The sequence below is a fragment of the Peromyscus eremicus genome, chromosome 10 (assembly GCF_949786415.1).
Source record: "Peromyscus eremicus chromosome 10, PerEre_H2_v1, whole genome shotgun sequence".
NCBI classification, from domain to species: domain Eukaryota; kingdom Metazoa; phylum Chordata; class Mammalia; order Rodentia; family Cricetidae; genus Peromyscus; species Peromyscus eremicus.
The window spans coordinates 68,319,323-68,383,294 of record NC_081426.1 but is presented as its reverse complement, the minus strand read 5'-3'; the positions used below and the strand labels follow the sequence as shown (position 1 = coordinate 68,383,294).

The window sequence follows — 63,972 nt, the reverse complement described above, 5'->3', positions numbered from 1 at the left end:
AGTGCTGGGATTAAAGGTGTGTGCCACCACTGCCCGGCTATCATCTCTTTCCATCTTGGCCATCATGAGGCAAATAGTTTTATTATACCAGCTGCAATGTTCTGCTTAGCCATGGGTCCCAAAGCAACAGAACCAACCATCCATAGATAGAAACCTCTGAAGCCAGAAGCCAAAATAAATGTTTCCTCCTTTTAATCTGGTAATTTAAAGGATTTCGTCACAGTGATGGAAAGTTAACACTGTGAGCTTACCTGTCAAGATGCCAGGACAATGAAGTACAATGCTTACAAAGCCGGCTAGCCATCTAAAATCAAAACCTAAATTTTCTTCAGGTGAAAAGAGTGTAGTGGATCTATTTTAAATGATCTAGATTAGGGTTTCTCAGGTCACCACTTCTAACACTTGGCTGGACAATTCTTTATTGAGGGGAGCCTTTCCTGAGTATTGTGGAATACATAGTACCCTTCCTGGCTTCTCCACACTGTATGCCTGCAGTAGCCTCCACTCCAGATGTTCTTATAGTCACAGTGCCTTCAGGACTTTCCAAATGGTCTCTGAGATAAAACCATTCCCGATTGAGAATCACTGGTCAAAATAGATGAAGGAATAATTGTCATTTAAAAAGGATAAGAACAATCTCCTCCAGGGCAAAGCCTTCCCCACAGACTGAGATCAACCTGGTGGACTCAGTCCAGGTAGGTCCAGTCCCCTCCTCCCAGGCCGAGCCAAGGGACCCTGCATAGGCCCCAGGTTTCAATGGGGGGCGGGCTGGGGGAAAGGTGAGGGGGGCGGGAGGGGGGAGAACAAGGGAATCTGTGGCTGATATGTAGAACTGAATTGTATTGCAAAATAAAAAATAAAAATAAATAAAAATAAAAAGGATAAGAACAGGTGGCTATGAAGAGGACCAATCAGAAAACTGGGATATTAAAAATATGATGAAAATTTAAAATATTGGGCCAAGGTGGTTTGGCAGGTAAAGTCCTATAAGGCTGACAACCACAGTTTGATCCTCAGGTTCCACGTAATAGAAGAGAACCAGCTCCTGAAATTTGTCCTCTGACCTCCACACATGCACTGTGACACACTCAGCCACACACAAAATAATTAAATGGATAAACATAGCAGACAATTAGAATATCAACTGGGATAAACCATGGGTTTGATGAAATTAAAAGAATTTATATAATTTAACTTAATCTCAGGACAGGCACAGAAATAAACTACAAAAAAGTGGTTAAGAAATACAGATAACTTGACAGTCCCTAAGAATGTATTTGAGGTGAGGAGGAAGGTAAATAAAATATACTGTATGCAAAGAATGTATTTGGGAGACCAGAGTCTATAATAAGCAGAATAGTCCCCCAAGGTGGTCCGTGCTTATCCGTGGCACTTGTGAATAGGTTTATAGTAGCTTTTTTTTTTTCACTGTTCGGACAAAATATCTGTCAGAACAACTTAAAGAAGGGAAGATCTATTTTGGCTCATTATTTTTATTTTAAAACTTACATCATTTATTTGTGTCAGAAGAGGGGCATAGGAGTGGTGGCAACTGCTATATTATTATTATTATTATTATTATTATTATTATTATTATTATTTATTCCCTGAACCATCTTGCTGTCCCTGTCTCCACTGTTAAAAGGAACAGTCCATCATGTCAGGAAGGAGGCATGGCGGAGTACCAGGAACACATTGGGGACGTCCTCGCATGTTGGCTGGCCCTGGAGGCAGAGACCAGGACAGGGAAGGAAGAAGTTTCAGGCCTACCCACGGTGACCCAGCTTTGCCATGCAGGCCTCACTTCCTAAATATCTACAAAGTCCTGAAACAGCCCCAACCCGATAGCTGAGACCAGGTCCAAACTCACTGACGGGTCAGGATACTTCACCCCAGGAGGCAGGCCCACAGGGAGGAGGGACTGCAGGTAGATTAGTGCGCTTTCACTTAAGACAGACTTCTCGTACCTTTTCCCTCCCCAAGACAGTGACTTGGTGGGCTTTTTCCCACTGGAGAGAAACGTTGGGTGGGACTTTCCAATCTCCCACAAAGGGGGAAGGGAACTGCTGTGGTCAGGGACCAAGCTCTGCTTTCCTGTCTGGATTATCCAGCCCTCTGTGGTCACCCAACCAGCCAGTTCTGAGAGATAAAGTGGACTCACCTCACCCCAGACACACAAAAGTCTTGGCTTTGTCAAGACCAACCCTGGCTTCTGGGTCCAAATCCCCTTCCCGCCTGGGAAACCTGTCTATGCTTTACAGCTCGCGCTCTCTCTCTCTCTCTCTCTCTCTCTCTCTCTCTCTCTCTCTCTCTCTCTCTCTCTCTGTCTCTCCCTCTGTCTCTCTCCGTCTCTCTGTCTCTCTGTCTGTCTCTCTGTCTCTGTCTCTGTCTCTGTCTCTGTCTCTCTCTCTCTCTCTGTGTGTGTGTGTGTGTGTGTGTGTGTGTGTGTGTGTGTGTGTGAAGGAATCCATTCCTACAACCCTGGATGATATCATCACTGCTGCAAACCATGAGCCACGAGGAGAGAGACACAGAAAAGATCGCTCCCTGTGGTCCTCAGAAGGTGTGAGGGCAACACAGACTCCATCTTAGGGAAGGACCACCATCTTAGACCACCTGCTGTACTCAGTTCTAGGAAGGACCTCAGGAACGTGCCACGACAACTCGAACAGATATGTTGGGATTCTGCCGCCACTCCAGCTGCATGACCGCACATTCGCAGTTCAGGAGCTAAGCCAGGGGTCTTGTGTCTTATCTCATCGTGTGCTGCATGATTGTGAAAGTGTGTGCAACGCAGTCACAGAATCAGCACATGAGTGGTGGAGCTCCATGAGCCCACCTGTGCTTGTGTACGAGAATCCTTAAAAAGCCCGACACAGATGCCTCCTCTCTCCTCTCTGTCCCCCCCCCCCCCACGTGCTTCTTCCCCAGACCTGGTTCTTTTGCCCTCCCCTCACCCTCCTAATAAAACTCTGCTACTGAGTTTTGTCGTCTCTTGTGACCTTTCTCGAATGGTAAACAGCACCGCTTACATTTTTTAAAACAACAGATACAGGGCAGTATGCTCCTGCAGACATTCTGTCTGCGGTTTATGGCCCTTGAAGATATCCAAATAATCCTGCTGAGCAGCCCAGATAATCCTGCTCAGCAATTGTAGTTCCCCGCCAAACGTCCAACTCAATGGTTTCAAATGTAGTTTCATGCTGAAAGTCTAGACCAATCGATTCAAAAAGTCACCTTGCCCCATATCCCTTCTACCCAATCCCAAGATGCCAAAGCATGTAATTCCTGGCTTGTGGTTTTTCCCAATAAAAACTCTCTACCCCTGGGCCCACCACCACTGCCACATTTCCCTCCATCTGCCATGTGGTGGCTCAGGTTCAAGCCTGACAAGAAAAGGACTCTTATGTGCTTGCATCAGAAACCAGCTCCTTGGTGGGCCCTGGGGATTTCAAGAAATGGGTATCACAAAGGAAGTGACACTTCAGTGTAGCAAGCTTTCTTATTGGGCTATCTTTGGATCACTAGCCCCCAAATAACAAAACAGAGACTTTTTATTAATTGTGAAAGCTTGACCTTTAGCTTAGGGTTGTCCCCAACTAGCTTTTATAGCTTAAATTAACCTGCTTTTATTAATCTACATTCTGATGTCTGACTTAGTTCAGTCTTGCTGGCATCTCCCAGCACCTAGATTCGTCTCCTCCTCCTCTCTCCCCAGAAATCCTGCCTCTCCTCTCCTGCCCAGCTATCAGCCATTCAATTCTTTATTAAACCAATCAGAAGGTGCCTTGGCAGAGACACATCATTACAGTGTACGAAAAGATTTTCCCCCAGCTCTTTGGGCTTCTTGGCCTCAGAGTTGGAGCTTCAGACTGTGAGAGGATACCTTTCTGTTGGTTAAGTCAGTACTTTGTTAATGCACCCCTTCCAAATGTGTTCGAGTCTCAATTGACAGCACAGGATGAATGACAGGAATTCAGAAACAGAAGGACATTCGGGACTAGAATAACTTTTCAGGGTTCCCCAGCAGATGGGACTTGCATTTGGACCCTGAGGTGTCTAGAACTTAGAGGCGTTAATGAAGAGAAGAGATTTGGGAAAGTGGGAAGAGAAGATGACATGGCCAGGAAGAGATAAAGAAGAAACATTTCTGTCAGTAATAAACATAGCAATCTGGTGTCATTTGGGAAAGGTGAGAGGCCCACATCACAATAAGGACTCACCAAATGTGACATTTCTGAGTGTGACTTTTATCCACTACATCATTGGACACCATTAAGCCTTTAAATTGGATAATCATTTAATGAAATTAATTGGGGAAAATTGATCTGGGTTGTGGAAGGATGAATGCTGAACAGTGAATGTTGCACAAAAATGATGTTGCCCAGGAGAAGAGTTCAATAGTCCTCTTAACAGCGTGATAAAATGCCTGCGAGACAAAGACTACAGAAAAGAATGGAAATCATACAGGGTCAGCCTCTCGGAGTGAAGGCATGAAGGAATCTAACCCAATGTCAAGAGCTGCCCTTCAGAAATGGAAGCCCCCAAATGGAATAACCAGGAAGCCACGTGAGCATGTGTTGGTGCAGGAACAGGGTGGAAACAAAGGTACAAATGGGTTCTGATGTAAAGTGGTTGGCAGAGATGTCTGGGAGACTGGTGGGCATATGCAAGTGATGTGGCTTTGGGTGCTGTTGTGGCCAGCATACTCACTGATTTTCCTGTATGTCCCCCTCCCCTCAGACTATGAACTCCTTATGAGCTAAAGAGACTAATATGCCTTTCTCTGTAGGCATAACTAAGCGAAGTGGCTGGCACCTAACAGAAGAGTAATATGAATTGAATTGAATGATTCAGTCTTTAATCTGATATTCCTTCTAGCATCCTAGTTGCTTCCCTTTAACACCCAGAAATCATGTGTGGTGGTTTGAATGAAAATGCCTCCCTCAGGCCCATAGGGAGTGGCACTATTAGAAGGTGCAGCCTTGTTGGAATAGGTGTGTCCTTGTTGAAGGAAGTGTGTCACTGGGGGTGGGCTCTGAGGTTTCAGATGCTCAAGTCAATCCCAGTGTCTCTCTCTCTCTTCCTGTTGCCTGCAGATCCAGATGTAGAACTCTCAGCTACCTCTCCAGCACCATGTCTGCCTGTGTGCTACCATGCTTGCCGCCATGACCCTAATGGACTAAACCTCTAGACCTGTAAGCTAGCCCCAATTAAATGTTTTCCTTTATAAGAGTTGCTGTGGTCATGGTGTTTCTTCACAGCAATAGAAACCCTAACCAAGACATCATGCTAAAATGTCAATACTATCAGCTACTTCAAGTCCTTTTATTTAAGCATCAGAGACTCAATTTTCCTGTTGCCAAAGGAGTGTAGTTTGGCTGGCAACATACTTATCACTGTCAGATAAGGAACACGGTCATGGCAGTTCCAGTCCATCTAGAGAGCTTAGTGACAGAGGATTTGCAGTGACCTGGCCACAAAAGATGTCTACTCTGTGTAAATGAATAGTTGTTATGAGAAGCTGTTCTCTAGCAGAAGACACCGGGAAATTACTCTTAGGAAATGATCACCTTTAGAGAAGACAGGGCTGGAGCATCTTGGTGACACAGCAATTTCATTTGATGTCTACAAAGACATGGGAGCATTTACACTTCAAATGCTAGCGCAAAGAATCAGTCCTTCTTTACTTTTTGGATTGAGAAGGAATAGAGGTAAGTGTAGAGGCTCTGGGGGAATGAAAAACTGGATAAATATTGATGAATTAAAAAGCCAACCAGCCGGGCGGTGGTGGCACACGCCTTTAATCCCAGCACTTGGGAGGCAGAGCCAGGCGGATCTCTGTGAGTTCGAGGCCAGCCTGGGCTACCAAGTGAGTTCCAGGAAAGGCGCAAATCTACACAGAGAAACCCTGTCTCGAAAAACCAAAAAAAAAAAAAAAAAAAAAAAGCCAACCAAAGAGCAAGCCTTCTACATGTCAAACATTCCGTACCAAATGACCAAGAATAAGCTAGAAAAATATTTACAACTAATACCATAGACCTAAAATACACTTCATTTCTGCAAATTGATAATAAGATGACTGAGTGCAGAATATATTAGAAAAATAATTTTAATCTAGGCAACAGCATGAAAATACAGTTTGCAAAGTGTCTATTGTATCAACCCCTGAAAATGATGGACATGCACATCTGTTGCTTTTTCATCGCGGTGACAGATACTGAGGTCATGTGTATGTGAAGCCGATTGGCTTTTTCCATGGAGATTTTAACAAATAGATGATTTAACTTGCTGTGAACTTGCAAAAATAAGCATAACTGCTTGCATTTCATGTATAAGGAAACTAAGACATGAAGCAGTTAATTTGTTCATTTGGACAAGCTCAGATGGCCTGCTAAAAGCCTTATTTTAAACTCACTTCCCTTTTGATGTCAGAGCCTGAGCCCTTGGTCCAGTGCTAAACTGTATTGATCTTTTATAGATGCATCCAACACGGGGAACAGCAACTCATTTCCTTTATAAAATCTTCCTTGACTTCATCACACCCCAGAGAAAGCTAGATATCTCATCCTGCGCTTTTACAACGTGTGTTGTCAATTGTCTACCATCCATTTGTTGTCATTTTGTATTGTCTCACATAGTTTGTTTGTTTTTGTGCATATGTGTGTTTTACACCTGCATCATCTGGAGTCCTTGGGTCAGGAGGTTCAGAAACTAACTTCATCTAACTGGAGCATTCCCAACGCCCTCCTACCTCAGACAGGGAGACTGTCCAGGAACACGAAGGGAAATGATGGGCCTGACTGTGGGAGGCATAGAAACCCACCCACTCTTGGGTTTCTCATCATGACATTGCTGTTTTGGTCTGACTGCTGGAATGACTTATGCCACGTATTGTAGTGATGTATCGTGTACTCTAATAAAATCTGCCTAAAGATCAGAGAGACAAAGGAACAAGCCACAGCTTACCTTGGTAACTCCATGCATCCTCTCAACGAATGTCTGAGTCCTCAACCGAAAGGGCACCAGCTGAAAAAGCCTTAGTTCCTGTCTCCTCATGCCGAATATACCTTTCTCCGCCCAGCCATATCATTTCCTTCTTAGTGCTGGGATTAAAGGCGTGTGACTCCCAGGAACTGTGATTAAAGGTGTGTGCCACCACTGCCTGGCTCTGTTTCTCTCCTAGACTGAGTCAATCTCAAGTAGTCCAGGGTGGCTTTGAACTCAGAGATCCAGACGAACCCCAAGTGCTAAAGGTGCATGACTCCTAAGTACTGGGATTAAAGGTGTGTGCCACTCCTGACTGGCATCTATGTTTAATCTAGTGGCTTGTTCTGTTCTCTGATCTTCAGGCAAATTTACTAGGGTACACAATATATGACCACAACATATATCCCTTCCACCCAGTGCCATTCTGCTCAAGATTAGGCCCCTGGTGAGCAGTGAACAGTTTGCCTTGTCCTGATTATTAGTCATGTGTCCAGTCTTTGTGGAGAGTAGCACTGAGATGAATATTCCCCCTGGACCTGGAAAGCACCCACTGTGGTAAAAATGGGAGGACAGCTTAGCTCTTTCTAGTAACTCAAGTTTGAGATTCCCAGTGAAGGGAAATATAACTTTTCACACAGCAGAAGAACTGGCTACAGAACCTAATACGAGGCTAAGGGGCAAGGAATCATTTAAAAGATATGAGAGCCTAAGAGGCAGCAGAGGAACCTTAGTTCTTAGGATGAATCAAATTCAAGGAGGATCTCAAATGAATAATGTCTCCTGTAAAATTCAGATATGTGCTCATTGGAAGAAGGGCTGTCTACATATACCTCTGTAAATTCTTCTAGAGACAGGGTCTGGGACTGCCCAGTCCTCACTAATAGACCTCTCCATTGCCTGGGGTAGAAAAATGCCCAACAAATGTAATAATCACGATTGGCACAAACCATTGGCTCTCAACCTGCTACATATTAAAACCATGGGCAAATGTTTAAAAATGCCAATTTGTACTCCACAGCCCAGCCAGTGAAACACTGTCTGAAGATGGAACTGGATGCTTCACAAATCTCCCTGGTGGTTCTAACAGGCAGGCCAGCCTGAGTCAGCCATAGAATCCATTGGTTCCTGTATAGGTTAAGAACTACGTGCAGGGCACATTTTCTTGTCCTTGAGGGTAATTTCCTTACAAGGATTCCCAGCACGAGTGGGCCACTGCCCACAGTGTTCAGTGTGCACACTTAAAGGAAGGTGGCACACTAAGTACTGGATTTTAGGCGGGACAGGCTGGGCCTCCCGCCACCTGGAACCTCAGTGGAGATTGTGGCTGTGTTCATCACTGCAGGCTCTAGGAAGGACACTCCTGCTTTTCCCTCCCATGAACGAGTGTCTGTTTACCTTTCACTTTTTTTTTTTCCGGTTTTTCGAGGCAGGGTTTCTCTGTGTAGTTTTGCGCCTTTCCTGGAACTCACTTGGTAGCCCAGGCTGGCCTCGAACTCACAGAGATCCGCCTGGCTCTGCCTCCCGAGTGCTGGGATTAAAGGCATGCGCCACCACCGCCCGGCTACCTTTCACTTTTAAACTCAGGACCTAATAAGCAGTTAAGTGCTACAGATAATGATTCCGTGGGGCAACCTTGACCCTCGATACCAAGCTGGTGATGAACATGGAGACAAGTAAACAGCAAAAACCCCAAGTCAACATGTCATGAGGGATAAGGACAGGTGCTTATGAGAACAGGGCAATGAAAATGAAAGGGACCAGTAAAAGCTGTTGGGAATTAAATGGAGACTAGTACAAATGCAGATAGAGCACAACCCATCCATTTCCCAGTTTCTTCCTCATTACTTTTCCCTCCAGGCAATTAGGAAATGACCTGCCTTCTAGATGCCACATTGTACAAAGCCCAGGTGGGCAGGGATGCCAGCTGAGATGGTCTGGAGCTGCCTTCTCCAACATTTCCACTGCTCACAGATTGGTATTACTTCTTCTCTGTTAAGTCGGTTGCCTCTAGCACCTCCCACTTCCATGCGTCCCTCTGCCCTGTTCCGCCCACCCCATTTTCTGACTCCTCTCTTAAAAAGGAGGATTGCCCCAAATAACACTTAGAAGTATATCACTCAGAAATTTAGGTAAGTGAGCACTATTAGCACAAATATACTGAAAATAATGAGGGGACCTTGCTTAAACTGCAGGTACAAAAGCCAGCTGTCCCAAGGGAGAAACAGCACATAGTCCTGACTTGTCCAGAGGAAAAATGTGACTGCTCTGTGACACTTTGCACCTCTGACTGTGGGCAGCACGGCAGCAGTACTGGAACGGCTTAGAGACTGTTCAAACTGCAGACCTGGACTATGCAAAGCCCAGTTCATCATGCTGGCTAGGTGCTCCACAAGGATATTAAATTCTGAGAGGCACTAGTACCCAGGATCTAAAGCAAAGGACAGACAATCTCACTTTGTTCATGTCACTCTGATATTATGTATTAATAATGCAATAAATAATACCAAATAACCAGTTAAAATTAGCCTTCATTCATTAATATAGTTTAGATATACTTGGTCTTTAGATGTATTATAGTATGTATATTTATCAATACGTATCACTCTATATCTATCTATCTATCTATCTATCCATCCATCCTATCATCTGCTACCAGTAGAGAAAGCAAGTCCAGCACTCAGAGAGTTTGATGTATGGAACTTCATTTCTACTAACTAATAACAAATCACTGCATCTCTCTGTTCTAAATTTTGAATCCTTAAAAGTCCACATTTTGTATTAATAAGTATGTATGTATACATACACACAAATGAATTTGAGTTTAGAAATGTAAGGTAAATGCTGAACTGACAGAACACCCACAGGGTACAAGTGGATATACGTGTGTGTGTATGTGTGTGTGTGTGTGTGTGTGTGTGTGTGTGTGTGTATGTGTATGCATGTGTATGTGTGTAAATGATACCACAATACAATGAAGTCTGTGTACCTTACCATGTGGACTCCCCTCACCCCACCCAGTTATTTGAGAGTTTGTTATCCAATCCTGGCTGGCCTGGTACTTGCTATGCAGCTCAGGCTGGCCATGAACTTTCAACAATCCTCCTGTCTCAGCCTCTTAAGTGCTAGGATGACAGGCATGTGTGACCACATGACTTTTTAATCCTCCATGCCCCTCTCAGATTCACGCTCATTATTTTGCAGTTATCCCCTGCTTTTCCACTTGGAACCCCAAACCACAATGGCTTAATTTGTTTTTCAAGTTTTATATTAAAAGAATCCCAGCACATACGGATGTTCCTGGTGATGCCTTTTGTCACCTGACAGTATTTTCCTGGCATTTATCTACATTTTCATTCTGATATCACTGTCCCACGAAGTGAACATAGTTATATTCATCTGTTCTACTGCTGACGGACATTTAGGTTGTTCAGCCCATAGTATACATTTCAATAGTTAGTCCTAAATACAAAACATCTCTGAAGCTATTACAAATGACTTTTTTCTTATTATTCTATTAACTTTCTTATTGTTAGAATTCTAAGTGTTCTTTGGTATAAGGCCTCACAATTAATTTTGATACACAGATTCTATAAGTTTGTTTTTATATGCACGATATATAAAACCAAAGACTATTACCAACTATCAACTTAAAAAATGTTTTTTAATATACAGAGCCACATAATCCTTAAAATCCAGGCTGGTAACTGACCACCTTCTCAGCCCCCTTACCTATATGCACACTTGTTAGACAAGGGACAAACAATACTGTATAATGCTCTCAGAGTTCCATCATTGGTTAGCAACCAGTGAGTAGTGAGTGCTGGCCTACTCCAACCGTTCCACTCACAATAGCCACTTGCAAACACAGGAAGCTGGCAATTAAGGAAAATGTCCTCCCTGTCACTGGAAAGTGCTGAAGGCATTTCTTGATGATGAGATAAATGCTTAAGTACATCACCTGGAGGTCAAAGAAAACGGACCCCCAGGCTGCTGCTCTGCACCTAAGTACCCGGAGCAGAGTACCACGCAGTTATGTGACATTTAGTAACACACAAAGCTTTGAGTCCGGCTTCTCAAATGCTTCATTGTTTTCTGTAGTGTTGGTGTACTGACAGTGTGTGTTTGTTTCTTTTTTCTCTTTCATGAGGCTCATTTAGTGGGACTGTGCAATGCTGGAGCAATAATCCAGAATGTCCTGAATAGTGAATTCCATCGTAACTCCGGACCCAGGATAGCAGCGCGCTATCAAGCCCTCGAAGTGCTTGTACTGGCGGATAAACTCATCTTGCATGGAGTGCCACACCACCTATCGCAAACAGAAAGGGAAGGCCAGAGAACTGTGAGGGGAATGATTACAGTATCACACATGGAGAACAGATTACAGAGAGAATCTAAGAATCTGGTACAGCATGGTAGTTAAGAACATGCATTCTGAAGACAGCACCCTCAGTCCTTCTACTTAAAAAGATTTGTGACCTCAACTATATGCCATTGGCCCTGTGGGCCTCAAGTTGGTATCTGTAAACAAGGTGTGGATAATAGCATTCTTTCCTCCTAAGTTAACCCAGGGAATAAAGCAGAGTACTTAGGCTAGGTCTGCCATGAGCAAGCACCCATCATGTTTTAGCTGTTATCTCATAAACTCTTAATATCCACACAGATGCAGCTTTGCACAACTATGTGTGGAACGAAGACCATCATTCAGGAAGTGTAATACTTAATACTTTAGTTTCATTTCAGACAAAGATACACTTCTTTATTTAAAATTGATGACATAACTATTGCTTGATAATGGGGTGGGAGAACCAGGATGATCCAAGCTAACTACCTACAACTATGTGATGAACCACCTCATCATGGAGTTGGATATGCAGGTAATTTCAAGACAGAATTCCAGACACACAATGATACAAGGGCTTAGACTCATCGAGGTTCACTCTGTGTCAGCATTATGTAACTGAAGTCTCCCGAGGACCAGGTGAGGGTGGGACTATGATCAGATCCCAGCGTGTCAACCGAGGGAATGTACTCTTCTGGGGTTTCTCTTGTGAGCCTCCTAAACCCTCCATTCCTGTCGATGACAGACCAGTCACTACCTCCCATCTTTATTACACCCTTGCTTTTCATCCTTAGCTGTGCTGTTTCCTCCACTGAGCACCACACTTGCCACTCATTAGCATGCTGTTCTCCTCAGGGAAGTGGGTGGCCGTTCCTATGATGCTGAAGCTAGAGTTAATCTCCATCTCTGGGTCCTTTGGCATAGTTTATAAAGCATATAGCTTCAGTTTGTTCAAATCTGGCCCCACTGCACTTGAACGAGGCTTGCTGCCATGTTACTCCACCTCTCAAGCCCTCATTCCTCTTATCTATAAAACAGCAGTGCCCACAAGAGAGGCATCAGTTTTGGGATAAGGAGATTTGAAGCGCAGCAGTCAAGTAATGTGCCCCACATTGCACAGCCTCATCTGGATCCGGATTACAGATCCATTTCTAGCTCCATCCCGACTCAGAGCCCCTGCACCATAGTAAGCAATACTGCATTTACAGTCACCTGCAATCCAAAAACAATGAGACAAACCCCCAGTCAAACAGAGAAGCAATGCCTCACCTTCGAAAAACACCAACATTAAAACAGAAAGAATTACACAAGGACTCCTGTCTTCCTTACAATCACCACCCTGGCCTGTCTTCTATTTTCGTTTCCCTTTTTTGAGGCAGGATGTAGCTCAGGTCGGCCTTAAGCTCACCATGGAGCCTAGGATGACCTTGATCTCTTGGTCCTTGTGCCTCAGTGTCCCAAGTGCTGGGACTGCAGGCGTGCACCCCCACACTCAGCTATGGAACTCTTCTAGGCACTAAAAATGGAGCATGTGTAGCACGTGTGGAGAGAAGCCCGGGTCTGAAGCCAGGGGATGTGCATACCTGCAGTAAGTTCTCTTCTTCACATAAATGCTTGTCAACCTTCTTGTAGAGGTTATCAAGGCCCTTCTTCACCTCCTTGCCAGGGTATTCTTTAATAACTTTGCGAAGCTCTTGCTTGTTGAATGCAAGCTGGTAGCTCACTTCCTCCTCCCGTATGCCCTGGGCTACTCGGGCTTCAACGCCTTCAAAGAAATGCTTCAAGGAAATGAGAACCAGTAATGGCTAAGAGCTTCTTATATTATCACCTGAACCTTTTAAAAACCAGGTTTAAAAGGATGTAATTGCACAGAAGCTAAAATAACAATCATCTATTACCATACTACTCAGGAGTTACTGTTGTTGACACTCTGGATTTCCTTCTATTTCTTTAATGTGAGTGTACAAAACTACAATCTCATATGCTGCATTTTCCATTGAATATGTTTATAGACTCGGGGTTTTTCTGTCTCTCTCTTTTAGCTTCCTGTAAGTTGGGATTGGATTACAAACACGAACCATTATACCTGGTAAAACAACCACTTCTTGATTTTATTATTTATCATTTGCTCAGGGAAATGACTCAAGTCAGGAAAGAAAAGAACGGCAACATACAATATATATAATTTTAATCTTGTGTGTGATGTATGTGGGTGGGTGTGGAGGCCAGGATGTCTTCCTCAATTGCTTCTCTACCTTATTTTTTGAAGCAAGATCTCTCACAGAGCCTGGAACTCACTGTTTAGGCTACATTTGTTGGCCAGTGAGGACTTGGGATTTGCCTGTCTCCATGTGCCCGAGCTGGGGTTACAGCATGCTTTTACAAGGACATTAGAAACTCAGCAAACACTTTGCCCCTGAATCTTCACCCCAGTCCCTTCCTTCCTCTCTTTCTTTCCTTCCTTCCATCCTCTCTTCCTTCCTTCCTCTCTTCTTTCCTTTCCTTCCTCTCTTCTTTCTTCACTCCTTCCTCTCTTCCTTTCCTTCCTTCCTACCTCTCTTCCTTCCCTTCCTTCCCCTCTTCCTTCCCTTCCTTCCCCTCTTCCTTCCCTTCCTTCCTCTCTTCCTTCCCTTTCTTCCTCTCTTCCTCTTTTCCTTTCTTTCTTTCTTTTCCCAAGACAAGGTTTCTCTGTGTAGCCTTGGCTATTCTAGCACTCACTCTATAGACCAAGTTGGCCTTGAATCCACCTGCCTCTGCCTCCCAAGTGGTGGATTAAAGGCATGAGCCACCATGCCTGGCCCTTTTCTTTTATCTTGACAAAGTTTCTGAAATCATCCCCTGAACTATGTAAAAGTTGGCCATTTATGAAGAAAACGATGGGAAAAGCTCAGTCAAGTTTCACCCTCAAGTTGATTTTGTTTCTGAATTTGTAAAATGGGATAACAGTATCTTAGCTCATATCACTGTTCAATTTATGTACTATTTACTTTGAGAGAGCTCTGCTAAGTTGTCCATGCAGGCACTGAACACACATACAATCCTCTTGTTTCAGCTTTCCAGGCAGTGAGGATTATAATCCAGGCAGAGTGGCTTCCACACCTGGGTGCATCACTATTTATACGAATTAGAAGAAACTACATACATAGAACATCTATTAATGTCTGGCACACTGGCAGCATCAATAACTAAGTCCTTCATCCTCCTTCTGTGCCAGTACACAGAACATCTGTATGTTATTGGATTCAAAAGCAGGAAAAGACCAAATGAAAATATATTTACATTTAGTTTTTCAAGAGGCTGTCCTAAAGAGTAAATGACGTAAGACTGAAGGTGATCAGTGTATTTCTGCTTGGCTTCTTTTTTCTCAGCTTCTAGACATGAGATTTTCAAACGAGACAGAGTTGCAAAAATATGGTGGAAGTTTTCCATCATAACGACATCCCTGGGGGTCTTCTGGCTTTCATGTGCTACTTTCTCCACTAAAATCGAAGCAGAAAAACAAAGAACACCTTCTGATATGAGTCAAACCGTTCAGGACTAAATACACTACTCTGCACTGCACGGTCTTCTTCAGACAATACCCTGCACACCTGGAAATGCAGTATGGACTAAAGGTGACTTTTCAAATCAGTGGAGGAATTATGAATTATAGCTGGTACGTTAGGGCAGCCGGATGATCAACATCATGGCTAGATTCTAAAATGATCAATTACTTAAATATAAAAAGCAGTAACAGGGTCATAAGCATCAACAAAAATATATCTAGCTAAAAATAAAGGTTTGTGATAGCATGGCCTTCTAAAGAATGACTTCAACACAAGAGTTGGGAAAAAAAAACGGTGACACAAAATTTGAAAAGCCCTACAAGGACACCATGAGCAAAATCACAAAGTGAATGAAACTAGATCATTTAGAGCCAGCCGACTGGTCTGGCAAGGGATAGAGACTGACAACAGGGAGTAACACCTAGCAATTGTAGAGCATGCAGAGCAATGGAGATTTTCACCAAATGCTCAGAGAACTACACTGGTTCTCGGCACCATAATTGGCAAAACCTTGATATACACATAAACCTTTGAACTACCAATTTCATTTCCAGCTGGAAACAAACTAACACATACTAAAGGCATATTCAGTAAGTAAACAGTACTAAATAGAAGACCACGTGGTCATTAAAATAATTGTAGTTATTATAATGGTTAGCACAGTCAGCTTGGCAGAACCTAGAATAATGTGAGCGATGGGCCTTAGGGCATGCTGTGGGTGATTATCTTGGTTACATTAACCGAAGTGGGAAGACCTGCCCATTGCAGGTGGTGCTATTCCCTAGGAAGGGGATCTTGGACTGTGTGAGCCAGAGAAAGCAAACACTAACATGCATGCACTCACTGATACCTCCTTCTGACTGTGGGTGTACGTGACCAGCTGCTTCCAGCTTTGCATTGGACCTTGAACTGTGATGTGAATTAATCTTAATCTTACATTGCTTTTTTTATCAGAGTATTTTATCAAAGCAACAGAAAAAAAAAAAGAGACAGAAATCTATATTACTGGATAAGGAAAGATAACAGGATTATGGAGTTAAGCAGCTTCCAGTGTATGGAAAAGTACACTAAAGAATGTCACTTACAAAACCATACACATTTTGTTTGTTTTATCTGATTCTAAAATAAAATATGCTCATATGCACTCACAAAAAGTAGAAAATACTTTTAAATAAAGGGAAAGATTATTTGTAACATTTAATGTTTCTACTTACAAACTTTTCCATGCCCCTCTCCCTTTCCTTTCACAAAAGTGTTATATGCAATATGACATGATTCAACTTCCTGTTCAATTTTTGCTTTTGAAATCATTGAGTGTAAGTTATTAGACAATTTCAAATTAAATAACACGTCCAAAAATGTCCCTGAGTGGGCTTTCATACAGGCCAGCATACAGCTAATCTCCCTGTGTTACAGATTAAAAAAAAAAAAAAAAAAAATGAAGCTTCAGCGAACTGTAAGCACTACAGATATCCTTGCCCAACACCCAGAAGACCCTTATTAAAATGCAAATGAAACAAGGTCATTTTCTACATTTGAAAAATGACTTTCAATTCTGCACAGTAATAAGGCCCAGGAGCTTGGTACAAGAGTGGCTCTTGATGGGAATTAGCAGCTTCCATGCTGCTTAGTTTTCACATTTAAGATACTCAATTTCAGACTACAGACCACTAAAAACAGTGAGCTCATCTGCACCCAGCATCAGTTACCCAGAAACTAGAGAAGAGCCATAACGTTCTTTAGAACAAACCATACAAATTCACCATTAACAAAGACTCCTCTGATTAGTTTGGTGTAGGCTTTGTCGAGATCGCCACGACGTTCAGCATTTTTGAAGATTGATTCTGCAAGTCCAGCAAATTCTTCAAATTCAGCAACAAATGGAAGAATTCCTACTTTACTTTTCTTTGAGATCTTTACTTCCTCCATTTGCCTTATTTGGTTACTCTAAAGTTAGGCAGAAAGCAAGGGGAGAAAAGTCAAGCAACTTAGAAAGCACAGGTGACCAAATGCCCACGCAGTGCCCAAGGAAGGCACCACAGATGCTGCTTAGAACTGCAAAAGGGTGAGCAGAGAACACTAGCTCTCCTGATAGAAACATTCTACACTGCACTGTATTCTGACAACAAAAGCAAGGAGAAGAATGAAACTTCTTTCAAAGATGATTTAATCAAGGATTTTGAGCTTCAAGTCTGTATTCCAACTAGAATCAGTATATCATTCTGCCATGAAGGACAGGGACAAGGCAGGTATCCACCTGCCTCTGCCTTTGAATACTGAGACTAAAGGCATGTGCCACCATGCCCACCCAGCAGTATGATTATTAAACTTTGCATCCTATTAATTAAAATGAACTACAATAATTTAAGCTAACAATTAAAATAAATATATTTTACTAGAATATATAAAAATAATAATAAATCCAAATACCTTTCAATTGTTTCATTAAATCACAGGTCACAGATCAGGAAACTGAGTCATCAGGAAGCCAGTGGGTCACTGAGGCAGAAGCTGTCTCTATGTATGTGCTGCAGATTCTACTTGTCTCTCCAAACCCTCTAACTTACTCTGCTCAAATGGGCTGGTGCCAACTCCCTACTTCATAGCTTTGGAGGTCATGAACACTAGACCCTAGATTAAATAATTAGCCATTCTGCATAGTGACTTGTCCTTGAGTTAATTTTTACAACTTACAATGCATTTGTCAAAGTTCCTCTTCACAGTCACCAAGACATTTCCCAATGTAGTACTTAGAAAAGAAGCAGGGTCCACATTTTGTGCAGTCCACACATGATGACTCATTTTGACTAACATGTAGAGGGAGTTAAAGCTATCAATTTTGTCTCCTAATGCAATTAAGTTGTTCAGTTCTGGTTCAATGCAACGAAATATTTTGATCATCATTTGGCGAATCATATCTTTCCTATTCAGAAAGCAAGAAAAAGAAATAATTAGTATAAACTTCAGGTGAATCTACCTATAACTATAACTGTAGTTTAATATATATAAAAAAAGCTTAAAAATTGGTACTGCAACTAAAAATGTCAAACTATGATGAACTATTCTATAGCAGTTTTGAATATAAAAACAGCCAATTGTTTGCTTCATTTGTAAAGCTGGGCACTAAACTATGCTTTTTATCTCTAAGAAATTCACTACTTTCTACCAGCAATCACTAGCACTGACTGATCCATCTGTGATCACCAGACAGAAGAGCTCACTCATGAGGCCTAGAAGAGGAACAATAACATGTCCCTAACAGGACAGTGAGCACACATGATGGATGACTAGTGCTGATGGTCAACTTGACAGACTCTAGAATCACTCAGGAGACAAGCCTCCATGTATATCTGCGAGAGATTATCTATGCTAGATTGTTTCTGGATGACCTCGATTAGGTTAGTTGAGGTGGTAAGATACGCCTACTGTGGGTGGCACCATTCCCTGGGCTGGCTGCTGGATTGATAAAAGGAGAAAGGGAGCTAAACACAGGCACTCATTGCTCTCCTCTTGCTGACAACTCTGGAACATGACCACCTGCTCAAGTTCCTGCTGCCTTGACTTCCCCACTCTAACTGTGGGACAAAACAAACCCTTTGCTTTCATCAGGGTTTTTCATCACAACTAGGCTAGCACTCAGGTCTGTGTGAGTACAAGAATCACGTGGATGTTTCCATGAGAAACACGTCATTATCCCTCAATCGAAGTTCAGTTTTTCCAGAACAAACAGCAGACAGTAATAAATACATACTCAGATGAAACAGGCAGCAGTGAGGCAGAACTATGCTGTCGTGATAACGAGCTACCATCCACGTCTTCTGCTTCAGTCTGCAAAAATATTCATATACTTTACATATGAAAAAACCAGCACAGTGACAAATTATATACCAAAAGCCTGCTATGTTTTAAAACACCTACAAGAAAATACTTTATGGAAAATAGTACTATCTTTAGTACTACTAAAGTAACAACATATTATACATTCTTTAAGAAAGTCTCATGAAACGCGTTCTTAGATTTGAAACAATCACTTTAGTGTGTACACGTGCATGTGTGAGTGAGCCTGCACAAAATGCCACAGTGTGTGCACGGAGGGCGAGGACAATGCGGCGGGGTCTGTCCTTTCAGCTTACTCGTAGGTAGGCTCCTGGAATTGAACTCAGGTCATGAGGCTTGCTCAGCAAGCACCTTTACTCACTTACCCATCTCATCAGCCTGTCTCTAGAGTCCTCCCTCCCCCAGGAATTAATACAGGGTAAACAGTTCTCTGTCTACGTGTACATTGGTGTGGTTGTGAAGAGAGAGAGAGTGCATGAGGCCAGGCATGTACTCAGATGTAAAGCAGTTCAGCGCGCACACACACACACACACACACACACACACACACACACACACACACACACAAACCCAAAATGGAAAACATCCAACAACAACTTTAGAATGAAAACTTCAGCACTGAGAAAATGCAGTGGGGCTTGAAGACAGCTCAGCAGTTAGGAGCCCCAGCGGCTCTTCCAAAGGACCCAGGCTGGATTCCCAGCACCCCATGACAGCTCACAACCACCTGTAACTCCAGTTTCCAGCATCCTACATCCTCTTCTGGCTTCCCTGTGTAATGCACAAACGTGGGACATAGACATACATGCAGACGAAACATGCATACAAATCAAATATAAATATATATAAATGCTGTCATAAACTCTTTCTGAAGTCAAGCAAGCAAATTTTCCAACACTCCTACTCTGAGGACAACAGACTCCCAACAGTAATGAATTTCTCACTCATCTTATGACAGCTTTGTATATGTTGGCTGCCTGAGGCACAACTCTGAGATGACTCCCATCTGAATTATGGTTTTGAGTTCTTCAAAATATTCTAGAAATTCTCTCATTCATCCTCTTACTCTCATGCCCTGATGGCATGAGGAGGAACTGCTATATCCACATTATGGAAGAGGTGACTGAGGATTAGGGCACCAGCTACAGTGTCTAGCTGTTTACCTGTAAGGCCACAAGACAAAACCGGACTCCAGGCTGATGCCCCCACCTTCCCTCTGTATAGCATCATCTCTGAGGCTGTATTTTTCTTTGGGAACACTAAATTATTAAAATTGGTAGGGTTTCTGGTTTTTTATATCTTACATTCTGTATCCCAGGCTGGCCTGGAACTCATGCAATTCTTCCACCTAGTTTCTCAAGTGCTTGAATTTTAGACACAAGCTATCACATCCTGTTTAAAATGGCTATTTTTTTGAGCTGGGCAGTGGTGGCGCATGCCAGCACTTGGGAGGCAGAGGCAGGAGGATCTCTGTGAGTTCGAGGCCAGCCTGGGCTACAGAGCTACATAGAGAAACCCTGCCTCACAAAAACAACAACAACAAAAAATTGCTTTTTGAATGATGTTCTCCAAAACAAATGCAGACATTTCCTCTCTTGTTAAAGTTTGAGGATGTTGGCTTAAGATATTCTGGAATACTAGAAATCCAAACTCCCAACTACTTCCTATTTCCCGTATTCTGTGCGTAACAAGAATACTTAAGATTGATTTATTGCAAATCTTTCCTTTTCTGTTTGGATACTGAAATTGTGAAGACGTAATAATAGTAACTAGGTTAAGTTATGTTACAGACTAAAAATACTGTCCAAACAAATGGAAGCCATACCATTGATGCAGACATGTTTTGATGTTGCTGTAGTTTGAAAAATTTACTTATGAAGTCCTGTTCTGCCAGACACAGTGGCTCCAGTTCACTCAGTACCTGTTCAAAGATCTGAAGGAAACCAATGAGCCAAGGATTAAAGAACTGCATGGAATGCTTAAACAGATGCTGAGTTGAGTTCACTCTTCAGCAAGGACACATACCCAAGTATGAATAATTTCCTAAGTCTAGAACCCTCCAATATGCCAAAGACAAGCTCTCTCAAGACTGATAGGGTAATAAAATACCAAGGTGAACAGACGGAAAAGAAAACCCACAGTTCCTCCCTTCAAATATGGAGGGGAAGACAAACTCTGGAGCTTACTCAAGGCGTCACAGCTGCAGTGACGCTGTTACTCCCTCTTGATTCCGTCATCCCTCAAACAACTTCCGTGTGATTTGCACGCCATGTTTGCAACAAGTAAATGTTAATGCAGCTCTTATGTTACTTAACTGATAAATCATATTTTAGTTGCCCTTTTTGATGGGGATTTTTCCTTTTTCAGATTCAAATCAGAATTGGAAGGGCATGATGATGACTTAAAAGGTGTCCCAAGAGCCTGCATCTCTGAAAACACTTGAGGCAATCACAGTGCCAGCGCTAAGAATCTCCTGTTACTTTACCTTATCAAACTTGGTTCTGTCGGCCACATCAAGGTCAGAGGCAGACATGTTCCCCATGTCCAGCAGGGAGGATGACTGGGACCGGCGATTGCCCGAGCTCTGAACGCTCAGTTTATTCAGACTAGAAGTTGATCCAGTGAGTTTCCCAGAGCTTCCATGGAGACCTAAGAAATACCAGAGCTTTGAAAGCTGTGTCTCAGGAATAAAAGACCTACAATCTACCTCAGGGCTACCTGTTAAGAGTCTAGGTCTTCCAGGACTCTGAGTCTACTACATGGTTTGCAGAATCCTTGACATTCACTGACGCTGGGTCCTACTGCAAAGAATGTCGTAAGGTGAAGTAAAACTACATGTATCTATGGACTAGGATGGAAAGGATGCCCTGACCCATCCCATGCTAAAGGACAAGCTGTCTGGTACCGTCTCTAAGCTAAAGCAGATGGGGCAGGAACACAGATGAGGGTCATGAGTACTGTGCTAACACTACAGCTCACAGAACTCTGGAATATTTCTAAAGAAAACCTATAATCAAGTATTAATCATCTCTACTTTAAACACCAATCTGTTAAGTTGAACCACATGAAACTATCAATTCCTGACAATTTTCCCCATAAAAGTCAATCACTTATGATTAAACTTAGCATGTTCCTGACCTTGGAGACCCTGCTTTTCTGAGTAGGTGACTTGGCTAATGACAGATACATGAACAAAAACACCCTAAGCACCTGGTTATCTTTAAAATATAACTGAAAAGTGACGTCACTAGCCATACAAGTAAGAGACAGGCGTGCTTAGGTAGAATTTAGGAATTCATCATGGCCATGGGAAAATGAGCAACAGCTCCCCCACACTAGGAATTAACAGTTCATTCTTAGAAAATAGAAGGTTCAGATTCAGAATAGAAACAATAAAACACTTAAAAAATTACTCTTCTTGAATACTGCTTTGGTAAGTTGCACTACTTACTAACAGGCAGAAAGGAAAAATTAAGTTATGATAGAGACAATTCAAGTTTTGGCATCACTATACAAACCATTACCAGACCTCTAAGACTTTCTTCAAGGATTTATTCTTATTATTTTAAATTGTGCGTGCATGTGTGTGAACATGTGTGCGCGTATGCACATGTGTGCATATGAGTATGTGCACGTGAGTGCGGGGGTCAGCAAATCCAGAGGTACTGGAGTCCTCTGGAGCTGGAGCTACAGGTGGTTATGAGCCACCTGAGCTGGGTTCTGGGAACTGCACTCGGGTCCTCTCAAAGAGCAGTACGTGCTCTTACTGCTGATCCATCTCTCCAGTGCCCCTCTAGTAATAGCTGTAGCTCTTCTAAACACAGACTATAACAGAAGTGCAATGTTAAGGTTTCCCATTAACTTCTGACAACAAAGCTTTCACCCCTTGCTGTGTAACTGTAACCACGTCACTTATTTCTTGGATGTACATACAACCACCATGCTGGGTTTCTTTTTCCAATACCTGGCGACTCGGTGCAATCAACACATCTGCTATTAATGACTCTCAAGACAAGTAACTAACATCTAGACATTAACAGACATGCACTGAGGGTGCCCACTAGCACAGTAAGCATACTCACTCTCTGCTTCCTGTTTGACAGCACTTTCTTTTCGAGGCAGTGTAGCTGTGATGGATTAGGTTGCAAGCATCAAAGACAAAGACAAGTTAATAAACTGCAATCTGCACAAACCATGCACAAGAGGCAGTTAAAGCTCTAGTTTAAAAGACACATGCAAAGAACTGTGAGCACTGACTAATGAGAGGTGCCAACACACGTGTAGTTGCTCAGCGACGACTGTTGAGTAAGTGAGAGAATCTGACTAACCCTTTAATGTGGGCTTCTACTTCCATATTCAGGGAAAATGTCCATGTTGAAACCCTCTCCCCAACCTTTCAATGTAGGGATTGTTGTTTTAGCTTAGGACGTTGGTGCACTTAGGTTGAAAAGAATGAGGTCACAAGGCTTTGTCTCCGGAGACAAGGAAGCTCTAGTAATTTAACAAGCCAAGAATGAAGGGGTCACTTTAGACATTAACAACCTTACATCTCCTGAAAGCCCCTGAAGGGGATCCCCACCACAACAATCTTCTCCTTGATTTGTGAAAGATTATACAAGTGGGGCTTTTAAGATAGTTTTAAAATTAAAATCAAGTATCACATGGAATTCCCTGGTCACTAGCCTATTAATTCAAGACTGAAAGATGGAAAAACAGTGGTCAGGAGCTACGTGTGGAAGAGTAATTAATTGTAAGGGACAGACTAGCTGGGGAAATCTGAACTTTAGCACGGTCACTTGGCATTTCTTATATTCTCCAACTCTGCTCTACACAGTATCTGTGGATCAACGTTAGAGCCTATGCTGTCAAACATTCTGAAGTCAAACTCAGACCTTCAGATGAAAGGCAAGAACAAAACCATATAATGGACTAAAGATAACTATAATCTAAACACAGCGTAAAAACAGAGAACCATGTGTCAACTGGCATAGCCAGGCACACTGGAGGCAAAGGCCCAAGGAGAGCTCGGAACTGGTCATTACTGTGCTGCTGCGGGGATGCCAGCTTCGGCCACCTGAAGCTCAAGGGTGTGAAACAAGAAGGGCAGATGTTAAAGTGGTGAACACCACAGTGCAGCTAACTGTTCACTAATGTGAGCACTACTGCCCAGGCCTAAGCTGTCCTTCTGCAGGCTCACCTTCGCAGAGCAAGGTCTAGTGCAAAGGTTTTTAAAAGCAGACAGTTGTGACTAGTCACCAGTACTGCCTATTAGTTATAATTTGAAACTGAAAACACTCTAGATTCCTTCTCAGCAGTATCTTTAAGTTATCTCCAGTACATGGTAAACACACTAAGAATAGTGGATAAGGACCTTCGTTCACTGCTGTACTTCCAGTGTTTACTTGTACAATGGACATTTATAAATATTTCTTTAATTACTCTTCCGCCAAACCTGGAATCCAGCCTTGTATTCAACTACCCTTGGAATCAAAAATCTTACTTAGTTTAATTGAGAAACAATGATAAGATGACTTTAGATACCATTGTAAAGATTTTATAATATTAAACAGGGGCATTATAATCATGTAATTATATATACAAGAAACTAAAACCTTATGTATATTTTATAAATAGCTCATTTTTAATAGTTAAGATATATGTATATATTTTATATATAGTTAAGACATATATATTTTATATATTATATGTCAAACCTAACAGCTAAAGCCCCATTATAAGCACTACCCTGTCCCCCAGTGACATGTCTGTCTTTAAAGTATGCATCTTAAGTAGGGAAGGAAAATCCAGTAAAAATAACAATTGTAAGAATAATCACTCAGTTTCCTTTGCCTCTATCTCATTAAGTACGTTTGGAGAAGAGGAATGGAAGCATCCATCAAAGTATCAATCCTAGGAGGAAAATCCTACTCCCTTGAGGATATTGAGATAAATTATTCATCAATAGGGAATAATTTATATAAAGATCTTATCACGAAGAACAGATATCCTCTTGGCATCTTTAATCTATTTTGAATTTCTTGAAATAAGTGATGGTAAAGATAAAATGAAGTTTTCAAAAAGGAAGAGGCAGCCCATTTTGATGATGCCCATTATGTCACGTTCTTCCTTTTGTAAGGGGAACTCTTATCCACATCTTGAGAAAGGATTGCCAGAGCGAGTACAAAGCAGAACTTATATTTAAAATCATCAACTTGGAGTCACTGAAAAGCCAGCTTTCCAAATCCATAGGTTTTAACTTTAATTATAGTTACTATTAAAATTCATTTAAACATAATCTGGATCATTGAAAAAAATCTGTTGGGAAAATTTCCAACCTACTCGATTCAGAATTTCTTAAGTCATGTGTTTTTAACTTGAATTTTTCTTTTAAAATGTTAACAAGTGAAATGTAGAGAGATCAACAAACTGCTGTTATTCTCTGAATTTAGTTTTTCTCTTGTATTTGATAACAAAATAACTGATAATATAATTTTCTGTGATGAATTATCACAAATTACTCTATCCATCAGTATTTAATAGATTTATCTTTTTGTTATGACATTGTTTTAAAATTATAAAAATGCATTCTAAACTTCTATTATGTAAATTAAAGTATTTTAACAAGATAATTTAAGAACTTAGAGTAGGAAAAGAAAAGGCTTAAGCTTTAAGATAATGTGATGATAACATAAAGATACTATTGTATTTTAATTAAGTTGTATTTTTATGTCATTTATCTTAATGTATATCCTATATCCAACTTGTATTCATATACCGAAAAAAGAGATTTCTCAGCATAAAATGGCACACTAACAAGTGATGACGAATATACTTAATGAAAACATTAAACATGTAGCTGCATTAATAATATGCTCTTTGCCCAAAAAAGGCATAACATATCCACAGTGAAACATCAACAAGGATATAAACACACTGCTGTTTAAAAACAATTAGCCTTTAGGATGAGTTAGCATTTCTGTTTTCAAAAGCCTACTGTCCCAAGACAGTGTTTTACGAAGTGTAGCATATTAACAGACAATCCAAAGCACTTCAAATTCTGGACCACAGTAATTAATGTGACATCTAAGACAGTCTTCTCTGCCCGGAAGAGCAGACGGGAGCAGGACCAGCAATACTCAACACTGCTATCCGCTTCCTGCCATTGCTTAGGGCACAGGCTCCTTTCAACAGTCAATGCTAAACTCAGCGTTCTAAAGGGACTCCACAGACACCGAGGAGTGCACGATGTAGCCCTTTAAGGCCAGGTTTGGACTTGAATAGGCACAGAACTCCATCCAAAGAGAACTCCAGAGATGGGTACATGCAAGAGCAGAACGTGGCCTCAGCACATCCTTTCTTAGCTTGATACTTTCACTGGCTAGTCTTTCAAAGAGTGAAATTTCCTTTAAGTATTAGGAAATAAAAACCAATATGTTCCAAATAAATTGCTTTAGAAAAATAAGGTACAATCACAAGGGAGATTCTGGTGACATGTCTATATACCATTGGCAAAAAAAAATAAACACTTCTAAATTCAAAGCAGCCAGTGAGAAGTAAGAAGCCAGGAATGGCTTTTAGTTCTTTCTCTGTGGAGAGCAATGACTTGGCCCCACCTGCAAACATCTTTGGGGATCAGAAACCACACTCAGCAGTAGTGCCCTGCCTGATCCCTTCTCTACCAGCTGCACTTCCGTTTCCCACCTCTGCTTCCCTAGCATAGTGACCTCTAATCTCAGCAGGGATGCCCAACTGCTGTGGACGGATGCACCACATAATCTTAGCTTGTAAAAACATACTGACAGATAGACCTTTCTTTTCAAATACACTTTCTCTGAAACACTGTAAATCAAATATATTAGCTAGACCTCTTCTTTGTTTAATTCTATCGCGTTTTCTTCCACCTTGTTTAAAAGCCTCGGGAGTTACTATTCAGTAAGATTACTTCAAAGGGAGACACTGAGCCCACGGCTAGGCTTACCAAACTTCTTGCTTTCTTTAGTGGTACCAGTCATCTTGATCTTTGCAACTTCAAAGAAATCTTTGATTTCTCTTTCATAAAGTCGGGATAAATAATCCATGTAATTCTTAAAATAAATAGAATATGCAATTATTAGTAAACTAACAATTTTCTCCTTAATCGTTCCCTTAAATCCTTCATGCTTATAAAACCTTAGTGTATTTCAGCGAATATAAAAAAGTTAGGCTGTTTTCTCATTGAAGAAGAAACAAAGCAGAATGAACAGGTAGCATATTGTTATAATTTATGGAAACGTCAAGTGAAACAATCATACTTATATTTCCATGTTTATGCGTTACTTCGGTCCATTTTTAACTGTGTTCCATGTTTATGCGTTACTTTGGTCCATTTTTTAACTGTGTTCCATGTTTACACGTTACTTCGGTCCATTTTTTAACTGTGTTCCATGTTTACGCATTACTTTGGTCCATTTTTAACTGTGTTCCATGTTTACATGTTACTTCGGTCCATTTTTAACTGTGTCCATGTTTACACATTACTTCGGTCCATTTTTAACTGTGTTCCATGTTTACGCGTTACTTCGGTCCATTTTAACTGTGGTTGCAACCACACTAGCTAGGATATGGGTTTCTCCTGCTGTACTGGAATGGCAGCACAGTGCTCTAGTGTGTGGGTGCACCATAATCCAGTCATCAGAATCCCTAACAAATACACTGAAGCCATTTGTGTTGTTATGACAATGTCGCAGTGAGAATTCTGGCTCTTTGGGGATTTCCTAGGGGTGGATTATAGTTGAAGAGTATGGGACTCCTCATGAGGCCACTTAACTTTGAATCTTTAGACGACTCCCTCCACACTGCCATATTTCCAACAGTGCCAGTGGCAATGGAAATCTGATTTCACTGACCCTTGTCAGCCTTGGGTGTAATCCCAAAGGTTAGAATTTCATTAGTATATATACAACACAATTTTCAAAATAATTTTTCCAAAAACAGATTTGATTGAGCCTTAAATGAAAACATCTGTTATTTAGCATAAAGACTATTTTTTTTTATCGCACCTGTCTATGCTTACATGAAATACTCTATGTACCTGTAAGGATTCTTCAATAGTAGAGACCGTGTGTTTTTCTAGGTCCTAAGTTAAATGGCATTAGAGAGTTTAGCTAAATTTAAAGAAATCCACAGTAGAATAATCATTCTCAGTTATTCTTTTAAACTTAGGACAGAATTTTAGCTTCAAGATTCTTTATCTCAAATTAATCAATCATTTTATATAGAGCAGGCTCTATAACAACAGTTGGATCAAACATACTTTAGAGTCTGCCCCTTTCCAATGTATAGACTATATCTGTAAGAGTCACTGAGCAGTTATTTCCTATGATCCTTATACTAATTCAAAAGCACATACAAATTAAAATACACCACAAAATTAATTCCTTTTAACATATGACTTGAAATTTATCTTGTGTTTAAATACTGTGGTCCCAGGCAGCCTTTTCAATTTTGCTTTGTGCTGGCTCTAAGTTGTCTTCCAGAGACCTCTTATAGTTTCCTTTCTTCCTTCCTTCTTTCTTTCTTTCCTTCCTTCCTTCCTTCCTTCCTTCCTTCCTTCTTTCTTTCTCACAACCAGGCACATTCCTCCAATGTGAAACGGACTGATAACACACTGATACTCATAGTGTGGATTCTGCCTATCCACGAGTATGGGAGGGTTCTCCATCGTGAGACTATGGAATGCTTCATCAATATGCACTGATGCATGTACGAGGTCTTGCTAGTCCGTGTTGTTCCAATTTCAGTATACGTGCTGCGGAACTGGGCACTGGAGCTAAGATGGAGATATGTCTGAGGACTCTTCAAGACTGTCAGTCTCAGACTGTTACTGCAGTTTCCTCTGATGTTTCTAATCACGAGTGAAGCACCTCCTATATGCACAACTCAGAAATACGGATGCTGGAGTCCTGGGAGAGAGAGCATCTAAGAGGACAGGTGACATGCCTAAAGCCCCTCTGTCTTCCCTAGGCTCTAAGTACACAAACAAAAAGTAAAGGGGTTGGGGATTTAGCTCAGTGGTAGAGCGCTTGCCGTGGGTTCGGTCCTCAGCTCCAGAAGAAAAAAAAAAGTAAGGTCTAGAGTCAGCCTGAGCACAGCTGGGAGTGATGGCGAGGAATACATTCCCTCATGAATTTGGAATAGGCTTCTCCTATTCACTCTACCAAGTGTGAGCACCCATGAAGTGCTAAAGGAAACATAGGTTTGCTTGTCTGTTTATTTGGGTTCTTTTGTTGCTGTTTTTATGTCATTTTTTCTTCCTTTTTAAACACAATTCCTGATTTTTCACAGTATTTCAGCAACTAAATTGGCCATATAAGGTGTGTGTGTGTGCACGTATGCACTCAAACCAAAAGTCAATTTCACTGAAAAAGCTCATTAGTAGTGTCATTCAAAACTACCCTCTTGTAGGAAAAAGAATACCCTCTGAGCACAGAATGAGCCATAAATCACCACTAGGATGGCGTGCATCTTATTTCTTCACTTTAAATTACATGTATGAATACTACATAATATGTAAAGACAAGATGATAATACTCTGAGAACACAATTAGGCAAAAAGCTTATTTATTTGAACAGTCACTAGGAGCCAAAGCACTTGTTGGCATGAAACTCCTAAGATGTATTTAATTATTTAAAATATTACTCTCCAAAAACCTCAAAAGGAAAGAATTTGAGTACTATAAATATTTTTACTTAACATATCTCCAAATCAGAATTCTGTTGTATGAAATAAAACAGAATAACATAACAGAAGAATTGCATAACACTCAAAAGACTCATTCTGAGGAGCAAAAATAATCATACCTATACTAGCAAGCTAGATCAGATGTCCATAGACTCTTAAGAGGATAGACATTTCTTTTGGAAAGCATTTAAACAATTTTATGCACTCACAATGTTTGTGTGTTTGTATGGGGCATGGGGTAGAGGCTGAGAGTGGGAGAGCGGGTGGAGTCAGTGAGAGCTGGGGAACCTGTGAGAGGAGGTTTTCTCCTTCCAGCATGTGGGTCCAGGGAAGTGAAGGCGGGCTGCTGAGATGGGCAGCAGGCACCTTTACTAGCTGAACTGTCCCACCAGCCCTGAAAGGCATTTTAATTATGGTCTGAAAATACATTGTACCAGATGTATCTTCCCTTTTGAAAAATCTCAGTTTATGATGGTAAGGCCCTATTGCTGAAGACAATACTGACATATCTCATTGAACATGGTTAAGTACAGGTGCCTAACTAGAGCCTTCACACCTACTGACTAGTGTGGGTGTACTGGAAGGTACTGGAAGATACTCTGCACACTACCAGAGGAGAAAGATAAACACTAACTCAGCTACAAACCCTGCAATCTACAATGTTGACCTGCCTGCATGATATCCTGGCACAATAATGGCACAAAGGTTGTGGGAGTAACCAACAACTCTGACTGGATTAAGGCCCACTCCAAGAGATGGAACCCATGCTGGACACTGCTTGGGTGGCCAAGAATCTGAGACCTAGATGGGCCATGGGCTTAGGGGGAAACCAAATACTATTGTTCTGCCGAAAGAATGCAGCAATTAAGACTTCTAATGACATTCTGCCTTGGAGAAGTTTCTTCTTGTAGTAGAAAAGAACTAACACAGAGACCCACACTTAGTAACATACAGAGAATGAAATGAGAACTCTCATCCTAAATGGGATGTCTTCATCAAATCCCTCCCCTCAGGGATCAGGAAGCTGTGCAGTAGAGGAGGAAGAAAGATTGTAAAACTGTAAGATCCAGAGATGATGGATGACCCCAAGGAAACAGGGCCTTCTACAGACAACAGGACTACCACACAAATAAACTCACAAAGACTGTGGCAGCATGCACAGGGTCCACACAGGTCCAAGCCAGATGGGGTTCCAGAGCTAAAAGGGGGAAGTGGACATGAGCTCCCAACCCTAACCCAGAAACTATCTCCAAACTGACATCTGCTTGCAAAGGAAAAATTAGTTTTCTCCAATTGAGTCTCACTGGGTATATTAACCACACTAAGGTGGGCTCCGGACCCAGGGGTAGATGGCTAATGTAAACTCAACGGCATTTGTGTAGACCTTTTTTGTCTCATATTGCTTTGTCTGAGTTTTTGTGTGTGTGTGTTTTGCTTGTGTATTATGGTTTCCAATTTTGTGCTTTTATAAGTTTGTGTGTGTGTGTGTGTGTGTGTGTGTGTGTGTGTGTTTCTTTTGTTTTTCCTTTCTTTAAAGTTCTGGGGTTTTGTTTTGTCTTTCCTGTTTGTTTTCTAAAGAGAGAAAGGAAGGGTGTGGAGTTGGATGGGTGAGGAGGTGGGAGGATCTAAGAGTTCGGGAAGGGGAAATGGTGACCAGAATATACTGTGTGAAAAAAAACATTTTTTTTTCTTTAACAAAAAAGAAAGAGGGTTGAGGAACAGGCCAAGTTTAAATGGTCACTGCCGAGTGAAAACACTTACATATATATAAACAAAATGGCACTTAAGTTCAGATGAGTTGAAAACAAGGAACTTAAGCAAACTCCATTTAATTATGTGTCTTTTCTCCAGCAAAACCGAGCCAGCTACACTAGCTATAAAACAAACAAAAAACAAAACAATAACAACAAAAACCCCAAATACAAAAACCTAAAAACTGTACTAGAGAACCAAAGGAAGAAGAAGGGTCTGATGAGAGCAGGGCGGGGTGGGGCAAGGTGGGGTTCAAAACCCAGGGTTTGCTAGCTCCCGAGGAAAGTGAAATAGGAAGGAACTGAACTAATTCAAAACCAGAAAGAAAATCACTAGGAAGAAGATGTGAGAAGAGAATTGGGAAGGGAAAAAAAGCAAGCAAAAAACCAAACCAAACCAACTAACCAACCAACCAAAAACCCCCAACAAAACAAAATAAACCAACAGTAACAATAAAACTCACCTCAGTTTAGAAACAGAAGGAGACAGATTTGACTTCAAATGGGCGAAGGTAATTCAAACAGAAGACATATGTGGACTGACATTAAAGAATGTGCTAGACTTAACACATGGCTAGGAACACAACCCACCTCTTGGCATCTCTACCTATCCCTCTGCCTCCCCTGAGGCGCAAATTTACAGCAGCTGCTAGGAATTGCTTTTTTTATGAAAAATGTCAGTATTTTTACTCCACAAAGACAAAACTCTGTCTCATTTAAACTCCAGGATATCTTTTACCACTCTATTATATATATAATTATTAAAACAACTTAATACATTATTTGAATATTTCATTTTTCAGCTAATTCACAAAATCTTAAAGATAATACCATTTAAATGTTTCACATTATTGAAACTGCTCTCTCAGCTGGGCCTATCCAGAATATATTACTAGCTATTTATATGTCTGTGTTAGGTAGTGACAATTCTGTCTCTGTCTTTTTAAATGGACACTGTTGTCCAGTTTCTAAGGGTGATGTGTAAATGCCAGAGACTCCTGGCTTTTGCTATACTAGCTTCCTGATGGTGTTATGAAGCCCAAGATAGACGGCATCATTCTATTTTTTAACACCCACTGCTCTTCCCTGTCCAATGTCACACACAGTAAGACCAGCCCCTTGCGATGGTCTAACATCTCCACACCTGCCAGCCCACACAGACTCCATTCCCCAGCTCACAGTGCTGCAACCACAGTGGCCTCCTGGCATTCTCAAGAACACTGGGCACGCTCTGCTTCAGAGGCCTGTCCTGTGACAGGAAATGCTCACTGCTCACCCTTTACTTATCTCTAATCAGTGCTCCAACGTCACCTCCTCATGACTAGGTCTCTCACCACTGTATCTGAAAGTGGACCCCTCTTCAAACACTGGTGTCCCCTGAATTTTCTCCAGAGCACCCACAGTACTTCCTCCATATGTATAGTTAACTCGTTTCGTCTTTCTTCTCAAGATATGCACGGCAAGTGCTTGCCTGTTTCCTTCACTGCCAAACCTCCAACACTCAACAGTGTCAACACAGAATATACGGAATACACTGAATCAATGATTCAGACTTCTGGAGGGTGGCCACCGGTATACGTTACTGTTCTTATCACCAATCCTGGTAAGTTCAGGATCATCCTACTACGTCTGCCTTTGGAGGCACTCTTTCACTTTGTATTCCCACCACCACCTTCCTGAGTCAAGACTTCATTTCGTCTGAATTACTACACTAGATCCATAATAAGTTTCCCCATCTTTTATTTAGGGTGTAGGTGTCAGGATCTCATATGAAGGTTCCTATTATCATTATTAATTTTTTTTGAGACAAATGTCTCACAGTGTAGTCCTAGCTGGCCTGGCACTCAGAGAAACCTGCCCTTATCTGCCTCCTGGGTGCCGGGACTAACGGGGTGAGCCACCACAGCTGGCCACCTCCATTTAGTCTGCCTGTGCTTGAGGGGTGCTGCTTTGTACAACGCCTCATGTGGTTCATCTAAGTCCTCACTGCTCTAGAGACTGAAATCTCTACTCTGGGCCTGCTGCCATGTGATGGGGTGTACGTTCACTTCTGTCTGTACATCTTGTTCCCGCACCCCTGATGCCCTTCCTCTTCTTTCTGGTTTATCTCATCCTAATATGGATTAATTAAGTCCACTGTAAGGGGCAGTGGACCCACCAGCAGCCTTGTTCACTATTTAAAGCTCAAGCCTAATATCTCCCATGAAGTCTCTCCCATGGCTCCAGGACTTGGTTTCCCTTCTCCAAACTGCCATGTATTGTTAAATAATTTCCAGCCTGGTACTCAGGTTTTTGCTGAGTGTTTAATATAACTCTTCCCAGTCATTCTTAAAGCTCTTTAGAATTAGAGATTGGCTTGTTACACTCCAGGTGCCTGACACAGTAGAATGTTGGCTTAATAAACAGATACTTTGTTCTTTATTAAAAATAGATGTATTTATTTAAGTGTATTTTTCCTATATTCATGTCTGTGTATCATGTGCATGCCTAGTTCCTTTTTATCCAATAATTGAGCACTCAGAAATTCAATTATCTTTTGCTTTGTAAAAAACATACTGAAGTATTTCAAACTTAAGGAACTAAATATACAATCTAAGACTGCTGTAGACCCAGTGAGTAACTGACATCAGATCCATACCTTTGTTAGCCCCTCATATTTTCCATAATCTGTGCTCTTTAGCCACTCCATCAGCTTGGCATATCGGAGCAAGTCTCTATGAAATGGATGATGATTGGGTAGAGTCAGTTCAATAGAATGCTGAGCAAGAGTTGAACTCTGATCATGACCCTAGAGTGAGTAAATAAGTAAATAAATACGATGGGATATTCAAGAAAACACGGTTACAATAGAAAATTCTAGATAATAACCAAATGTAGTCAAGTAATACCAAATGAATACAGAAAAGTAAAAATCAAGTACTTACTTGTCTATTTTTATCATCCTGTGTATCCACGGAATACTACCACCATTAATATTCACAAACATGAATGGGTGGCACTGTGATAAAGCATCACTCCATCTTTCAAAAGAGTTGAGTGTATAAAGCTTGCCTCTCTATATCACTTTACAACATACTAAGCAAATAAACTTCTTGATACAGACTGTATTAAAAAAACACACTAAAGGGAAATCATCCAAAACAAACTATCCACTTTAATGAGATTTCCATAAAAACTACATTTTTTCAACAGATAAAAATGTGTAAGATATAAAATTTTAAAATTAGTAAGGACTATAGATGGTTATATCTTGGGTTTTCCATGATAATCCCTAATAACAATGTTAATTCCAATTTTTCCATTAAAGTGATGTGCTAGTCAAACTACCACATATGACTATTTTAAACCTTGACAATTTTATATAAATAAATTAATAATAAACAGTTAGATCATGTGTCTTGACGTTTGCTTTGGAAAAATATAGACGGCTAGATTACTGGCTTATTAACCCAATTTTCTAGAAGAATCCAAGGCTCAGGGTATTAATTAACTTGCTCAGGTCACACAGTATGAAAGTCAAAATTGGAATCTTGATAACCAAGTCTAACTTCTGTCTTCCTTTAAAAACATTCAAATAAAAGCATTTAACCAGAATCAAAAACTGCAACTGCTGTCTAGCTGTTAGTATGTGGAGTTGAGTAAGCGTGTGTGCATCTCTCTATAAACGTAACACTTCAGCCGTCTGTTGGACAATCTAGCTCTTCCTCGATATTTAGTCAACATCTGTGATGGAGCTTAAAGCCAGTGTCCGAGAGATGAGAAAGTTGCAAGAACAGACTGGCCTTGAAACAGAATTTTCCAACGAGCAAGCAAAGGCCAACACAAGCCACATTTACTTGAAGTCATTTCTGTTCATTTGAGTTGCCTAGTCAGAGACAGTTTCAGTATTTTATGGAAACCATTAAATTGACAAAAACTGCTGACGCAGGGGAGGAGTTGGATAATTAATTTCTTGGTAAAGTTACCTAAATGTATACAATGGTAGTAGAACTACAATAGATTGATAAGCACCCTGAATGAAAGGAACTAAAATGATTTTACTTTGAAAGATTTCTCACTTCTGATTTACATGCTTTATTATGTAGATCGTTGCTCGGTCTCCATTCTACAGTTTCACATCAGAACGGTCTACAGAAGCGCACGTGGAGAACAAAGGAGTCCACAGCCGCGACACTCCAGGGTCAGGAGTGTCTCCGGTGTCTCCCACCTATTGTGCTGATGGAGAAGAAGAGGCTCTCCTGCTTCACAATGCTCCAAATACTGTGCACACTAATGAGCAACGTCGCATATGCTTGCATCACCCAAAATATTCTTCTCCATTAACTTTTCCCAACGACTCAAGACAAACTATGTTTTCTACAGCTATTTACTTGATCTATTCCATGCTAAGTTACATTACTTCAGGTTGAGAAAGACTTGAAATCATTAAATCTCTTCTGGAAAGTGGAAGAATCAATTATTAACAATTGTGTGGAGGGCCTTGCAGTTTACAAAGCTCTTTGCATACGTGACTATACTAAGTTTTCACAGCATTTCCATGTTACAAACACCTGAGAAACTGGCGGTTCACATGTCAACTATCATTCCTTTAATTATTACTGTCAAGATAGACTGAATGCTACTAAAAGATTTAATTTTAGATAAAATGATTCCAGAAAAAGGATAGGAAATCATGAAATTGTTTAAGTTGCTTAATTCAATCAACATAAAAATTATCACATGCAAAACACTAAGTATAAAGAAATTTGTTCTTCACATGCTTAAAAACATTAAACATTTTAAAGTTTCTTTTATACATAACAATAGATTAACAACAAGTACTGAATCACTGAATGCTCATTACTCAGGTTCTTTTTATATATAAATCTGAATCCTTACACTAATCTTATAATATATTCTCATCTAAGAAAATGGCAAATCTATAATTAACATAATTTACAGGGTATTCAAATTAAGAAACATTAAAAACTTGGTGAGCCACAAAATCTTACCAGCACATATATATTATATACTATAATTTTTGTTTTTGAAACAGGGTCTCACTATGCAGTCTTGACTAGCCTGGAACTCTCTATGTAGACCAGGCTGGCCTCAAACTCATAGAAATCTGCCTGCATCTGCTTCCTAAGTTCTGGGATTAAAAGTGTGTACCACCAAATTCAGCTAGATACTGGAATTTAATAAAAGGTAACATGGCACACCTCAGTAGAGCCAAACACTCGTCTAAGTGAAGTAGATACTTTTATTATCTCTGCTATTAAATAAGGCAAGTAAGATGGGTGGTGGCAGAGGCGTGCCATCATATGCTAGTCAAAACCTCCCAGCTACTGTGTCCCTTTGTCTGCAATGGAAATCTCCATGTTCTTTAGTCCTTTGGCTAGTGACCCGATGACTAAGTTCAACACAGAGACACTCTCTTGTACTTGAGACATCCTTTTCCACCTTCAGCAACACATCACAGGCTGTTGCAACATTCTGTTTTTTAACATGCATTACTCCCATGTTAACAGTCCATATTAGATTTTCAGAAATGGGAAGCATTCATTTTAAACAGAGCCATTAGTTTACAAGGCAAAGAAGCAAACAGAATAAATACTACACATTATAGCCAATAATTAAGATGCAAAAAGACTGTTCGTTGATTGACATTTGTGATGCCATCTACACATGTGGATAACATCACTGCCAACAGCATTAGAAATAATAAGCTAAGAAAAGAGGAGTTTCCTATGTGACTTTTCAGGTCCAGTGAAATGTTGAGGGAGTCTGCCCACTTTCCCCCTCCCATGTTTAGTGAGGTGGTCTTCCTTTATGTTTGCACAGCACCGCCATCACAGCTGCCATCCCCAAGTCTATCTGTCCGTTTCCCTTCCCGAGACTTTGAGCTTCTCTCAGACACAAAGAGAAGCAATGTCTGAGATGCACCTCAACCACCAACAAGCAATTACTGAAAAACCAAGGAGATGAGAAACGGCGGAGAAAGGCAAGCAGAATGAGGTTAAATGCCTTTTTGGCAAAATGGGATATTTTAAAACTGTTACAAATATAGTTAACGGGTAGCTTAAATCAGTAAGTTAAGCTGTAAGCATAAAAATTCTGCTGCTAACTTTAGCAAACTTTATATATACATGAGAAACAAAACAGAGAAGCTGGAGCCAGTTTTATGTACTCACAGGAACCGAAAGAAAGTAGGACCTGCTATAGAGCTGAAGGAGGGCCTGAGTAAACTAGTCGGGAATAAAATATAATACAATTGTTTTAGAACACTGTAAAGAGAAGCCAGTATTTCCAGAGAGCACATATTGATTATTGAGATTCCTCCTTATTTTTTCTGTTCAATATGTCTAATAAAGTAAAGACAAAAGAACCTCAAAGAACCTAAATATATTAACTATTAAAATATCTTCTGCTCAAATCACTGTAAGGTGCCCTTGGCATTATTAAAATATTGTTGCTATGCCATTAATTATAATAACTCTTTCCATAAAAAAAGATGCAAGTTTGTAACACGGAGACTGAATCACGACATTCACAGTTGATCTAATTGTTTTCTGACATGTACACAATGTATTTGACACACAGAACCTATGAAACACTGAAAATAATAAGTCAGGTCTAATTCTCACCTCTCAACACTGAAAAACACAAGCGGCTCAACAATTAACACAGACCTGCCAATTGTATATGTAATTCATGAATGTAGCTATCTTTTTGATTCCTAGAATCAGCTTTAGCTAAAAGGAACTTGACGTCTGTGTAAAGGGTTATCCGAAGTCCAAAGTACTTCCATGAGGCACTATGCACAGACTTCAAAATGTTAAAATCATAGAAATGTACGAAGGACTATATTATAGCCCCAAATGAATACATTAAAAATTGTTGTGGGAATTTAGGTTTAGGGCAACATATAAATGACCTATGGAAACATGTCAGTTAATAATAAATTAAAATTACCTGTTGAACAAAAACATTGTTGAGATGACTGGCCAGTCTCCGGGCAAAGTGCTCCCTCAAGTCACTGAAACGCTGCTGCTGCTGCTTGACCGCCAGGAGCATGTCGTGGCCTGCATCAGAACAACAGTCCCTCACCGACTCAGTAAGGCAAAGATTCCCTCCATGTTTAACAAGAAACGCCATGGCAGTGTGTATGTGGAGGTCAGAGGACAATTTTGTGGAGTCCATTCTCAGCCTTCACCTTTAGTAAGTTCCAATGATCCATCTCGGGTCGCCAAGTTGTGCAGCAAATACCTTTTCTTGATGGACCGACCATCTTGCTGGCCTTCCCTCCATGCTCAGTGAATTACGTTTCTTCCCCGACTCCCCAAGGCACCCAGAGCCCTGGGCATGTTAGGCAAATAGTCTCCCACTGAGATGCAGCTCAAATCTCTACTACTCTAATGACACCCACACTTAAGTCTTGAAGAATCCAAATCTTTAGTGGCTTTTTTATTTGCTTTATAATTTTTTAAAAAGATTTATTTATTTATTATGTATACAGTATTCTGCAGGCATGTGTGCCTGTGTACCAGAAGAGGGCACCAGATCTCATTATAGATGGTTGTGCGCCACTCTGTGTTGCTGGGAATTGAACTCAGGACCTCTGGAAGAGCAGTCAGTGCTCCTACCCACTGAGCCATCTCTCCAGCCCCCAATTTAAAAAAATTAAGGAAAAAAAATGTAATACACTGTTTCTTCTTTAGTATCATGTGGCAACCACTAGAAATGTGAATTTCAGGACTTCAGCCCAGATCTACTGAATGTGGAGATATGCCCAGTAATGTTTTAATAAGTCTTCTAACTGATCTGAACACACATTCAAGTTTTAGAACCACTGCCTAGAAGAACCGTATCTTTCTGGCATGTCTTAATGGTACTTATGCTTGCTTCTAATAAGAAAGATCCAAAGATCGTGGTAGGGCAGCGAGATGGATCTGCAGGTAAAGGTGCTTGCCACACAAACCAGGTGACCTGTCAACCTCCAGAACACATAGAAAGGTGGAAGAAGAAAAATGAATCTACAAAGATGTCCTCTGACCTCAGTATAAATAAAATTACATTTTTAAATAAGATTATAGTGAGAGTACAGCATGGTGGTGCCTGTCTGCACTCTCAACACTTGGGAAGCAGGGTGATTGTGGGTTTGAGACCAGCCTAGGCTATGTAGTGAGATGTTAAGCCCAAACTAAACAAAATAAAAACTAGATAATCATAATAGTACATTTGTGAAGGTAAAGATGTTAGAGTCAATGACGGCCAACTAGAAGGAACTGAAATGAAAAAGTTCTTAGTGTTACCAGGTCTCAGTTCTCGGTCAGGTTCTATCACGGCTGTTGAACACACCTGGTCGAAGAGCGACATTCATGCACTGCAGAAGGGCATCGGCAGCATTGGTGCAGGCCTCAATGCCTCTGGAAGAAGCAAGGTCTCCTTCCTGAAGAGCCTTTATGTGACCTTTGGCCAAGTCCATGTGGTTCTGGAATACATTCAAACACACCACTTGCACGTGTAATTGTGAGCTAGTCAATCCTATCACCCAGTCGGTAATTCCTTGAAATCCCGAGCCCACAAGGTCTATAAATGAGTTTTACACACTTGGCGGGTACTCTAGGAAATGCTCACCACGAGGAACTCTATCTCGGACAGGAGCTTCACATTATTCGTGTTGCTGAGATGAATCAGGTGGTTGCTTTCAGAGATCTGGTCCATCTGCTCTTTTACACTCTGGAGCATTTCTTCATAACTGCTCAGTTTCAGTTCAATCTGATCCACCTCCTTTAGGGCCTCATCCAGCAACTGCATCAGGATATTCACTTGCTTTTCTGAGGCCATGATGGACTGAATGTTAGCCTACCAAGTGAAAAGAAAATATTCCGCCCGTGCTCTTTAAATGTGGAAAAGAAGCAGAAAGGGGAAACATACCCACTCTCTTTGCATCTAGTCAATCAGCTTCCACCCACCTTCTACACAGTACTTTGAGAAGGCTTACTTGCCTCTGTATTAAGACCATGCCTCACAAACTGTGCAGGGAAATCAGAGGGTTCTGTTCTAAAGCCCTTTAGTGGCCAGACCTAGACCCTTTTCCTTTCTCACCATACTGACTTGGCTCCCCTTGGTACATGATTCACTTATTTCACCTGCATTTCTCTTATTCTGATTCGTACTTATTGTTTTGTTTTTTACAAACAATGAAAATGCTATTCTTTGGTAATGAACTGGTATCTGCTTGTCTACTTTTTTCTTCTACCATTGTATATTAAGAACATTCTAAAATTTAAAACCTTAGCAAAATGTCTTCACTGGAAATGGTTTTTATCATGTGCGTGCATGCATACATGTGATGTGTGAATACACATTTGCATGTGTGTAAGAGAGTGTGAACACCAAATGTAGGATGTCTTAATTGCTCTCCCCCTTATAACTGAGACAGGTCTCTCACCTGAACCCCAGCGCTCCCTGATCTGTCTAGTCAGCCTGCCCCAGGGACCCCTTATCTCTGACTCACGGGCGCCGGGACTACAGGGGAGCTACTATGCACTGCAAGTATTTACTTGGGTTCTGGGGATCTGAACTCTGGTCCTCAAGCTTGTGTGCCAAGTGTGTTAGCTACTGACCCATCTCCTTAGCACCTGGCTCTATCTTATGAACAAGAACAGTGAGCTGGGTGACAGCAGTAACCACGCTGGAAAAGCTGAAGTGTGGGGCAGAAAACACGAGCAGCACCCCCAGCCTTTGCAATCCGGTGTGCACCTCCATCCACAGCTCACGGGGAGTGCAATCCGGTGTGCACCCCCATCCACAGCTCACGGGGAGTGCAATCCGGTGTGCACCCCTCACTCACAGCTCACGGGGAGTGCAATCCGGTGTGCACCCCTCACTCACAGCTCACGGGGAGTGCAATCCGGTGTGCACCCTCACTCACAGCTCACGGGGAGTGCAATCCAGTGTGCACCCCTCCTCCACAGCTCATGGGGAGTGCAATCCGGTGTGCACCCCTCACTCACAGCTCACGGGGAGTGCAAACCAGTGTGCACCCCTCACTCACAGCTCACGGGGCGTGCAATCTGGTGTGCACCCCTCATCCACAGCTCATGAGGAGTGCAATCCGGTGTGCACCCCTCACTCACAGCTCACGGGGAATGCAATCCAGTGTGCACCCCTCCTCCACAGCTCACGGGGAGTGCAATCCAGTGTGCATCCCTCCTCCACAGCTCACGGGGAGTGCAATCCAGTGTGCACCCCTCACTCACAGCTCACGGGGAGTGCAATCCTGTGTGTACCCCCATCCACAGCTCACGGGGAATGCAATCCAGTGTGCACCCTTCCTCCACAGCTCACGGGGAGTTCTTACCCCGTCCAGCACTTGCAGCTCTCTGGACAACTTCTCTGCAAAGGCCTCAGCATTAGAGATGGCACACTCGCAGCCTTCCATCATTATTTCAATGTCCTGCTCTTCTCTTGCGTTTAATTCTTGGTACTCATCTACTGCTTCCTCGTCCCCTCCTGTTACACTCTGATTTTCGCCACTTGGAACAGATTCTTAAAGCAGGCAAAAATGTAAGGGAAGAAAGTCGTCAACAAATGGGAAGAACTGTAACATGGCGGCACTTAAGGTGACAGCTAGTTAAGACTGATTATAAGCACAGGACACATTTAGTGGTTGAAGGATAGAAAAGAATGATTCAGAATATATGAAGAAAAGTCTCAAACCTTATTTTCATACAGAATCACAATGTTATTGAAATGGGGTCCTACGAGCAAAAGAAAGCATGCAGTCTAGAATGCTCGCTGACTTACAGGTGTTAAAATGGGCTCTAGTCAGAATCTCCCAAAACACAACTCCACTAAAATAGAGAGCATGAAGAAGTGAACCTAATTTCTCTTTTCCCCACCAGAGATGGCTATTGCTCTAACAAAACAGTGATGATGAACTATAAACATAGAAAGCAGTTCTTTCCTTTCTTTCTGGGTAGCATTTCCTCTTGTTTTTGTTATTTTCATCTTTCTTTATTACACACACACACACACACACACACACACACACACACACACACACTTTTCAAATAACTTTTAATTGAAGTGAGAGGCATGTGCACTACCCACAAGAAACTGTGAATATTGAAAATATTGACTGCATCTTCTATTTCTGTTATTGTTTAAAACCTCACATGCATAGATAAAATGATGAACTATAGAAATTTCCTTAGTAACTCCAATGAGAGAACATGGTGATTTGAAATTATAAAACTGTACATAGTTTCCATGCTTCCAAACAAACATCAAGAGCTCAAGTCTAAAGTGCTTTCTAGATCAACATCTTGCTTCCCTTCGGGGAAAGGAACACATATTGTGTGTGAGCATTTTGTACAAAGTCTGAGTTTGATAGAGATGAAAAACCACTGTAGCCTGAACTCTAGCTCTAAAGAAAGCTATGGATAGGCTGATTGGGACATGAACTAAACCACAAAGTCTGGATGCTCTTTTAGTGTTCATTATTTTACATGAAAATGAATACTTTCACTTAGCATGGCTTGAAATCTATTCATTTGTCTCAGAACAAACACCTGTTAATTCCGAGTGAGACAGTATTGATTCTGAAGAAGAGAGTAAGTTAGGCAGATTTAGTTACATCGTGGGGGAGGATATTAAAATTTCTGGTACATGCAATTTAGAGATTATACTATAGAAGTGTTTCTTGAGAGGCATTGCCATGTTCCTTGTCTTTTCAATGAGGCCATTTCGTTCATCGTGGAAATGCAGAACTATCAGATGTGACTCCTTATTAACCACTAGAGGGCAGGACTACGTACATCATTCATCTACCACAGTGCCTTACACTAACATTTCAAATAAACCAGTGTTTTAAGTCATCACAACTACTTTCGTAGTATTTTCTTCTCCTGAAACAGTCCTTCGGAATAGTACTATACTTCCATTACTCTATGGATTTTGTAATAAATTTATCCTTGTACAACTCCAATAGTATACAACAGAGGCAAGTAATGCATACACATGGAACAGAGTAAGAAGAAAAGGTGTTACGCACCTTCTGTAACTTTAGGCAGTTCTGGAGAGTAAAAGGTACGAGGAAAGCAGAGGAAAGTAAGCAAAGAATATTAGCTGGGTAGAAAAGCACAGATTTAAAACTTTTAACTACTACCCATATTGCTTGCATTTGAACTTCATGCTGAACTTGGGTGCTCAGGGCAACATCAACACCAACACCAACCGCAGTGGGCAGATCCCTAAGAAGTTTAACTTCCAGGCTTGTTTTTCTTATTACCAGATTTCCTCTCAGTCTTTCAGAGACAGTACTGATTAGTCCCTGAAGACGGGGAACGAAATCACTTCCTGGGGGTTGTTTTCAGTCAGTTGTGACTCATGCATTAGTGTAGTTACTGTCACTCAGGGCCCACGGCTCTGCCAGGACCCCCTCCCTCACAGAGGGTTAGTCACAACACCGTTTCAAAGAGTAGGATGGGGCAAGAACAGCACAGGAGATGGCAGGCAGGCAGGCAGGCAGAGGTTCAGGGGACGACTATTTAAAGATCAAGCTGCAAGTTAAATGACGAAAAAGAAAAGGCTAAAAACAAGACCTCCCCTCTCTGTCTCTAAACCCCAACACTCAATTGTCATTATTAAAAACTACAGAAGTTGCTGCGGCTGCTGCATGAACAGTTACAATAGTATCGACCTACTTAAGTGATTATGAGCTCCTCAAATGAAGTGGGAATGAGGTCCGTAGGCAGACACTATCATCACCTCTACTGTAAAAATAAAGGAAACTGACAGAATTTCAAGTCAGGCAGTATAACGCCAGCAGTAGGTTCCTCGTGACTATGTCTACTGCTAGGCATGGAAGTACTGCTGTGGGGACATTCATCCCACAGCTGTTTAAAGTAAGAAAGGGCAGGAACCTTAAAACAAACAATGGTATAGCCAGACAACGGAAAACTATGATGCTAATATAGGTTTGGACTAAGTATTTAGCAGCATAATAAATGTTTGTGCTGAATTCATTATAGGAAAAGAAAATGTCAGGAAACATAAGTGTAAATTTCCCTATTTAAAGAAAATTAAGTATTCATAGAAAAAAAGCCTAGAAGAATTTATGTCAAAATTTTAACAGTAGTTATCTCCAAGGAATATATTTATAAGTGAATATTTTTTAGGTATTGAGATGGAATCCCGTGTCCCTGCACATGGCAGGCAGGAGCTCTAGCAATGAGCTGCATCTCTATACATCAGTGTTTATTTTTAGATAGGGTCTCACTAAGTTGCCCAAGAGCCTCACTCTGGAGCCAAGGCAGGTCCTGAACTCGTAATCCTTCTGCCTTAACTTCCCAAGTAGCTGGGATTACTGGTCTGTGCCACCAAGCCCACGTTTATGAGTGATTTTACTTTTTAAATTTAATATATCAATATCCTATAATGCATACACATAGTATCTTCAATAAGAAAAATTACTTTGAAATTTTTTTATGACATATTATGAAGTAAATCCAGTACTCCGATTACTTTAAATAATGCCAATTATATATCCATTCAAGGAAACACTTGACCATGAATACAAATCTTCATTACGTTTACCTTCCAGAAGCTGGGAGCTGACATTGACAAAATCGATTTTCTTGCGGAGATAGCGCTGATTCAGTTTCCAAATGCATGAGATGAATGCATTCTTTTCAGCGGTGCTGCTGGCAACCCACTTGTAGATTTTTTCAAAGTGTAAATCAAATTCAGGGCTTTCCTAGAACAAAAAGAAGTAGAGATACGTTGATTCTCATCCTATCACTTCTCATTGTTACCTTATAACCGACTTACAAATTAAGAATGGAAGCTGTTCTTGGGGGGCACAAAAAGACCACTAAAAATATCATGTAAATGGTTAGGGATGCAGCTGAGTGGTAGAACACTTGCCTCATGTCCAAGGGCCTGGCTTCAATGACTACACGCACATCAACTAATGTCTTGAAGTGCTTAGAGAATTTAATTTATAGCCAAAACTGGACAAGCAACGGCATCCCCCAGTGGACACTTTCTCCCTGTGCCGTTAAAGTCTAGGGGTGAAAGGAAAGGCTGTGTACACTTAAGGACTTTGTGCTCAATTTCCCTGCAAGAATATGACAATGTGTATAGCTTCAATATGGCTCTCCTTTTCTCTCTTTAAGTTGCTTATGAAGTTTTGGTTACATAATTTGACAGTGTGTTATTATTCATAGCTGTGGTTTGATACTAACTCCCTATTAAAGACTATACATAATTAAAACATGAGAAAAAATTTAATCTAAACCCTTGTGTACTTTCTAAGAACAAGTGAGAAGAGCTGCACTTATTGTTGTTTTTAAAATGTAGAATTATTGTAAGCATCTCAAAAGGCAAAAATACCAGTGAACCTTAAAGTTGTTTTAGGAAATTGAGGCAATGTGAATCACATTATGCCTTCGATAAGTCTGTTAGATCAGTGCTTTGACTACTTCTCTGTTGCTGTGATAAGACAAGACCAAACCAACTTGGGGAGGAAGGGGTTTATTTCTTCTTATACTTCCAGGTAACCGTCCGTTATGGAGGAAAGTCAGTACAGGAACCATGAAGGAAAGCTGCTTACTGGCCTGCTCCCAAGCTCCCATTTAGCTACCTTTAATATACCTCCAAGGAACCTGCCCAGGGTTGGCACCACCCACAATGGGCTGGGCCCTCCCACATCAATCAACCATCAAGAAAATGCCACATAGATACGCCTACAGGCCACTTTGACGGAGGCATTTCCTCAGTTGAAGTTCCTTTCTTCCAGGGACTCTAGTTTGTATCAGGTTGAGAATAACTAACCAGTACAACCATTACATAGCAACAGTTCTTTCTTGACTACAGGACTCCTTGACCCTTATGTGGAAATGCAATCATATGAATGTGTACTATTGTTCACTTCCAAAGAATTAAAACATAGACTCACATGCACTACAGTATAGGACAGAAACATATTCCAACATATTAATGTTCTATAGGGTATGAAGATAATTTATTCACCACAGCATTATTTAGGGGTAACAAAATGTCAATAGACCTTCAAGGCAAGAAAAGTTAGATGTAACTAGTGCTTTGAAGAATGGGGTATTTTAAGGAACAAGACTTGACTTGTAGCATGATAATCATCTAACAGTAGGATAAAATTAGTAATTAGTTCAACTGACATACAGAGTTTAAGCATCCAAAAACCTGAAAAGCTGAGTTGGTCAGATGGCTCAGCAGGTAGAGGCTGCCAAGCCTACCAACCTGCATTCCATCTCCAGGCTCCACATGAGGAGAGAACAGACGCTCCCCACCTGTCCTCTAACCTCCACATGGATGCTATGGCACGTGGGCACCCCCAACACACACACACACACACACACACACACACACACACACACACACACGAATGCACGCTCGCACGCGTGTGAATAAATGTAATAAACTAATTTTAATTGAAAACTCCTGTTTATGATTCAAAGTAATTACTTTACTACTTACAAACATATCTAAGAGTACTGGCAACTAATATGAACTTGATGGAAATGACCACTTCCCTGGGAATACTTCCCCCATACGCCAGTAACGAGGCTGAGTGCTGCAGTAGCAGCATCTGCACAAATCAATGTATGATACTGAATGGCTACTGCCAGGCTAAGTCTAAAAACTTCATCTTCATATCCACATATAGTAAACACACACCAAGGTGCCTACATAAAACGAAACATCAACAACAAAACCCCACTAAGCAAGCCAACAGAGAGGAGTCTGCTGAGGAAGTACTGGGCAGTGTGGGTGAACACCCCAAGTAACAGGGTCATGGAGGGAAGGCAGCAGGCGGAGGAAGGCTACGGTAGGGTGTATTTCTGAAATGCTGCCAACGCATTTCCTCTTAAAACTTTCCAAAAGGGTGCTTCCTCTCCGCCTGCACCCCCCCCCCAACACCACCCCGTGTTAGACAGTATTTACCGAAGCTAAAAACCAAAACAAAAAGACTTTTCTTTCCAAATTACTCCTAACTCTTCTTCCCCCCACATTTGTCAAACCGCTTTCTACATTTTCCTAAAACCTGGGTGCTTTTTAGAAATAAAGCAAAAGTCTAGTTCAATAAAATATGAAAAGAAGAGGTCTCTCTCTCCTCTCCCTTCCCCCCTACTCCTCTCCTCCTCCCCGTCCTCTCCTCTGTGTGTATGTGTGTCATTTAGGAGTAATGGACACATACTGGCAAGGATCTCCTAAAATTACTTTTGCTTCGCACTGATTAAATTACTATTTGTTTTATTCAGCTCTTTAATGCCTAGATTCATGCTACAGTAAGAGTAAAACCAGAGTTTCCGCCAGGCATGGCTGTGCATGCCTGTCATCCCAACAAGCATAAGAGCAGGAGTTTAGAGATGGCCTCGGCTACCACAGTAAGCTTGAGGCCAACATGGGTTGCATGAGACCCTGCCCAAAGTAACAAACAAAACCCTGGAGTTTATCTTATGAGATCAATGTACAAGTGTCTTTGCCATTTCCCCTTTTGGACCCAGTCACCTCGAGGTTTATTCCAAAGGGCTTTTTATACAACACCAAAGGGTGAGACAAAAGACCTTACAAGATCAAAGCACACTGTACAGCCAAGTGCAGACCCTTCCAAAGACCTGGTAACCACGCCCGTGGTCAAATCATCCCATTATGCAGCCCTGCTGGGTAAAGCAAGCCCAGATTCTCTGACCCTGAGTAAGGTCTCACTAGGAAGTCTCTATGGGTCCCCACACCAGTCTGACAGTTACATCAGTGCAAGCCTTGGTCTGAGAGGCATCAGGGGCACAGTGGGTGTGCCCTTTAATGTGACTACTGAACTAGTCTATGTCCTTGAAGCTTGAGCACACTCAAACATGGCATAAAACTTATATCCTTAAAACTTCACTCAATCACCTCAAAAGAAGGTGTGTAGCCCCATCACCCCTTTATTTGAGTCACAAATGTCACGTGTTCAGACTGGCTGCCTCACAGTGAGTCTTCATCCCACTCAGGAGGACTAAAGAAGGAAGGCTCTCTTTATGCAATCATACATGCTTTGAGTCAGATCTTACCAAAACGATGAAGAGTTTTTAGACAGTTAACTCACACAACAGATTACTTTAAAATCCACACTAATTTACAGAATTTTCTACTAAGCATATTTAATTTAAAAAAGAAACACACAGTATTAAGGCAGTTTTGTCCTAGTTTATTTATGTGGCTTGAACACCACTGTAAGTGAAGTTTTAACGAAGTAAAACCTGAACCATGCATGCATCTGTAGTTATTTAACGCTGGGGGTGAAGAGGTGGAGGTTAATGTATTTCAGACCAACATGTGGCAGGCCTACAGCTACAGGACAAGTTTAGAGCATCTCAGGGCACACAGTGACATATATAGATATCCATGAATGACACTCTGTGAACACAAGTCCAAGGACTACGGAAAACGTACTTTGATGGCATCTTTGGCATCTACCACAGCAAGGTCTCGAAGGGCCCAGGCGATCTGCCTTTTGTAGAAATCCCCCTTATCAGATTTCTTGACTTTGACCACCTTCACCTGCACGGGGCGTTCAGTTGTCACTGTTGAACAAAATACACACGACTGTTAGCACTTTAGTCATCTGCTCATTCTTCATTCCCTCACTGTATGTGACCTTCCGGTCCTGATGCGGTGACAGTAAAGTAAGTCAATGTTCTGTAATAAGTCACCGGAGGACTCCATGGAATCCTAAGGGAAGCACCTAAATCAGACCAGAGGGTGGAAGGCAGACAGATGCTAGAGAGGTAAAGCTTCAGCCCTGTTTTAAAGGGCTGGGGGGAGAGGGGGGAGAGGGGGGATCTATGACTGACATGTGTAAGTGCAGAGTCCTGAGGGAGCCTAACACCATCACAAAGCCACAGTACGTAATTCAACACAGGCAGCACAGTGTATGTAAGAGAAGGTGGATGGAAATGAAGAAGTTACCACAAATGGGTGCCCGGCTCTTCAGGGCTCCATCTGAAGTACTCAGGGCTGCTAGTAGAGAAATAGCATGTTCTAGTTTCTAATTTCAATACATGACTCTGGCAACAGAATGGAGTTTGGATTTGGAAAGAATGCCGATACATTTGAAAAGCAAATGGTTTTCCAAACAGCAACAACAAGGGACAAACAACACCCCCCCCCCGAATAATCTCTTAAAATCTTCCATATCAAAAGGACTACAGCAATGGTTCTCAACCTGGGGGTCCAACACCCTGTCACAGGGGTTGCATATCAGATATCCTGCATATCAGATATTTACATTATGACTCACAACAGCAACAAAATCACAGTTATGAAGTAACTATGAAATAATTTTATGGTTGGAGTCACCACAACACGAGGAATTGTATTAAAGGGTTGCAGCATTAGGAAGGTTGAGAACCACTGGCTTAAGGAATATTGGAAAATGTACCTACTAAACTACACTTGCTAAGCAAAAATCTACTAACATCCCACTCCCCAAAACTAGTCCAGCCATTCTACTTGCTTTTCCTGCAAAGTTTTCAAGGAAAAAATAACTTCAAACACAACTATTCCAGTGAGAAAACAAGGCATGTGCCCTGATTTATTTAATAACTGTGGTTAGAGAGTCAAAGGTAGCAAAAGAAAAATTACATATAGATAATGAACATGGATGCAAAAATCTTAAACAATATCCTGGCAAACAGGGTATTTATAAAAGACAACATCATGGGCTGGAGAGATGGCTCAGAGGTTAAGAGCACTGGCTGCTCTTCCAAAGGTCCTGAGTTCAAGTCTCAGCAACCATATGGTGGCTCACAACCATCTGTAATAAGATCTGGTGCCCTCTTCTGGCCTGCAGGGATATGTGCAGACAGAATACTGTATACATAATAAATAAATAAATCTTAAAAAAAAAAATTAAAAAAAAAAAAAAGACATCATTTCCTTTCATCAAATCTTACATTATCACTGGTAACAGCACACAGATCTAAGGAAGATTACCTCATAGCAAATATGACAACATGTAGAATTTTTAGAGAAAACAGCAAAGCTTATGAAAACAGAAAATCACCATGTTCACAGACATAAACATATCACTAAAAAACGCAAGTTCTCTACAACTTGAACGATAGGTTAAAAACAATCCCAATCAAAACCCCAACAAAATCTGGAACTTAAGAAGTTGATTTGAAAATTAAGGTGAAAGAGTAAAGAACAAAATAAAACAAAAACAAGATATAAGGTAAAACCCTGAAATACATACATGTACTCATGTACATAGACAGACACATACAAATACACCACACTCTCTAAGACATGAGTGAATCAAAACCTTTACAAAATAATGCAGTAGAAGCCATAAAGCATCAGATTAATTTTATTTAATGACAATTATAAATTTCTTTCTTTTTTTTTATTAAGAGATTTTCTATTCATTTTACATACCAACCAGATTCCCCTGTCCTCCCTCTTCCCGGCCCCTAGAATTCCCCCCAACCCACCCTCCATTCCCACCTCCTCCAATTTCATTAAGAGGAACCATAAAAAGTGCAAAGAGAAACCACAAACCAGAAAGCATGCAGCCACATAATAGAAATACCTATGCAAGTAATAGATCTATCCTACAATATGTATCCAGATAATAACAGTAAAAAAAACAAAAAAACAAAAAAACAAAAAACTGTATAAATTCATTTAAGGACAACCAACCCAACAGGAAAACGAGCAAAAGACTTACGTGGTAAACTTCATAAGTAAAGTAGATGGCTAATAAATTCATGAGAAGATGCTCAGCCTCATCGTTAATCGGGAAAGTGCATTTTGAAACCACAATGAGATAGCATGTCACCCCTGCCACCCTGGCAACAATTAGTCTGTCAGAAGCAACTGCTGCTGAAGACATAGAGAACTCAAGAGAACCGCACTGCTGTGGGAGTGAGAAGGAGAATCCCCTTTAAAATTGAAAGACCCTAACCCTTCAGGCTTACACCCCCCAAGCCCCAGGAAATAAGGAACTAAAAAGAAAACTAGTTCCAAGGGCAAGCTGACTCAATCAGTATTCAACCACCCCTGCACCAATGTAACAATGTAAAAAGACTTCTGTTAAGAGATGTGTTCAGCTGGGCGATGGTGGCGCACGCCTTTAATCCCAGCACTCGGGAGGCAGAGCCAGGCGGATCTCTGTGAGTTCGAGGCCAGCCTGGGCTACAGAGTGAGTTCCAGGAAAGGCGCAAAGCTACACAGAGAAACCCTGTCTCGAAAAACCAAAAAAAAAAAAAAAAGACAAAAAAAAAAAAGAAACAGTGGAAATATTTTTTAAAGGAAGGAATGCCCCTAAGGAATGAAGGAGTACCAAGCATATATTTTTGCTTATACATGCCCACCTGTGGCACACAGAAAACAGTTCTTCTTCTTCTTGCCCGCTTTGCAGACATTCACGATGCTCAGCAGGCGCTCATCGTTTGGTGTGAAGATGTCTCTCTGTAACGCGTGCTTAATCGCTGTCATCTTTTCTCAGCTGCAGAAAATTTAGAATCGAGGTATTGAGCTCATTATCAAAATCACTGCCCTCCCTCATAAACTGTTCCATTTCTGACTCAAATGATAAATTCTTCATTAATAAATACATAAATATATGATATATTAATATATGTACATCATAAAAGCATGAGGCTACAAGTTTGGAAATGAAATCAGAAAAATCAGCATTGTCAAAGTCAAAAAATGTTTCCAAGTGTTCAACAACACACATATATATATATACACAGACACAAATAACCCTAATACACACATGTCCATACACACACATACATACATACATGTACACACACATACAACACAGTACTGGGCTGGGGCAATAGTTCTGTGGGTAAAGTGCTCCCTCACAAACACGAGGACACAAATCCCATCTTGTCTGCTCTCTGGAGCTCACACAACAAGCAGTGCGTGCTGGGGCCTGCTGTTAGCCTAGTGCTGGGGAGGCAGAGCCAAGGAGATCCCTGGGGTTCACTGACCAGACAACCTTACCTATTGGTGAGGAACCACGTCTAAAAGAGGGGAGCGGATGTGAATGGCGGAATGTTTTCCTTGAGGAAAACATGTGCAGCTGCCCTGACTCTCATCTAGACTCAGACCAGAAACCAAACCATTCCGTACCATTGCGCACTTGGGAAACGCAAATGAAATCCACAGTGAGATATCTACTACTTTCACTGTTAGGACGCTGAAAATCACAAGGACACACAACGGCAAGTGCTCCTCTCCCAATGGCTGGTGGGATTCTTTAGAAAACAGTGCAGCAGGGGCTTCAAAAAGTCATGCATGCAACCACTATTATCATCTAGCACACAAATGCCAAGAGAAATGAAAAGATCTTCACAGACGAACTCAGATGTGAGTGTTCACAGAGATATCACAACCACCCTCAGTATATGTGGGGAGGCACCAGCTTCAGGGTCCTGTAGATACCCAAACCTACAGATGTCTAGGCCCTACATAGAATGCTATAGTTAATAAAATATAACCTACGAAATTGCATCATCTCTAGATTACTTACAATCCCAAGTGTAATGCAAATGCTATATAAACTTGTTATTCTGTATTGTTTACAGAATATTAAGAAACAAAACAAAACTCCATACATGCTCAGTACAAAAACCATTTTCCCCCCAATATCTTCAGCTGGTAGCTGGTTGAATGACTAGATTTGGAACCTGCAGACACAGAGAAGGTGAACTACATTTTGCAGTGGCCAAAAAGTGGGAACAACCCAAATGTCTATCAATGGACAGATAAGGAAAACGTGACACATTTAGGCTGTGAAAAATAGTAAGAATGAAGTAATAAGAATAAGAATAATAAGAATAAAGTAATAATAAGAAGAATGAAGGCACAATAAATCATAAAAACACTGTGCTAAGCAAAAGAAACCATGTACAAAAGACCATACATGGTAGGCCTACATTTATAACAAATATTTAGAATGGGAAAAAATTCATGAAGACAGAAAGATGAGCAGTTGTGAGGAAACAGGAAGAATGGGAACAGCTGCTACGGGGTGCAGGGAGGCAAGTGTTCTTCACTTAGTGTGATGGTGTAAAAACTTGTGAACACACTAACGATGAAGGGACACTTGAAGTGGGGAAATCTTGTAAGTGAATTATATATCAAATCCTTGTAAAAGTAGCTTTCCATTTCCTTGCTTCTCATCCAATTTAGTCTTTCTTCAAACACTAAGCTAATTTTCAAAAATCTTCAATTTTTCATGAGAATAATTTAAATGGTTTTCTTTCTATTTTTCAGTGCAAATGTGCCTATGACATTAATTTCTTCTAATTATCATTTCATTCAACGGTAAAGGAAGAAAACACTAGCTTTAATTAAGTACATTTTTATAGAACAATGACTTCTTCATAGAACTTCCACAAACTGTGTCTCTTCTACATATTACTCTGTGAAGCTTCTATCTGCATTCCAACTGCAAAACTTTTTTCTCGTATAACCCACACCTTCCGTTTCCATCCTTCGTTCACCTCAGCTTGAGTCTTCGTCGTGTAACTTCTTTCCCAAGCTAGCCTGGAGGTGGTCCTCGGATCCATCCCTTTGATGATTTTACCACTTGCAGACCAGTTTATCCTCACTTACCAATCTCCATAATCTGGGTTTCTTCTCTACTTCTCTATGGCCACTAGCCAGTAGAAAAAGCCATGGCCATCACATCACTGCCAATCTCTAAACCCAGTCCAAACTGGCTTTCAAGCCACCCAGCAACTCTTTACCACTACCTCTGATGACTCCTTCCCCAGTCCCAACACTCTAGTTACTACTGTCCTATCCTCAACTCTAGCGTCAGTCTTCTCCCTCTGTGGAAATGGCCACCCATCCCACAGAGAATAAACCAGGAAGCACAACTCTTCCTAGTGCTCTCTTCTCCCTCTCTGCACACTCACCCAGGCTAACCTCCACTCTATTACAGTGTCCATGTTACTAACCCCTCATCCTAGTTAGGGTGACTATTGCTCTCATGAAACATCATGACCAAAGCAACTTGGGAAGGAAATGGTTATTAGGCTTACACTTCCATATCACTGTTCATCATTGAAGGATGTCAGGACAGGAACTCAAACAGGGCAGGAACCTGGAGGCAAGAGCTGATGTAGAGCCATGGAGGGGTGCTGCTTACTGGTTTGCTCTCCATGGCTTGCTCAGCTTGCTTTCTTATAGAACCCAGAACCACCAGCCCAGGAATGGCACTAACCCCAATGGGCTGGGCCCTCCTCTATCAATCACTAATTAAGAAAATACCAGTACAGCCCAATCTTAATGGAGGGATTTTCTCAATGGAGGTCCCCTCCTTTCAGATGACTCTAGCTTATGTCATGTTGACAGAAAACTAGCCAGTACACCCCTTAGTATGTCCTAGGGCCTGGATGTCACATTACAGCTCTATTCCATCTTATCCCCAACCACACTGCACACCTGCACACCGCCCAGTATACTGTCCGGCCTCTGGGCTTTTGTTCACTTTTTTCCTTTTTCCGAAATTCTTATCAAATTCCAACTCGCCCCCAAAGATTCTGATAAGACATTTTCTCTTCTTTGAAGCCTTTTCTCCTAGGAAACTTCCTTTTCTACTGTTTGGTATTTTACCTCTCCTCTGACAACAGCCCTTCCAAACTATTTTCTAGCTAGTACATTCACCTCTATTAAAAGTAGTTCTCTGTTGGCAAGGACCTTATCTTACTCAGCTTTATATTCCTAGCAGTTGACCAGAGGCACACAGTAGATGCTTAGTAAACACTTCAGTGAAGTAATACTGTATTACTTCAATAACAGATCAGGGACAGTTCCCTCAAAGTTGCCTCTTTCCAACTTCCACATCAGTAAGCAAATACTCAGGCTCAAAATTTGTCATAATTGACCACTTCCTCCATGTCAAAATGAAATCTGTTGGCATATCCTGTGACTTCTCCATCTACATACAATTTATTCTTCCTCAGCTTTGTTGCCAACACATTGACCAAGACTTACTACCTCTATGGAACAACACCTGTTATCTACAGTTCCGACAAAGAAGCAAATACTTTTTTTTTTTTTTTTTTTTTTTTTTTTTTAGCAAATACCTTTTAAAAAGTGCTCGTCACACCACACACCTGCTCAATATTAGCCTAACGTTCTCAAACCAAGCCTTTCATTCAAAGCACTCGTTCATTTTTGGCTCGAAATCTTGGCTTAAGCACTTTCCCACACAGGACGATTTATCTTCTCACTATCCAAACCTAATTTCTGGGTTTGCATAAAGTTGATTCAATAAAGATCTTAACCCACACTAATCTTTCACTTAAATGTCGACAGCACTTACTGCATTTACTAGACAAGTGCTTGCTATCTAAGTGGAGCATGAATGTCATCGCCTGGATCTCCACAGCCATCTCTGAAAGGAGGAAGAGTTCTCTATCACAGGTTTGTGGGTTAGGTACTTAAAAAGAAACAAAACATAACTCTTGATGTAACCTGTTTTACCACAACAGTAAAAACTGGTCAAAAGAACAATTAATAATGGCCAATGCTCACCATACTAAAGACTCAGTGCATGGGAAACGGTCAAACACGAGAGGGTTGGTCATAACTCATAAAAGAGTTAGACATAATTCAACAAATATTGCTACTTGCTAAGTGCCAGGCAGCACTCTGGGGTATAGGGGAGAATCTGACAGACACGAATGGGATGACGTAGCTACGTGACAGTCAGTCTTTGGGGCTAGTAATGAACTCTCCATTGTTTACAGAACGTTTCAGTTTGCCAGCAAGTAAGTTTATAGTGGCCTTTACAGCTTTTTCCCAAGTCCCAAACCCATGTCCACACTCAGGGTTCTCTTTAGACCTTCGCCTTCTAACACCCCAAGCCTGCACGTCACAGATAGCTAACACCAGCGTTCATCATGGATCTTGTTCCCTTCGGCTCAGTCGGGACATCATTACACTATGTGTCAGTGCAAATGCCTTCGTGGGGTTGGGCCCATCGACTGCAGAGACGGAGAGCTGTCATCCAGAACAGAAAACTGCTCAGCGACTGAGCAATGCACTTAAGAGCTTTATATCGGGCCCTGTGGAAGCCCTGTCACGTCCTTCTCTCCCAGGGCACGCTAATTTGGCAAGAAAAAGAAAAAAATAATAATAATCTGTCCCGGATGGGCGGAACCGTGGAGGGAGAGACCGGGCTGCCTCCCGGCGCCTTCCCCCAACGGGCAGAACAACAAGGGGTGAGGACGCAGCCGGAGATCCGCATCCCCGGAGGGGAGCAGGGTGGGCCGGGTCACCTGGGAGCGGCGGACCCGGCGCGGACTGAACGGCGCCTCCACCACCTCCAGGACCGCGGTCCCCGGCGGGAAGCTTACCGCGAGGCCCGGCCCGGCGGAGGCGGGTGCTCCGAGACCGACACTGGAAAGGCACCGGCAGCGACAGCCGACGTGGACCGCTTCTCATTGAGCGCGGCTGAGAAGCGCCCAGGACCCGCCACTTCCCGTATCCGGTCACGTGACTGCTCCGCACCGGAAGTTGACCTTGTGGAGACGGAAGTGGAGGCTGTGGCGGGGGGGTGGGGGTGGGGAAGAGGAAGAGACCAGCCAATGGACGTGGAGGAGGCGGGACATCACGGGGGAGGGGTCGCACTGTGGGCGTGGAAAAGGGCAGGGGCGGGGCCTGCAGGCGCCTACGCCAGTGGTTCTCAACTCGTGGGTCGCGACCCCGTAAGAGTTCAAAAGACTCTTTCACAGGGTCGGATACCAGATATCCTACATATCAGATTTTTACATTATGAATCATAACAGTAGAAAAAGTACAGTTATGAAGTAGCAACAAAAATAATTTTATAGTTGGGGGGTCACCACAACATGAGGAGCTGTATTAAAGGGTCTCAGTGTTAGGAAGGTTGAGCGTAACCGGACTCTAGTTGAGAACCACTGAAACAGACCAACTGGAGGAGTTGATATGGTGGTGTTTCCTTTTCTCTAGAAGTATCCATTTTGGTACTTGTGGCAATTCATTTGAGAGCTCATTAAATGTTTTCTCCTTTGTTATGTAAAACGCTGTTAATTCTAGAATCTTGGGATCAGAGTTTGGGAGCAAGCACTTCTGTGAGTTAAGTCAGAAGCTATGAAAGTGGAACTTAAACATCATTAGTACCCTTAATTTTTTCTGACTTAATTTCCGTAAAAACCTAATGAAAGGACCAAGCAGATGCCATAGCGGGCTGCTCAGTCTTCTCTCAGAGATCAGGCATCAATTTCAGTTTCCTGAGACTGAGCAAGCAGCTTCTGGGAGGGCCATGAACAAAAGACAATCACTGATGCCCCTGCCAGCAGGGTCAGGGAGACAGGACCCACCAAGCCTGGGCCACTGAGTCAGCTCCCACAGTCAGTACATGCTAGGCCAGCCAGCCTCCAGAGCAGCTCAAGGACAAAGCCTGGGATTTGTCCAGGCTTGCCCAAAAAATGGATAACTGTAACACCCAACTAACTCTAGCCAATTAAAAGTTACAACAATAAAAAGACTTTGCTTTTGCATGGGATTTGGTCTCTTAATGGTCTTGGGGGGACTTGAGGTACAACACCTAAGGTCTAGAATCATGGCACTTATGAACTTCATATTCTAACTGGATTGTGCAGATCTGCTTCTTGGGTGCTTTTTAGAAACTGGATCCTCCCTGGCTCACATCAGATACTGAACCAGAATCTTCACTTTAAGATGATGCTTGCTTCAGTGTGAGACTGCTACATTGATTCGTCAGAAAGCAAGCTGGGAGAGATTGCACTAGGACACAGTGGAAACATTGTCTGTTTGTCAATTTGTATTTCATATAGAAATGAACCAGCTCACAAAGACAGGATTTAACCTGGTGGGGGTGACCAACTCTGATTAGCAAAAGATTCTGGGATTGCTGTTACACCACATCAGAACGGAGGAGTCAGGAATTAAAACAACTAATCTGGTATTATCTCGGAGGCTCTGTACCCAGGAAAAAAGCTCACGAGGCAATTATTACAGCTGTGGCCCAGTTGGACAAGGAAAATAAAGTCTGACGATGTATGTTACCTTACCCTAGAAACAATCTAGAGCCGCTAGTGTGCTAGCCAAGGCTGAGTAGTGTTGGAGGGTTGATGAATACCAGTATGGCCTTAACAGAAGTGCACTTAGTGAAAACTGAAGCTTAGTTCACTAACCCCTTTTTATTAATTTCTTGCAGATTTTGTGGCTGGTCATCACTTTGAAGAGACATGGATGAAGCCAGGATTTTGAGCTGGAAGACAAATGCTTTGTTAGGCCACATCCCACGCAAGGATTGAGTGTCTGGAACTTTGATTCCAGGCAAAAAGGGTCATTCAAACATGAATCCTGTCCCCGAAGGAGGTAAGACTAGACAAGGTGACGTGAAAGAGGGAAAGCTCAGTTTCTGCTAACATTTACCTGAAGATGGAATTTTTGAAAAATTAGGAGAAATAATAGACAGGGACCTGTTTGTTGTTGAGATTAACATCTCCTAGTCAAGGCTACTTGGGATGATTTTCACAGGATCTAGTACTATGTTTGGGACAAATGATCTGGTGTTAGGGCAGCTTGTATGACATCCCTTCTGGGCAACATAGGCAAGTGGTGAGTACTATAATTTTGTATTAAGTTCATTCCAACGTCCTTCCTTCTGGGAAAAGTCTAGTCACTTTTCTTCACTCTTCATGGAGTAAATTCATTCTGACATCCCTGCTTCCCCGATCCTTCTAAGTCTCAGCACCTATTCAGCTCTGTCCTAGCATCTTACCCTCATGTGGCATAGGTCATCTTCAGGTCCAGGAAGCACAAAGGTTGTGTTAGAACTCACACCACCTGTCCTTGCTAAAAACACTGAACCACAAACTGGGGGCTGTCATCGACTTTCCTCTGTTCAGCCTTACAACTGTATTTATTCTTCTGATCTAAAGCTCTCTATATTTATTCTCACATACGTTCCACTTGTTCCTATTGATGAATATTAGCCCATTTTTTTTTTTATTTTGCAGTATCTTTTGATTTAGCATTTAGTTCAGTGATTCTCAACATCAGATGATTTTTTTTACTCCCTGGGGAACATTTGACCATATTTTGAGACATTGTTGGTTGTCATTACTGAAAGAGATCTGCTGACATCTAGTGGGTAGAAGGCAGAGTAGGTGTTAAATGATCTATAACATTAAGAATAGCCCTTCAACAAAGAACCATCTATCCCAAAATGCCCCAATTGTCCAAAGGGAGAAACCTTTGTCCTGGTTCTCTCTAGAGCAGTGATTTCAGTTTGTCACAGAGGCTGTGCTGGGGTAGCTTGGTTTTGAAGTCAAGGCAATGGGGAAGGGACATGAAAAAAAGTTATATCATGAAGCAATTTTCTTTGCAACTTTTCCAGACATGGGGAGACTGCTCTTCATTCTCAGGAGGAAAGAGATTATTGAGGGTGAAAAAAGTCTGAGGGTTTAAGTGTGAAGTCTACACATTGTCCCCATTCTAGACTTCAAAGACCCATTCCTTTTCTATTAGGGCACTGGCCTTGACGTAGATGATATTCCCAGGCTATGAGTTTCGGTTTTCTTGAGCTTCTGTTTCTTTTATGATTAAATACTAGGGCTGGGTTTCATCACAGCCTCAGAGTGCTTCCACTGGCCTAGAGGCCCTCTGGCCTTCATAGTGAGCTCTGATTATGTGATACTTTGGGAGAATCTTACAGATATGTCTTACAATTCTACGCACGTAAAAAAAGAGAAGTGTTCAGCCATTGGCTTCCCCTGTCACTGCTCGACATTTTGCCACCTATGACCACAAGTGGCTGGAGGGCTGAGTTGTGCAGATTTTCCAAGCCATGGTGGAATATGGCATGCCGGGGAGTGAGAGAGGCAAGCTGTTGTCATATCATCCCTGAGGAGTGATATGACATAATCTAGCTAGCTGATGCCTATAACCGGCCCCTGCAGCAAGCACCTAGACAAAAAGAACGGAGTTAGCAAGGTGTTGGGTGCTACACAAGGAGACAGAACTGCTGGCCCCTCAGTTGTCTCTTTGAGGTAACGGTTTCTCCATGTTTTCAGCTGCCCAAATCAGTCCTCACCTCCTTCTTAGCTCTCATCTTCTACATCTGGTGATTGCAGAAATCTTGTTCTATGTCCAGCGTGTATGCCGAATCTAACCACTCCTCAGTCTTTTCATGGCTACTCCTTCCTGGATTTCACTATGACCTGTCCCTCTTGAGTTACTGCACATCCCTTTTCAGTCACACTTGGGTCAAACACAGGATGTAGTGTTTGATCTAATTTGTACATGGGGCATTTGGGAAGGATGCCACGGTAAGCCCAGACTCGCCTCCTAGAAATGTAAGTAAGCCAACTTAAATATGACTAAATTTACCATATTAACTTTTATTGAAAGTCAGATTTCCTGTTAAGTATGCTGAATGTTTTAAGCTTATATTCCTATTTTATCCCAAGAGGTATTAAATTATGATTTGTTTGTATATTATTCAGCTGGAGAATGTGTTCTCACATAAATTCAGAAATCCATATTTAAACCATAAAAAGTACTTTTCTGGAAAGTGGCATTTAAATTACATAAAGATAGAACCCTTCTTAACTAGCGACAGATAGTGGACATAAAGTAGTAGAAACCCTATGGTTGGTGAACTCACACAGATGTGGGTTCAGATTTGGTTTCATCCTTCACCCCAAGCTGACAGCCCCATTTTACACAGCCATGTTCCCTCCCCTTCTCCTGCTCTCTATTTGTGTATATGATATTTCCTTTCAATAGGATTTTTGGGGTAGAGAGTTTTATAAATATTGTTGTAAGATAAAAACTTATTATGCAGCCCTATAATATGTGGGAAGTAATGGTGTTGATTAATAATCTACTGGCCCGAATTTTGCCCAAGAAAGCAAAGATGTTCACTCACAGGCTTGGTTTGATCCCCTGGTGGGAGGAGTATACTTCCCTGTTTCAGACTTTGGGTTTGAATTGCTTGTTTTGACCAATGGGATTGCTAGTGGACCTGACATGAGCATACGTTTGGAATGTACTTGAAAAATAGGCTTGTCCTTTATGTCTTTGGCCACATGTAAGTCCTTGGATCTTATAATACTAACGATCCATTTGTCATCATTATGATATTTAGATATTGATGAATAGAGAAAAGTGTTGTATTTCTCTTGTCTTCTAGGAGCTGTACTGCAGATGACAGCAGAGAAGGGAACATCTTCAGGGAAGAAAAATCCCAAAGAATAAGTGAAGGAGGTGTGACAGAGCCCGAAAACAAAGTCGAGGATCACTTGAAATCTCTCTCTGTTAAAGAGACCTAGAGGGCTGGGGAACAGCTGGAAGAAAGAGATATTGCATTGGCCTAGAATAACTGTAGTACTGGATGATGAGGAAGTGCTCTGAAAACCCATACCCAGATGTCCAAGTATTAGTAGGAATTAACGTTGTAGTATGATTTTGGCTTCATTCAAGGAGTGTGGTAGACAAATCATACACCAAATGATAATGTCAGTAAGAACCAAGGATAAGAGAGAGAATATAATCACATAAAATCAAAGAAGTGGAGACCTCATATTTCTAAATTTTACTTGTAAATATTAATATAAATTCACTAACATGATTTTCTGTTTTCAAAAGCAGCCATGCATTTCCTAGTTCTGTTATCTTTAAGCAAAGCATGTGTGATAAGCATCCCCACCTGCTAGGTGGTCACAAGTTTCTTCAAGAGGACCCCATGCAGGAAATGGTGTCTGCAGTCCACCCCACATGGTAAGATGCATGCTCAACATTATCAGTTGACCTGCTTGCTTAAAGGTACCAACAAACAGCTCTAGGGGCTGTGTGCTTATTTTAAAAAGGTTCTTATACTTTTATTGTGTTTCTATCTTAGTTACTGTTCTCTGCTGTGAAGAAACACTATGACCAAGGCAATTTAAAAGAAAGCATTTAATTTGGGGTTAATATCAAAGAGTTAGTCCACAACAGGCACGGCATTGGATCAATAACTGAGAGCTTACACTTGATGTGTAAGATGGAGGCAAAGCAAGAGAGAGAGAGAGAGAGAGAGAGAGAGAGAGAGAGAGAGAGAGAAGAGGAGAGGAGAGGAGGGGGAGGGAGGGAGAGGAGAGGGGAGAGGGGGAGGGGGAGGGAGGAAGAGGGAGAGAAGAGAGGGGGAGGGAGAGGGAGGAAGAGGGAGAGGAGAGAGAGGGGGGGGAGGGAGAGGGGAGAGGAGGGAGGGAGGGGGAGGAAGGAGAGGGGGAGGGGGAGGGGGAGAGGGACAGGTGGGGGAGATATTGGGCCTGGTGTGTGTTTTCAAAACCTCAAAGCCTACTGCAGGGACACACCTCCTCCAACAAGGCCACACCTCCATCAACAAGGCCACACCTCCTAATCTTTATCAAACAGTTCTACGTACTGGGAACCAAGAATTCAAACACATGAGCCTAAAGGGACCATTCTCGTTCAAACTACCACAGTTTCTGAGTATGGCTTTAGGTTTGCGAATTCTGACAAATGTACATAGGTGTAACTATTGCCACAATTAAGATATTTCTGAGTATTCAAACAATGGTTGGATTAAATGCAAAAACGGAACTCTGACTTACAACCTGCAGCAAGCAGCCCAGGACCCAGCATGCTATGTACAGTAACGAGTCCATGAAGTTACCACAAGTATAGCATGTAGTCTGGATGCCTAGCCAAAAAAGCCCAGAGCAATTGGCTCCAAGTGCCTAGGACTTAATAGTTAATGGCTTCTCTATTTATTGACTCTTCCTTAAATCTTAGGGCCAAACTGAAGAACCCAAATATGTATTACTAAGCAACCACATAAGATACCCTGCTTCTAATTTTCTGCCCCTACCCCCAGTCAGGGTATCTACCCCACCCCCAGTCAGGGTATCTACCCATACTCCCAATCAGGGTGTGCTGAAGCCTTCCCTATTTTCTGTGCACTGTCTCATTTTATACACAATAATTTATTCTATTAATCTTCCAATATTGGATACTTGAGCTCATCTAAACATTTTGCAAACACATGCCTGCTCACATGTCATTTTGTAGCTACTCCAATACATCTTTGGGATCACCACATTTAAGAGTTACACACACACACACACACACACACACACACACACACACACACACACACACACACAGTTTGAAAAAGAATGTCAACTTTCTCTCTCATGCAGTAATAAACACAAGGACTTATTTATTTGCCATTTTGATGAAATACTATCAATATTTTGGCTTTTCCCTATAAGACAAGAAATGAGCTCATCCCACAGATAAAATGCCAGGTTCTTTAAAAGCTTTCCAGTGTCATTTGCAATTCCTTCCCTGTGAACTGTCTGCTCATATATTTTTCAATTGGCTGCTAGCCTTTTCTAAACTCCTCAACTTTAGGAACATATGCAGGCTTTGATACAAGTTGCAATTTTTCCCAGTTTGCAATTTGTTTTTGGCTTTCTCTGTAGTTTTTTTTATATGTATTTTATATAGTTAATATTATTTACTCTGTTCCTGGATTTTGAGTGATAGTAAGGAAAATTTCCCCCATTCTTAGTTTGTAAAGAGTTTATGTATTTTCCTTCTAGTAGATGGAAGGAGATCCTTTTTTCCTTTTATATGCTAATTATTGTATAGTTCATTTACCAAATAACCTACCTATTTAAAGTATGTAGTATATGCTGTTTATTTATCACATTATTTTTAATTATGTTCAATATATAACAT

At 41.5% G+C, this 63,972-nt stretch overlaps 1 protein-coding gene across 2 annotated transcripts; it reads right to left on the bottom strand.

The window, feature by feature from the left end:
• Positions 1 to 10,632: 10,632 nt before the first annotated feature.
• Positions 10,633 to 56,715, bottom strand: Exoc1 (exocyst complex component 1). 2 transcript variants are annotated; one of them, XM_059276041.1, is made up of 19 exons: positions 56,586 to 56,715; positions 51,573 to 51,706; positions 48,649 to 48,779; positions 44,770 to 44,929; positions 41,531 to 41,718; positions 39,802 to 40,029; positions 39,523 to 39,655; positions 38,137 to 38,246; positions 33,821 to 33,970; positions 26,690 to 26,795; positions 22,794 to 22,838; positions 21,197 to 21,360; positions 20,537 to 20,644; positions 18,626 to 18,702; positions 17,569 to 17,797; positions 16,638 to 16,821; positions 14,609 to 14,808; positions 12,913 to 13,107; positions 10,633 to 11,296 (listed from the first exon to the last, which is right to left on the bottom strand). In XM_059276041.1, the coding sequence occupies exons 2-19, from the start codon at positions 51,694 to 51,696 to the stop codon at positions 11,144 to 11,146; spliced, it is 2,685 nt and encodes an 894-aa protein (XP_059132024.1). In that variant the 5' UTR covers positions 51,697 to 51,706; positions 56,586 to 56,715; the 3' UTR covers positions 10,633 to 11,143. The 2 variants fall into 2 exon arrangements, with proteins under 2 accessions (XP_059132024.1, XP_059132025.1); XM_059276042.1 differs by lacking the exon at positions 22,794 to 22,838.
• Positions 56,716 to 63,972: the final 7,257 nt, after the last annotated feature.

Coding starts and splice junctions, on each gene's coding strand:
- Exoc1 (XM_059276041.1), bottom strand. CDS start 51,696: ATGACAGCGATTAAGCACGCGTTACAGAGAGACATCTTCACACCAAAC. Junction 38,247..39,522: donor GAATGTCGCTCTTCGACCAG/GTGTGTTCAACA, acceptor GTTCTGATGCAG/GCCACGACATGCTCCTGGCG. Junction 14,809..16,637: donor CAGAGGAGTCTTTGTTAATG/GTGAATTTGTAT, acceptor CTTCGATTTTAG/TGGAGAAAGTAGCACATGAA.